The following is a 72,089-nucleotide window of genomic DNA, read 5'->3' on the forward strand; positions in this document are numbered from 1 at the left end:
GAACAACTTCCATGCTTGGAGGTTCAGGTTGACGAATGTCCTGATGGGAAAGGGCTATTGGGACTACATAGAAGGTGAGCATGAAGAGGCACTGGAGATACCGGTAAATCCGACTGCTGCAGATGTGAAAGAGTTTAAAGACTAGAACCAAGGAGCCAGGAAAGTCATGTATTGGCTCTCCATTAGTATACAGGACACCATGATTGGGCACATTCAGGATGCCAAGTCCCCCAAGGAGGCGTGGGGGACACCTTGGTAAAACTCTATGAAACAAATACCAAGGCATGTAAGATACAGTTGAAGAATGAACTTCATACTGTGGAGAAAAAGAGCATGTCTGTGATTTGAATGACTATGCATTGAAGATAAAGGGTACTGTGGAATCCCTTGCATCTATTGGTGTGTCAGCACAAAAAGATGATGTATGGTATGTGGATTCAGGTGCTTCGAATCACATGACAAGTCATGGGGAGTGGTTCAAGGAGATGAAAAACCTTGAAAGACCAGGTTTTGTGGAAACAGGGGATGACACTGCTCATCCAATTGCCCATTTTGGAGATGTGCCATTGTCTATGCTGCAGGATGGAAAAGTGAAGTACCTTGCAGATGTACTTCACGTTCCGAACATAACAAAGAATCTGGTTTCAGTTGGCCAGATGATTGAGTAGGGTTTGTAGGTTCGATTTAACCCTGATGGTTGTTATATTGAAGACTTTAAAGACAAGTGCAGGTTGGTTGCAAAAGGCAACAGAGTGGGCAGAATGTTTACATTGAATGTAGACATGCCTGAAATGAGTGCTGTGATGTTTGTAAATGGTTTAGGAATTGTTGCAGACACAGACATTTGGCATAAAAGAATTAGACATGTGAATGTGCAGAGAATGAAGTCTATGCAGACTAAAGGAATTGTGACAGGGATGCCAAAATTTAAAGTGGAAGGTATGCAGAGAATATGTGAAGCATACCAATTTGGAAAGCAAACAAAGCATGTATTTCCACGTAACAGATATGTGAGCAGAAATGCACTAGATGTTGTGCATTCAGATGTATGGGGTCCTACAAAAACCATTTCTATGGGAGACTGCAGGTATTATGTGACATTCGTTGATGACCACACAAGGAAAGTGTGCATATATTTCATGAAGGAGAAGAGTGAGGTGTTCACTCACTTTCAGAATTTCAGAGTTATGGTTGAAAAGCAAACATGGAAATATGTAAAGTGCCTAAGGTCAGATGGAGGGGAAGAGTACTTCTCCAATGAGTTCTCTGAATTTTTGAAGAAGAATGGTATTCGGAGAGAGTTTACATGCAGATACACTCCGCAGCAAAATGGAGTTGCTGAGCGAAAAAACAAGCACATTGTTGAGATTACGCGAGCATTGATGGAAGAAAAGAATATGCCGCATAGCTATTGGGCTCAGGCTATTTCTACAGCAATTTACATCATGAACAGGACTCCAACTGCAGCCATACATGATGTAACTCCAGAGGAGAGGTGTACTGGCAGAAAACCTGATTTGTCTCATCTGAAAGTCTTTGGATGCATTGCATATGTGCATGTGCTAGATGAGCTAAGAACTAAGCTGGATCCAAAAGCTGAAAAATGTGTGTTTTTTGGATATTCCCTTGAGCAAAAGGGATACAAGTGTTATAACCCTGCTACACGTGAGTTGAGGGTAAGCAGGGATGTCTTTGATGAGATGAGCAGCTGGTATGCTGCTGAAAAAGAAGCTGTTGGGGCTGATGTGAGTGGAAGTGTGGTTGCACAGAATGCAGGTCAGCAATCACAGTCTTTGAGTGGACCAGGAGAGTCCTCATCTAGTGGGTCCGTTGATAGACCATGGAGTGGCAGGCTGCGTCATAATACCAGCCCTGCAAATGTGATTAGTACATCACGTAAAGGAAAAGAGAAAGTGGTTGAGCCCCTTGGTATGCCTGACCTTTCTGCAGGGCATTCTCATGTTGATGGAGAGTCTAGTGGCTCAGAGATGAGCCTTGATGAGGAGCTTGGGATCCCAGCTATGAGAACACCTGGTGTAAAGAAGGCTATGGAAGCCATGAATGAAAAGCTACGAAGATCTGGGAGAGTGAAAAACCCTGTGCAGAGGTTTACCTATGATGGTTATGTGGCACATCACTATGCATATATGGCCAAAGTTGTGCAGGTTGTTGAGCCCACATGAATTGATGAGGCTGTTGGAAATGTGTGTTGGGAGAAAGCTATGGATGAGGAGATGGATGCACTATATGAAAATGAAACTTGGGACTTAGTGCAATTGCCTGAAGGCAAGAAAGCCATTGGTGGATGCAAGTGGGTGTACAAAGTTAAACATAACAGTGATGGAAGCATAAACAGGTACAAGGCTAGATTGGTAGCCAAAGGATATGCGTAGACATATGGCATTGATTATAAGAAAACTTTCAGCCCAGTTGCCAAGATGGCAATAGTGAGAGTTGTGATAGCAGTGGCTGCGTCAAAGCAATGGTGTTTACATCAGATGGATGTAAAGAATGCATTCTTGCGTGGGGATTTGCAGGAAGAGGTGTATATGTTGCAGCCACCTGGTTATGAGGATGTGAGTCACCCCCCCGAGCATGTTTGCAGGTTGAAGAAAGTCTTGTATGGCTTAAAGCAAGCACCAAGAGCATGGTCTGACAAGATTTCTGAATATCTTGTCACTATTGGCTTTCATGTAGCCAATGTAGGTTTCTCGTTGTATGTGAGACACGGTGATAGAGGGGTTGTGCTTGTTGTCATCTATGTAGATGACTTGATCATTACGGGGGACCATGATGCAGAGATCTTTGATGTAAAGATCTTGCTTAGACAGAAGTTTGAGATGAAGGATCTGGGGGAGCTCAGATATTTCTTGGGCATTGAGGTGATTAGGTCACCACATGGTATTGGATTACTTGCAGAGACAGTATGGCTTGGACATGTTGTCCAAGTATGGTATGAAAGGCTGTAAGCCTATCTCAGTGCCATTGGATCAGAATGGCAAGTTGAGTGCAGATTCAGGAGAGATTTTGAAGGATCCTACTATGTATAGGCGCATAGTAGGAAGCTTGATCTACATGACGATCACCAGACCAGATTTGAGTTATGCTGTTGGGTTGGTGAGTCAGTTTATGCAGGTTCCATGGAAACCGCATTTGGATACATTGAGATGCATACTGAGGTATGTGAGGTCTACTTTGCATATTGTGGACTATTCTATGAGACTGGGACAGAGATATGTTTACATGGGTACACAGATGCTGATTGGGCTGGTAGTATCTCAAATAGAAGATCTACCAGTGGCTTCATATTTTCTTTGGGGAGTGCTGTTGTGACTTGGAGCAGCAAGAAGCAGCCTACGGTTGCTCTATCCAGTACACAGAGGCCGAGTACAGAGGAGTTGCTATGGCAGCATGTGAGGTAGCTTCGTTGAGAAAGCTACTTGGAGATTTGGGTCTATCAGTGGATAGACAAGTTGTCACTTTTTGTGACAACATTAGCAGTATACAGTTGGCCAGGAACCCAGTTTTTCATGCTCGCACAAAGCATATAGAGGTCCACTACCATTTCGTTAGAGAGAAGGTCTTGGCAGGAGACCTTGACCTTGTTTATGTCAACACAGAGGATCAGGTAGCTGATATCTTCACCAAAGCATTGGGTACAAAGAAGCTCTGCAGATTCAGGACTTCGCTTGGTGTACATGAGATGGAGTTGAGCTCGAGGGGGAGTGTTGAGATATCGAGCTCATCTAATGAGGCGGTGGACACTGATGACCCGCCTGGGGGATAGATCCCACACTTACACCACTGGCATGGTTGGTGAGATCTTGGGTGATATGCGGCCAGTGGGATGATAGGCTATGTGACAGCCATTCTAGAGACTGGCATAGTTATAGTGCCAGCTCATTTAGTTGGGTTCACACTATAGAGAACCCTCGTATGTATTGGTTGAGTACCTTTCATATTATGTGTACTCTTATCTTTGTATATGGTGTGTTGAGTGTTGAGTGAAGAAGAAGAAGATTTTCAGTCTCTCACCTTGTGTGTTCTCTATTAGGGTTTTGTGAGTGTGTGTGTGCTTGCAAGAGCTCAAGCTCTCTTCCCCCCTGCATCTTTTCAAAAATGAGTTCTAATGGCCCTTGGAAAAGTACCTATAGTTGCCAATAATTGCATGGACAAGTGTCCATACTAGACACTTATTGGATACTATGGACAAGTTTCCATAGTATAGACACTTATTGGCTACTATGGACAAGTGTCCATAGTAGCTAATAAGTGCATCTAGTTTTCCTCCTTCTCAGATCCATGCAGTGAAGCAATGGAAGTTTTCTCCTCCTACTTTTACATCTTATAACTATGATCATTTATATGGCACATGTTTATGAATTCAAATGTGTTGTAAGATTTGACCCTATTTCATTCGATATAGGTGTCCTGGTTACATCTTTGTATGAGTGGTTATTTAGATTCATCTTGATGGTATAGTCAACTTGATGGAGGCACATGCCATCTCTCCCCCAATCATGGATTAGAATCATTTCAATGTATGAATGGGTGTCCAAGAACCAGATCATTATTTGTGGGCCTTACAAAGTCAACAATGGCAAAGGTGTGCTCATAGGCTAGGCCACATAACATTACTTCTACCTCTTTTAAGATTCGTGGCTTGCTTCCCCATTTTTGCCACATATCCTTGGTAGCTATGCTCACACTTGCTCCCTCGTCAAGGGTTGTAGTAGTGGTCATGCCATCTAGCTTGATTGGAATGGTGCCTTCAAAGTACTTTTCCCACTACACTAACTGGTACACCATACTTTTGGATTCTATGTTAAGTATTCAATCATTGTGAGTCATAGGAGCAGAGAGAATTTCTCTCAAGGCTCCTGCTTCTTCCTTATGTTTGGGTCCTATTGAAGGCACATTGGCTATGGTCATCAACTAGAAATTAGAACTGATGTACAAAGGTAGGGTCTGTAAGGAGGTTTGTTTTAAATTTTACAACACCCATGCCCTATTGGACAGGTTCCCTTCTAAATTAATTCCCATCATGGATACTTTGAGTGCAAGTTGTGTAAGCATACACAATAGTAAAAGATGGATCGACACAATACAACTGACTTTTCTCCCATCTTGGATTCTTTCAATGCAAGTTGTGTAAGAATACACAATAGTAGAAGATGGATCAACATAATTCAAAGAATTTAATTACAGAATGAAGTGGAGAGTAAACAATATTAATGCTTGAAAAAACTTGACTGTAAACTAATGGCATCTACCTATTCATGTGCTATGAGTAAGGAGCTTTGATGGCAATCTAGATAGCAGACTTTGGATAGAGGATATCTTGGTTACAAGAGTGCTTGAACGTAATGAACTCGATGATAAACTAAGGCTACTAAACTAGTCTATGTATAGTTTCTAGGGTCGGCATGGTGGATGTAGGTAGGCCAGGTCTCGGTGGGCCAACCCATAACTTGGTCCAAAATTTCCAATAGACCATATCATTTACTGGGGACCATATTAGACTAAAAAATAGGAACTATGCACAATTCTCATGGTTATCTAAGACAATCTGGAACCTTAACAGTGTGTTATTATGACTCACTAATGTGGTCACATAGCCTAGTGTGTTGCTATCACACTCATTAATGTGTTCATATTTTGCATAAGCATGCATCCTAGGGTTTCTTACCTAAATGATCTTCTTGATGTATTATACCCTTCACTACCTTTTTGTAACTTTTTTTAAGGATATACACTATAGTGTTAACTTCCTTGGTTTAAAAAGAGTTATGTAATCCTTTTTATTTGAGCTTACTCCATGCTATCTCCACTGTTATGTGATTCTTGTGCTCTGCAATCCCATTTTATTGTAGACTATGAGAAACTATCAAATCTCTCGATCTTGTGTCCTACTAGTAGGCATTTGACTCACTTGATGTGAATTCTCCTCCTTGATCTATTTGAAACTTCTTCATATGTCATTCTCTACCCAATTAGGCCATATTTTAAGCTTCTGCCTTATCCCAAAGAAAATAACCCACATCTTCCTATGATCAATAAACAAGAAGTATGAAGAATTACCTAATGCAGTAGTTAGCATTTACTAGAGAGATCTGCATGTACAACTCTAGAGGAGCCTTTGCACGATTCTTACTTTCCTATGAAAATGCATGTTAATGCTACTTGTTCATCATACAAGCTTCACATACATTTGACATCTAGGAAAATGCACCCACATCTTTCGTCGATTAGTAATAAGAAGTTGGAAGAAACACCTAATGCAATGGTTAGCATTTTACCAAAGAGATCTACATGTACAAGCTCTAGAGGAGTTTTTGCATGATTCTTGCTGTCTTGTGGAAATTCATGCTAATGTTGCTTGCTCATCATTAAGCTTTGCATCTATAAATATGCTAGTAAATGTGCCATACTTGTTATGTCAGATTCCTTTCCCAAAATGAAATTGTCGCTATGATGACTGTACTAGCCTTATCTGACGCGAAGAGAACCTTTAAGTCATGGTCATCATGTATGGTTACAATTGACAATAGCAATAGACAATAGAATTCTCTTGATGTCTGCATCTGTGAGATGATTGTACTAGCCTTATCAAAGAGAACCTTCAAGTCATGGTCATGAGCTATGTTTGTAGTAGACAATAGCCATATAAAACAGATTCCTCTTGATGTATGGTATATAAAGAACATCATAGTAGAATCTCAGTAACACAAGCCACATTTTTAAACATCTTAGGGAATATCCATTGGGACATCCTTATTAAACTAAAATCTTCAGTTTAAAAAGAATTTCTTAACAAGATCAAGTAAAATTTCCAAGTATACATCATTATGAACATGATTTCAAATATGTTATCCCATAGAAAAACATCATTTTAGTCAAACAATGTTTGATTTGATGGAAATTAATGAATTTGTTAATGAGAGCACATATGAGAGAGAGAGAGAGAGAGAGAGAGAGAGAGAGAGAGAGAGAGAGAGAGAGAGAGAGAGACAGACATAGAGACAACTTCTTTCAATTTTATAGTTATATTCAAAGATGGCTAACACCAAGCATTTTTAACAAAAACCTCAATCTCAAGAATTTCATGCCAAATCAAGTGAAATTTAAGACAATCAAGTGTAAAGATATATCCAATCAAATCATTTACATTATGCCAAACTAATGAGAAAATACAAGAAATTATTTTTGCATTGGAAAATAAGAAGGGTACAATATTTTGATGCTTCTCGCATGTACATATAGGTTGTTTAGCCATGTAGCATATAGGTAGTTAATTCAATATCAAAATCTAGTACTTCTTCTTGGACCAAGTGATCCTTTTATCCATAAGAGGTGGCTTTGCCTCACTTTTTTCATTTATATTTAATTTTCTATGTGGAAATAGAAAGTACATTTTTGTTTTGTGCATTCTCTTGCTCTTCTTCTTGATGTGCCTCGTGGTCAAGCACCCTTCTAGAGATAGAAATTTGTAGTAAACTCCACACTAGGCCTTAATGTCATGTCTTTAACTCGTTGTTAAGATTTGAATCATTTTGTTTTGGAACAACTATAACCCTATTTCATCTTAGTAAGAACTTTTAAAAAATAAATCTAAAATAATAATAAAATTTAAAAATTGAATATATGTGTTTTACAGTCTAAGTAAAAATGAAAAGTATCTCAAAGATCTTTTGATTTAAAAAAAGAACTCAAGCAAAAATTTTTAATGGAATAATGTCTCTAACCACATGAGTATCCATCTTTGCCTTCTCGAAACCGAAAAATAACATTAGTAATGTATATAACCACACAAAACAAAGTTGAATTAATTTTCATATTAACCTAGGTGTGGTTCTAACTTTACCTCAAATTTTGTAAAAATCCATTTGTGAAAAGAAGGAGGTTTTTCATTGGAGGAGGAGGAAGCTCAACCATTTCATTTATGAATGAAGGAGGCTTTTCATTGCACTCGAAAAAAGCTCAATGATTGCTAAAAGTCTTTTTACACATCTACATACACCAAAGAAATACCCAATTAATTTTCACTGGTCAAAATCCCAAGAGATTATTAAGCTATGATGAAAATAAGGTACATAAAACTAAAAGAGTACACAAAGCCTGTCTACTTATTGTGCTTCATCATGTGTGCATGTGTTCACCAAAATGAACATGCTTCCTTGCACAAGAGAGAGAAAAGAAAGAAGACAATGCAAGGGTCAGTTCAGGAACTAGCATTTAGCCAACCCTAATGAGGCTTAACTCCTTGATGTGAGGTTGCTAGGGGCACTCCATCACCCCTTGTGTCGCTCAAGTGGAGTTTTCCACAAGCTAGGTGAGGAGCAATGAGAGAAGGAGCTATGGAGAGATCAACTCCTACTCAACACTACCTTCATGTGTGGAAGAGTGAAGATGAGAAAGAGAGAGAGCAAATAGAAGAAGAAAGCAATGAGAACCTCACCTACATGCACACACACATAATCAAGTAAGCAAGCATGGATGCACACAAGCTTACCACCATATCCCATAAGAGAGTGGGAGGGAGAGAGAGAGAGAGAGAGGGAAACTCCAATGTAATAATAGGATTGTCCCTTTTCATATTTCATAGGTCACTTATGTACGTGAGCTCTCTTTTACAATGGCCAACCACCCATTCTACAATTGAGGCCCAAAATTGGTTCCTCTAGCTCTATGTACACCTAGGCTTATCCTCATGGCTTGCATTACATAAGTTGTAAGCTTGGTCATTTCACATATCTTTTACATGAAGCGCTTAGCATGGTTTACATAAAATGAGTTACATGAGGCATAACCATGATTAAAAATAATGTTAACCAATGTGGTTAACATATCCCCTCCCTAATTCAGGTCCATCCTCGGAGCTGGCAACAAAGAGAATCAGCGGTAGTAGATGGAGTTGTACTACAATTTTGGATATGGGGGGATGTGTGAAAAGATTTATAGCTTTTCTAGAAGACCTTCTCCATCATATCTTTTAATGTTTGGAGGTGCGAGGCGGGCACTCGTAGTAGGCAAAGAGTTGCTTTAGGGTGGGGACTTTGTTGAGGTCAAAGGTGAGACCTTGAGCTTCCTCATGGTAGTGGTGCCCCCCGGGGGATTTACTCACAATAAAGGGGGACGTCATTTGCATGCATGAACCTCAAGAAGATCCCCTATATATAATTCTCATAAGATGATAACACCCCCCTATTTAAGCTTGTAAGGATACCTTTAAAAATGACTATGTCATTTTTAAAGGTATGTCACCCTCCTTTATATCTATGGTTTTTCTCTAGAATTTACACACCCCCTCTCCTTAGATCAAAGTATGTTACTTTGAACCTTATTGAGCGAACATAAGTACTTCATGCCTGCTACCAAGAAATAGATTTTAAGTACGTAAATCACCACAGCCTACTTAAATCATTATTGAACTTCAAGCATGTTTAGATCATTACCTTATGTTCATCAAAAGTACTTATGACATATACTTAATGTTGTTATACCCCTCCGTATCCCCCCCCCAACTTAAACTTAAGATTTAGTATTCACCTAAATACATGGCCTTAACCCTACTTTATAAGCTTATGCCTCATTTCAAAAAACCCCCCTCTTGTACACTCACGTGATATCATAAGTTTTCTAAGAGTGAACCCCCAGGGTGGTGCCACTTCAGAAGTGTGATGATGAGGTTGAAAAAAATAGATGGTGGGCCATGATTGCTGGATTAGGAATGTGATCATATATGGTAATGAATGCATATATCTTAGTGAGCATGTTGTTCTCCATGCATGGGCTCTAGAACGTAGGAGGAGAGAACCACGGGAATTTCAATTATAATTTTGGGTCCTCCTTTTTCTCAGTTCGAAACAGGTCGACGGATGGGGAGGTAAGCATGAGGAGGAGGAATGGACGTTGCCAAACCGGCTGCTCACCCATGAGTGCTCAAGGGGCCTTGCAGTACTCCATCTAGATGTAGGGTTTGAGGAGGAATAGATGTCGCCAAACCGGCTGCTCACCCACCATGAGGTCGAATGTGAGGGGCCGAGCCTTAGACTAAGGTCTGAGGTAACCTCAGTGTTGGTGCTCCCGGCATCGTGTTTGGCGTTGAGGTAGGGCTAGAGGACATGGATGCCCATGCAGTCCATGAGCTTGGTGATGGGTGCTACTGGAGTTGTCGGGGCTGAGTCGGATTGGATGGCATGCTTGAATTTTGTGTGGTCCAAGGGATCACACTAGTTAACTTGTTTACTCGGACCGTGGGAGCGTCAGTGATTCCATTTGGTTTTATGAATCCATCCTCATTAGTCTCTTCAGAACTCCCTAGTTCTGCTGGTTCTTCCATTCCTACTCCAAGCCTTCCTTCCATCCAATCTTCCAAATCTTTCCATAGACTCGGGCTGCCTTGAAGTAAGGTGTCAATGGGAATTTGAACTTGTGAAGAGAGGAAGGAGTAAAGACTTGCAATGTCTCTTGAGATGGGTGCGGGTTTGTGGATCGGATTACCCTTATTTATGCTTAGGCTTTTCAAGGTGAAGGGTATCAGGATATGAGCTTCCGTGTGAGTTTTTTTTGGGTGATCATCCCTTAGGTTTTTGTGATACTCAGCAACAATAGGGTCTACCTAGTGTGAGGCTGCCATGGTTTTTGGTTCTATCTTTCTAGGAAGTTTCTTGACGAGGAGTGCTTGGTTATCAGGACCTCTATCAATCTCTTGGGTTTCCTCAGTTGGTTGTAAGTTTGTCATAGGGAAACTTTAAGTGACATGTCATCTCTAGCTCTCTTTTACTCCATTTATGCCCCTTTTTATCCATATATTTATCTGATGTCATTAGGGATTTTTCCATTGAATAGTATTGTCAAAGAAATCCAAACAAATCTACATTCAAAAGTGCTTAGCTCTAATTTAACACTTAAAAGAGTCTAACAATTCTATTACTGACACCAAATTCATAACTCTCATACCTTAGAGCAATAGGCTGCTAAGCCATTCAATATTCAACTGATCTTTTAACTTACTTCAAGAATGCAAGAAAAACATGATAATAAACCCACACCTAGCTAGGGCAATCACATCCCTTTTGGTAATTAACTAACTTATCAAGCATTTAGAGAAATGATCATTTAAGTTTTAAAATTGAGCTATATATGAGCTACAAATCGTCGAATGCTTCCACCTAGGCTATTTATTCATCAAATTATTATGTACATTCATCAGATTGTCTCTAACATCAATCCATGATTGTTATAATTAAGATTAGGATTCCCATTCTTAAGCTATCATCCCTTAAGGTATCCAAAAATTAATCTTGACATTACCACAACAAGTGGTTTAACCAAGATGCCATGCATAGAACACTTAGAAAAGAGGGTTTATTAAGGTAAGATTTTAGCAGTCATGATAACCTCAATGTAGCCTCTTCTTGGGTGACCTTATTTACTATGTGTTGTTATTTTTTCTCTCCTCTTTCTTCTTATGGATTTGAGCAAGCATGTATTGGGTCACAGGTCCATAATAGTTACAAAGGTTCCCTTACTGCTAAGGGAGCTACTATCTTCTCCTTTAGAATAAAGCGGCTATGAATTCTATAGATATGGCAGGAAAGTCAGAAATCTTGAGGTGTAGGGTGATATAAAATAACACCATGAATCACTTTTAGCCTCATCAGAATCATGGCCAACGAGATATTTTTCCTCAACATCATGCACTGGTCGCACAAGAGGCGTGGACATACTGCCCCTACGAACCACTTGTACTCCTGTCTCTCCACTGGGTCTGGGAAATATAAATCCTCGAAATGGCTTGCGAGTCTGGCTTGGCTCGTTCAAGTTGTAGAGCGGAAGAGATGAGATGATCGAAGGCGAAAGCAGTCATATCTTGTGACTGGGTGAGATTAAGAATACTGGATAAGTGTGGAACTGCCATTTATAAAACCAAATTCTTTGATTAAAAATCTTTATTAATGAAGCTTAAGGAATGAAAATACAATACGTAAATGCTCTTTCTGAGTTTTTGTTATAAATTTCAGATAAGAATTCATTTTTCCTTATTAGCTTTCAACAAAGCTCTGATACCAGCTATGATACCAGCTATGATACCCCCGCCCCCTTCGCGATGCCCCCTCCAAGGGCGCTGGTGGTGGAAGTAGTGTCAGTCTCTCATGCGGTGCAGGGATCCACACTCGGGGCCTCGCCACCATGGATATCCGAACAAGAGACTAGCCTGGCGGTTCCTCAGAAACCGCATCCAGAAAAACTTCCCTCGCCCGAAAGGCACGGACGATTCCACCAGGAAAATTGTCTAACGGGAGAATTGATCTAACGAGTCAAAGTCTTAACTATCCAAACTGATATGACCGAACCCGAAAGTCACATGGTCAGATCAAAGAAGAGACTTGCACTTGGTCCATAGAATCACCGTTTTTTTCCTCCTTTAGCGGGAGGCATAGCCCCGTTGATTTCCTCCCACAGAACAAGGGTCTTCTAGGACTTAATCTAACTAACATAACTTAATCATAATTATTTGTATCGCAAGAATCCCCCGATCTAGCCTATGGGTTAGCTAACCACTGTATTGGTGGGATTCCTTTATAAAACTTTGGTTATGTTTTGCCTAGGTACCAAGGAAAAGAGTTTCCAGGCCCCCTAGTAGCCGGCGTTTCAGGCAAAATTCAAGGTAGTCATACCACTTACACACCCAATATGAAATTGCCATTATAAGATACTCGGCTGTCTTTAAAACAATCTTTCCATGAAATCATAGTATTACTGATCATAATCCTCCAAAATATTGAGTCCATTGTTTTACAAAATATATCATTCGGACTCTCCGTAAGACCAGCTGGTCAACCAATGAGATCCAATATCAAAATTCCATTCACAAAATTCATTCTTTCGGTTCATCCGTATCTTTCTCGATGTACACATGGGTGTCCTAGCAACCGCGCGAGCCCCTGCATCACCTGGTCAAAACCCTCTAGGATCCTACTTAGGTGTCCTAGCACTTCATTCAGGGACCACTTCGTCGATCCTCGCCCATCGTACCGAAAGCACACCATTTTAACCATATCGAGGCTAGTCAAGACCTCGACAGGCTTTGCCGGGAGCGATTTCCCTCGATGACTCCCCGCCAACTGTTGCAACAATGAGTCTCTCCTTAGTTAATCACATACCAAATGCTTCCTCCAGCATTCTGGCGTAAAACAGTCCTTTAAAGAAAACAGAGGTTCTATGTAAGTAAAATTCCCAGTTCGAGATTGGTTCCACAAAACCCTTTTTCTTTAATTTAGATTTTCTTAATGAGAATCATTGATCTCAGGGGGGGTAATCTACCCATCATTTGACTGAATTTCCAACTAGATTCTTGATGATTCAACGGTAGTCTATTCTTTATGTCAAGAATTGGAATTGATCATGGGGTTTTTGCTTGATTAAGATTCGAGAAATGGGCAAGTAGTTTAGTGGCCACCATTCTCACAGTCGGTCTAACCAAAATTATTCGGTTTACTTCTAACTTTGATTCTTAAGGATTTTCTTCAGATAAAAATCTACTCAACTTCTAACCATAAGAAAAATTCCAACTTTATGAATTCCATTCCTTCCTAACCATAATAGATTAAGAAATGGTTCTATATGACAATATCGGGGTTTTTATAAAATTACTCTTCTTCCAATAATATATTTTTGGTTAAATATCAATTTGCTGATTTATCCACATAAATTATCTAAGAATATTCTTTCTAATTATCAACCCTAATTTTTTAGGTGGAATTATGGTGAAAATTCCTCTTTTGTCACCAAAGTTTAATTTAAACCTTTCTCTACTTAAAATACCATAAAAATTCTTCTTTTAATTAAATACAAATATCCATTTTTTGAATATGCTTAAATTTTTATTTTAATTTTTTGCATTTAAATGATTGAATTCCAAATGTCATGGGAATTCCTCTTTTATCATTTAAAAATTCCTATACATAAAATAAATTTATCTAAAAATTATCTTTTTTAAATTAAATAAGAATATCCATTATTTCGAATATGTCAAAAACTCCTCTTTTTACATTTAAATGATTGAATTCCAAATGTCATGGGAGTTCCTCTTTTATCATTTAAAAATTTCTTATACATAAAATAAATTTATCTAAAATTTCTCTTTTCTTTTAATTAAATATTTATGCATAAATACTAAAATTTATTTCACATGAATATGATGAAATTCATTCTTTTTGCATAGGATGTTCAATCCTAGAATATGGTAGGAAGTCCTCTTTTAGCATTATGCATAAAATAAGATATGTATTATTTTCTGAAAATTTTACCATAGCTTTTCTGCTATTACTGATAATTTTTAATTTTTTTCTTAAAAGAATAAAACATTGTAATGCAAATATGATAGAAGATCTATTCTTAAACTTAAATCTAAACTATGAATTTAAATCATAATTTTAACCATAATTATAAACTTAATTATGATTATTCTACTAGATTAAGCTATTTCTATTATTTCTCTTTTCCCAAATTGATAGGATTATCTCTTTTCCATTTAGAATCAATTAAAGTAGTTTTTTAACAACTTACAAATAATCTAAAAGAATTAACCATTATTTTGTTAATATAAAAGCATAAAAATACCATTTTCTTATTCTCTAGCTTAACAAGCTTAGAGTTTGGTTTTGAATTAAGAATTTATCAATGAGAAGCATTCTTTTGCTAAATAATTAGCCATAGGAAAGACTATTCTTTTTGGAGAGAGAGATATACATAAGAAAGCATTCTAAATAAGCATAAAGATTAACTTTTTCTTGATTACACATTAAAATTCTTAGGGAAAGCTTGATTTGAATTTAAAACAACCAATTAGAAAACTTCTCAAGCTTGAGAGGGGTTGAGAAGAGAAGTCATTTGAGAATATTAACAAAAAAAATCATAAACTTCATTCTTACCTCAAGGAGTAGCTTGCTTCTTTTTCTAGAAGTGAAGCCCCCAACCAATCAATTGGTTTAGCAAGTGGAGAAGAGAACTCCAAGAGTTGTTGAAGAGAGAGAGAAGCTCCAAGCTCCCCAAAAGTAGAGGATTTTTAAGGGATAATAGAAAATATGATTATTTTACAAAAGAATGAGGGTCTATTTATAGGTGATGGAGGCCACTATAACTGAGTCCAACTGGGTTCTAGAATTTTCTAGCTTCAGTTTGACTGAATTTGGACAAGATTTGGACTAGTTTGGCTCCCCTTTTGACTGAATTTGGACAAGATTTGGACCAGTTTGGCTCCCCTTTTGACTGAATTTGGACAAGATTTGGACCAGTTTGGCTCCCCTTTTGATCCAAAAATTCAGTTTGTCCAAAATTCAGTTTGACTGAATTTGGACAAGATTTGGACCAGTTTGGCTCCCCTTTTAATCCAGTTTGATCCAGGAGAGATAAAAAATATCACAATTTTTTTGAATTAAAAACCCTCTTACACATGTGAAGGAGGCGCCTACCTCAATGGTCCCCGTCTCCTTACCAAAAATTCATCATTTCTCCAAAATATCTCATTTTTTTTAGTAATATCTCTTAATTTTTAACTAATAAACCTTGTACTCAGTCATCAACTCTTCATCTTATGTGAGCATTTACTCATTTTTGGGTAATTTCTTTTATTCTATGGATTTATCTCATTCCAACACTTGGATTAATCCGAGGTTCCATTCCCAGTGTCTAGTTTGATTTTATTAGTAACCATAATCGAGGCTATATTACCAACTAGGCATAAAACTACTAAGTTCCAGAGACAAGATGTGTTCCAGTAGAATGGTATATATTTTCAGAGGACCGTCAGTAGGATACATGAGAATAAACAATAAATTCATCACCATAAATGTGTGATAATATTAGAACGAAAAGATATTCAATTTGGTATGATGTAAGAATTTCATGGCGCTCATGGGTATCGTAGATGTTCCATTGACCATCTTTATAAGAGAGAGGAGAGATAAAAATATCACATTATTTTTGAGTTTAAAACTCATTCAAGCATGTGAAGTAGGCGCCTCCTTGAAGGGACTCCCCTTCCTTACACATGTATCAAAATGGAATCATTATATCCAAAATATCTCATTTTTTTAGTAATACTCATAGTTTTTTACTAATAACCCTTGTACATAGTCAACTCTTCATCTTATGTGAGCATTTACTCATTTTTGGGTATTTTTCTTTTACAAATTGGATTTATCTCCTCCCCACACATGGATTGATCTTATTGGCCCATAGGAACCTTAATTTAAAATTTTGAAAAAATCTTGACTCTCAGGATAAGGCCTCAGGAACAGATTATACTTAATTTCTAATGCACCTTCTGAAAATCTTTTTGAACTTCTGTTTCAGGGGAACTTATTTTAATAAGATGAGTTATTTTTCCATCCAAAAATATTTAAAAATTGAATTATCACTCTCTAGAAGATTTTCTCTCTCTAGGCCAAAACTGGTAATAACAAGATCTTTTATATTTCTAAAGAGGGATTTGATTACAGGGAAAGATGCTGGACATCTTGAAAGGCTGGGGAGGAATCTTACATTCTACCCCACTTAAAAAACGCGAGATGTCCTTATCTCGCAGGTGAAGTATGATCTCTTTCATCATCTTCTTCTTCTTCAATTACTTCCAGCGTTACTGCCTTGGAAGTGGTTGCAAAAAACCCAGTTTTTCATGCTCGCACAAAGCACATTGAGGTGCATTATCACTATGTCAGGGAGAGACTCTTAGCAAGAGAGATCAGCTTGGCATATGTGCCAACACAAGACAACCTTGCCGATCTTTTCACAAAGGCGCTTCCAGAAGTTTGAAGCTTTCCGTGAAGCTTTAGGCTTGCTCCCCTTTGTGGACTGATCTACTTCGGGCATGGCAATTCCCTATACATGAGTGCCAGCTCTCGTTCACACTATCACTCCCAGGGGGGATTTGTTGCCATATATATATAGGCAGTGATGTGTGTGAACACACTTAGGACCGTCGGGGCACTTTTTCCCTCTTTAGGAGGTTTTTTCCCCCGGCTTGTATATACGCCCATCATTCTAGGGCTAACTTATCTTTGTACATTGACACAATCTAATACACTGTGTGTTGTGTGCATTCTTGCTTCTTCTTCTCCAAGCTTTGTGTGCTTTTCTGCAACCCTAATTCCAACAGTAATGTGGATTGACGTGGAACAATGTAAAAAGATGAGAGTTTGTTATAGAAATTCTATTTATAACCTGTTTTTAAATGACTGTTTTATGTCAAGAATGTTGGGGAAGCATTTTAACCGTCTTGTGAATGAGGTTGTGGAGACTTAACTCATAAAGTTATAACAGCTCACGGAGAGTCAACGGAGGACGTCTTGCGTAGCAAGATCGACCGAGGTCTTGACCAGCCTCGGTTCACTTTAAATGGTGAGCTTTCGGTACGGTGGATGAGGGACCAAGGAAGCGAGCTCTAGGTCGCCAAATATACCCACGCGTGCGTCGAGGAAGATATTGAAACAAGGAGTAAGAGTTGTAATTCGGGCATGGATCTGGTTGATTGACCTTGCTGGTCCTCAACGGATGAGTCCATGGCTCTTTTATATGGATCTGTTGGTTGATCTTTCTGATCTTCAACGGAGATTCCATCTGGATATTTATAAGTGAATTTATTGCCAAGTACTATGAGCTAGGAACTATCGAAAAGGCCCCTGAGTGGATAGGTTGTGAGCGTTCAAGTTGCCAATGATGCCATAGGTACACTCTTGAAGGAATGATTGGAAACTAGAATTCAACCGGATACTTTGGACGATTATGATCATTGATACTATGATTTCATCAAAAGATTGTTCTAAAGTTAGTTGAATCTTTGAAACATATAGGTGTGTAAGTGGTGTAACTATCTTGAAGTTTGCATGAAGCGACTAGGGGGTCTGGGAACTCTTTTCCCTAGTACCCGGGACAAAACATAACCAAATTCCTAAACGGATTTTATCACTACAGTGGTTGGGTGGGTGGCTAACCCATGGGACTAGATGGGGTTAGGCTGTTGGACTGATGGGTCCCTAAAATGAGACTCAATTTTGTTATGGTACGATAGATGAAGTAAATCCCAGATAGTAATTGTTCAATGGAAAAGAATCAACGGCTGTGCCTCTCAATAAGGAAAAAAGAGGAAAAAAGCGTTGGTCTCTATGATCCAAGTACAAGGTTCTTCCTTGATCTGACCAAGTGATCTACAGGTTCGGTCGGATCAATTTGGTGAGTGATGATCTTGACTACATTAGAGTAGAAATATCCTGGGGGAACCGCCCGTGCTTTTTGGGCGAGGAAAGCTTTTTCCGGGTTCGGTTTTGGAAGAACCGAGAGATTAGTCTCTTGTCCGGATATCCATGGGGGCAAGGCCCCGAGTGAGAGGCTCTGCCCCGCGCAAGAAGTGCTACTTTCAGTGCTAGCACCCCAGAATTCGTTGCGTGGAGCTGGCATGGATCTTTTAGCTGGTATCAAAGCGAATTGGCTAAAGTAGAACAACCGAGAAGCAAGAAATGTCAAAAATTTATGAAGTACTAGTAAGAGATTGAAATTGTGTGCTGAAATTCATACAAATTAATATTCCAAATGAAATTCATAAATTGGTAATTGGGTCTTCAGATAGAAGTACCAAAATCGTAAGAAATCCCTGACTTGCTTCTTGAGGCCTAGACATGATGGTATTTACCTTATAATTCCAAGGACCGTGACTACGCGTATATACCAAGGGTATAACTGCAGCTCTTTATTGGCAGTATATACAAGTAAATCTAAGACCTTGAAATTATAAACAAAATGCTATCCAGATGATGAATTCGAATGTTGGTTGATATGATTTTAAAATTCTAGAATTGATGAGTTAATTTGGATTCTTATTGAAAGATGATGATTCCTGAATTCTAGTTGAAAGAAGATAAGTTGAACAAAACCACAATGAGGATTAATGGGACGAATTCTAGTGATGATGATAATAACTGGAATGATGATTGTGACTTCAGCAAATCCCTATGAGATTAGTGGATTGTGCTGATAGATTGCTTTTATTAACACTTGACCCAGTGGATCAAGTTAAGGGATGACAAATTAAAAACCTGCATAATTGAAATTCCTAGGGAGGAATGTTCAGATGGAATTTTCGGTCTAATGGACCATTATTGTGTTAAGGATATGAATGATATGTTATGAATGAATTATTCTCTGATAATGAGTTCTATATGAAGGGATCTTTATCCCAGGATTCTGTTGGTTTGACCAAACTATAAGGAATCCCCAGATCAGTTGGATCTTAAGGAAAAGAGTTTGTCCTCCAGTTGCGAGATGAGGACATCTTGCGTTTTTTAAGTGGGGTAGGATGTAAGATTCCTCCCTCCACCTTTTGAGGTGTACATGTGTAAGAACCTCCCCTTCTGATCTTATAATTATTCCCCTCTCTGAAATAAAAGAAAGATCATGTTTTGGCTCGGAGAGAGAAAATGTCTAGAGAGAGGTAATCCAAAATTGAGATATTTTTGGATATAAAGATCCTCCTAGTGTCTAAAATGGTTTCCCTTGAAATAGAAATTCAAAAAGAACTTTCCAATGTGCAATTGGAATTAATTGAAAATATGTATAAAGGACCTTAGCCTAAGGATCTAGATTTTGAGAAATTTTTGGATTATGGTCCAATTAAGGTTCCTATGGGCCAATAGGATCAATTCAAGTGTGGGGAGGAGATAAATCCAATGAATAAAAGAAAATACCCAAAAATGAGTAAATTTCCACATAAGATGAAGAGTTGACTGAGTACAAGGTTTATTAGTAAAAAACTATGAGATATTACTAAAAAAATGAGATATTTTGGGTATAATGATACATTTTTGACACCTTGGTGAGGAGAAGGGGGGACTTCAAGCAGGCGCCTATTTCACACATGTGGTGGAGTTTTTAATTCAATAAAATTGTGATATTTTTATCTCTCCTTTGTCCCGGATTAAACCAAATCAAAAGGGAGCCAAACTAGGTCCAAATCTTGTCCAAATTTAGCCAAACTGAACCTAGAAAATTCTAGAACCTAGTTGGACTTGGTTAGAGGCCTAACTCACCTATAAATGGATCCTTAGTCTTTTGTAAAAAAATATGTGAACTATACCATGCCAGTATTATACTAAAATAATAATATTTTTTATTATCCCTTAAAAATCCTCTACTTTTGGAGAGAGTGGAGCCTCTCTTTCTCTTCAACCATCCTTGGAGCTTTCCTTTCAACACACAAACCAATTGATTGGTTGGGGGCTTCTTCTTTGATAGAGAAGCAAGCCAAAACAAGAGGTAAAGTGTAATTTTATGGTTTTTCTCTACTATTCTTAATGTTTTCCCTTCTCAACCCCTCTCAAGCTTGAGAAGTTTCTTAATTAAGTGTTTATAATGCAAATCAAGCTTTTCTTAAGTGTTGTAATGAATAATTAAGAAAAGTTTACATTTATGCTTAAATTAGAATGCTTTTATGTTTATCTCTCTCTCCCCCAAAGATTGGTCATTCCTATGACCAATTCTCTATTCAATTGATGCTTCTCATGGAGAAATTCTTAATTCACAAATCAAATTCTAGGCTTGTGAAGCTAGAGATTAAGAAAATAATTTTTTATATGCTTGAAAAATATGGTAATATTATGAGATAAATCCATAAATTGAATTTAAGGCTAAAAGATAGTTATACTATCATAATTACATTACTATGTCTTATTCTTTTTAAAAATATTAAAATTTGCCAGTAATAGCAGCGGAGCTATGGTAAAATTTTTAAGAAATTGATACATAATTCATTCTTATGCATAACGTGAAAAGAGGACTTCTTACCATATTCTAGGATTGAATATCCTAGGCTAAAAGAATGATTTTTATCTTATTCAATGGAAAACTAATTTTTAAGGTTTATGTATAATTAAATAATTAAAAAAAGAGAAAATTATGATAATCTTATTTAAATGATAAAAGAGAATTCCTATGACATTTGGAATTCAATCATTTAAATAGAAAAAGTAAAATTTTTAGCATATTAAAATTAATGGATATTTTATTTAAATTCAAAGATGAATTTTAGATAAATTTATTTTATGTATGAGAAATATTTAAATGATAAAAGAGAAATTACTATGATATTTGGAATTCAATAATTTATTTATGCATGAGAAATATTTAAATGATAAAAGAGGAATTCCTATGACATTTGAAATTCAATCATTTAAATACGAAAAGCAAAATTCTTGGCATATTGAATTAATAGATATTTTATTAAAGAAAAGAGAAATTTTAGATAGATTTATTTTATGATAAAAAAGGAATTTCCATGACATTGGAATGCAAATAATTAAATACAAAAAGAGAAATTCCCATGATATTTGAGGTCCAAGAAATTAATGAAAAAAAGGAGAAACTTTTAGTATAATTCAATTTATGATTATTTATCAAAAGTGGAAATATGGGTAAAATTAATTTTTATAAATCCCATGAATTCTTTCATGGGATTTACAAAAGAGGAATATTGAATATAATTCATTTGAGAAATTGAGAAAGAATATGGAAATTGTCATCGAGAAAAAGAACCTTTATCTCGGCCAAGCAATTGGCAAAAATTAGAAAAAGTTCCATTATCGTCGGTATCGAAGTAGAAAAAGCTACTAAATGGGAATAGGATGTGATAAGATGTAAATGGGATGCGATAGGATGTGAATGGATGTGATAAGATGTAAATGGGATGTGATAGGATGTGAATGGATGTGATAAGATGTAAATGAAATGTGATAGGATGTGATAAAATATAAATGGGATGCGATAGGATGTAAATGGATGTGATAAGATGTAAATGAAATATGATAGGATATGAATGGATGTGATAAGATGTAAATGGGATGTGATAGGATGTGAATGGATGTGATAAGATATAAATGGGATGTGATAAGATATAAATGGATGTGATAAGATGTAAATGGGATGTGAATAGATGTAAATGGGATGTGATAAGATGTAAATGAAATATGATAGGATGTGAATGGATGTGATAAGATGTGAATGGATGTGATAAGATATAAATGGGATGTGAATGGATGTGATAAGATATAAATGGATGTGATAAGATATAAATGGGATGTGAATGGATGTGAATGGATGTGATAAGATATAAATGGGATGCGATAGGATCTGAATGGATGTGATAAAATGTAAATGGGATGTGATAAGATATAAATGGGATGTGATAGGATGTGGGGTAATAGATGTGAATGTATGGATAGATGTGGATAGTCGTGCATGTGAATGATAGGATGGATGTGGATGAATGAGATGGGATGTGTATGAATGAGATGGGATGTGTATGAATGAGATGGGATGTGTATGATAGGATGGATGTGTATAAATGAGATATGATGTGGATGTGATGTAATATGGATAGAATGAATGTGACGGGATGTGGGTACAATGAATGTGATGAATGTGGATGTGATGTGATGTGATGTGAGTCGGATAAGTATGAATTGGTGAGATGTGAGATGGAACGGACGTGATGTGATGTGAATGGATGAGATGTGATGTCATGTGAATCGGGATGTGAATGAATGCTATGGGATATGAATGGATGAGATGAGATGAGATGTGATGTGAATGGATGAGATGTGATGTCATGTGAATCGGGATGTGAATGAATGATATGGGATATGAATGGATGAGATGTGATGTGATGGGAATCGGGATGTGAATGAATGAGATGCGATGTGAAATGGATGTGATGAGATGTGATGTAAATTGGGATAGATGTGAATGGATGATATGTGATGTGAATGAATGTGATGTGATGTGAATCGAGATAGATGTGGATGAATGAGATGTGATGTGAATGGATGAGATGTGATGGGATGTGATGTGAATGGATGAGATGGATGAGATGTGATGGGATGTGAATCGGGATAGATGTGAATCAATGAGATGTGAGGTGAAATGGATGTGATGTGATGTGGATCGGGGTAGATATGAATGGATGAGATGTGAATGAATGTAATGTGATGAGATGTGGATATGAGTAGATGCGAGTGGATGAGATGTGACGAGTATAAATGTGGAAATATGTGATGAGATGGAAAATGATGTGATTGGATGAGAATGGATGAAGGACGATGGGAATACATATGATTGGACTTGGATTAAGTAATGTGGATTTATGTGAAAGACGAGAGTTCATTATAGAATTGTATTTATAACCTGTTTTTAAATGACTATTTTATGTCAAGAATGCTGGGGAAGCATTTTGACCGTCTTGTGAATGAGGTCGTGGATACCTAACTGATAAATTTGCAAGAGCTGACAGAGGGTCAATGGAGGACGTCTTGTGTTGTAGCAAGGTCGACCGAGGTCTTGACCAGCCTCGGTTCATTTTAAATGGTGCGCTTCCGGTACGGTGGATGAGGGACCAAGGAAGCGGCCTATGAGTGAAGCGCTAGGTGACTTGCAAAAGGATCCTAGAGGGTGCTGACTATACGGTGCTCGGGCTCTAGGTCACCAAAGATACCCACGCGTGCATCGAGGAAGATATTGGAACAAGGAGTAAGAGTTGTTTTCTGAATTCGGGCATGGATCTGGTTGATTGAAATTGCTGGTCCTCAACAGATGAGTCCATATCTCTTTTATATGGATCTGTTCGTTGATCTTGCTGATCTTCAATGGAGATTCCATCTGGATATTTATAAGTGAATTTATTGCCAGGTACTATGAGCTAGGAACTATTGAAAAGGCCCCTGAGTGGACAGGTGGTGAGCGTTCTGGTTGCCAATGATGCCATAGGTGCACCGATGAAGGAATGATTGGAAACTAGAATTCAACCGGATATTTTGGAGGATTATGATCAGTGATACTATGATTTCATCAAAAGATTGTTTTAAAGTTAGCTGAATCTGTGAAACATGCAATTTCATATTGGGTGTGTAAGTGGTGTGACTATCTTGAAGTTTGCATGAAGCGTTGGCTTAGGGGGCCTGGGAACTCTTTTCCTTGGTACCCGGGACAAAACATAACCAAATTCCTAAACGGATTCTATCATTACAGTGGTTGGGCGGTTGGCTAACCCATGGGACTGGATGGGGTTAGGCTGGACTGATGGATCCCTAAAATGAGACTCAATTCTGTTATGGTACGATAGATGAAGTAAATTCCGGATAGTAATTGTTCTATGGAAAAGAATCAACGGCTGTGCCTCTCGATGAGGAAAAAAGTGTTGGTCTCTATGATCCAAGTGCAAGTTTCTTCCTTGATCTGACCAAGTGACTTACAGGTTCGGTTGGATCAGTGATGACCTTGACTACGTTACAGTAGAAATATCCTGGAGGAATCGCTCGTGCTTTTTGGCGAGGAAAGTTTTTTTCAGGTACCGAGGGATTAGTCTCTTGTCCAGATATCCGTGGGCAAGGCCTCGAGTGAGAGGCTCTGCCCCACGCAAGAAGTGCTACTTTTGCTGCTAGCACCCCAGAATTCGTTGCATGGAGCGGCACGGATCTTTCACACATGAATTTAGGCTTTTCCAAAAAAACACTCTTTGATGTGTGATAGTTGAAGGAACGTACCCAATACTCCTCTAGTAAGAAGATCCTTCGTATTTAGATACACTATCTTTTGAAGCAATTTTGTCTCAAAATCTTTTTGGATCTCAAGTGCATGAACTATGGTAGGAAGATTCTTGGTATTTAGATACACTATCTTCTGAAGAAATTTCGTCTCCCAAAATCTTTGCGGATCTCAAGTACATATACTCAAGTGCATGTTTCAACAAGAAGAATCTCAATGCCTAGACCCAAATTTTTTGTTTATAAGCCTTTGGTCATTCAAGGGCTGATTTATTTATGGTTTAAATAACTCTGGGTTTTCACATAAAAAATTTCACTTATCCTTCAAGTTCAAGGTGATAACATGGACTAGTAGTGTTTCCACAGCTGATGTGGTTACCCAAGGGTTGGGTTATTCACGGTGTGAATAATTCTGGGTTTTCATGTTGAAAATTTTTACTTACCCTTCAAGTTCATGGTGATAACATGTACTAGTACTATTCCCATAGCTGATGAGACTAGCACCATCCACAATTAAGCTATTCCAAAAGATAATCACGGTGTGAATATGTAGGAGATAGTCACGTGTGAATAATAAGAGATAGTCATAGCTATGAAAAACTTTGGTTTTTCATGCTAAGTGGACTTGATCTTTAAGTAAAATATCTTTACCAATGGACTTTAATAGTTAAGTTATGACCTTTACTTACTTATAGCAACCCAAACAAATAAAATAATTTTGACTTGAATTTCTCTGATCATGAAACTCTAGTTTTTCATGCCAATTTTTTATTAAAATCTATTGATACAAATTCACTTGCAATGGGCTCATGCTGGATCTTATCATCACTTTAATAAACTCAATAAATGAAATTAGTTTGGTACGCTTTTCTCAATGAACACTCGAGATAATCACGACCATGAAAAATTATGATTTTTCATGCTAAACTCTTTTCAAGGTAAGAGGATAAGATTTCAAGAATAAGTATTTAATTTTAGGCAATGCAATCCTTCAAATTAAGCATGTTTTTGGGACTTTTTATCGACATGAATTTCTCTTATTTTTCATGGCTGTGAGAAACTCGTATTTTTCATGGCTGTGAAAAACTCCCATTGTGAGAAACCAGTGACTATCTTTGATATAATTTTTGGGGGTCCAAATGATATTAGTTCTAGCTCAAAAGGTGTAGTTTAAGTTTAATAGCTAAGGTAATGAAACCTTCAGCAAAGCTCAAAAAATAATATTTTTAATAGTCTTTGTGATTTAAAAAAAGAAAACACCCAGTTTTTCATGTGGAAAAGCAAAATTGTTGCAGACTCAAAAATCAAACAAAAATTCATTTCCAAGTACTCACAAACCAATCTTCCAACCAAAAACAACAAAAAATCAAACTTCTACCATACCTTTCATCGATATGTAGTAATCTTATCCACGCACACACATAAAATCTCAACAAAACTAAAATACAAAATTTAAAGCATGCAAGAAAGGAGTTGAGCACTCTAAGAAGAAGGAGGAAATAAGATTAGCTCCTCGACATCAGAGCCAAAAATGTTATGTCCCATTTCTACCCTCTCAAGAACTCTCTCACATCTTGAAAGTATTGAAACAAACAACAACTACCATGGAATTCTTACCTTTGATATTTCCAGCCCAGGACCTTCATTGATCTCCAATCTCCACCAATGGTTAGCTCCAAGATTCCAAGCCTCCCTCTTGCTATTTGTAGCACCTCTTTAAAAGGACTCACCTCTTTCACTCTCTCACACAACAAGAGAAAGGCACATGTGAAAAGAGTAAGCAAGCTTCTCCTCTCAACTCTCTTTCACTCTCTCATACACATTCACAAGAGCAAGAGCAAGATTAAGAGAAAGGAGAAGAAAAGAACTCACTTAGCATAAAGGGGGATTGTGCTTGTTCACATTTGGGCACCCAAAACTTAAAGACCTAATTAAAAACTTGTCATATCTTAAAACTTTTATATTATCATTTTATGACACTTATTTCTACTCGCGTGTATAGTCTAGAATGTTAAAAAACCATCCTAAGGAGGATCAAACACTAGCTCCATTGCATAGTTGAATAGAAATGAAGAAGATGAAGTTAAGCTACTAATCAAGAAGTAATTAGCATAATGATGAGCATAATGACAACATAAGTGAGGGGCAAATATGTGTTAATTTCAATAGATGAGAGCCTCTTTATATAGGCTGAAGTACATGAGGATTAAGCTCAAGATTAGGTGTTAATCATCATCTAAATCATCTCCACCTTCCCTCCTAGATTCAAGCATCTAAAAGTGACCACCAACCCTAGAATCTTGCTAATCACACCAATGCTACCTAATCAAGGGATCACGACCCCTTTGGCTGATGTTGAGCTCCTAAATGACTCTTTTACATCATGGTAAGGTTGCATAATAACCTTTGTATCCATTTGCCCATAATCTATGACTTTAGTGCATAGTGCTAGTTACAAGGTATGTGCCCTACACATCATTTTAGTGAAGGTGTTTGCCATATTTTTAACATAGAATAGTTAATCCTGAAATGGGTTGTAAAACAAGCTCGAAGTTATTTTCCAAATAAGTGTTCTAGAATTGGTGCCCCTCGGCGGGGGAGGGTGTCACTCAAAAATACATGAATATATCATGTGAGTGCGTAAAAAGGGTATAGTTTATTTACTTTTTTCATAGAAAGAGGGGGTTTGTAAAAACAAATTCAAAAGAATTTACAGATTGTATAGAAAAAGGGTTAATTTTAATCGATAAAAATTCACATATAAGGGATTTTAAAAATAGGCCTTAAATGCACGTGATATTATAGGGTCTACATATAGTGACCCCCCTGAGTTGTGCCCTTGGCTAGTAGGCCCACTCAATTTCCTCACCCCCACCAAAAGAGGAAAGGATTTACCTTTGCCACTTCGTTGATGACTGGCAGAGCAAAAGCCTGATCTCCTGTACACATGATATATTTGTTTTACCTGGATTGGTCTTCTTGCAATAGCACAAAAACCAACTCCTGAAACTTCAAGGAATTTGGATTTCCTTTCATCATTAGTCTAATTATAGAAGTAAAACCTTGATACGAGTCCCGCAATGCATTTAAGACAATAGGCACCAATGAACTGTCAGGATATATTTCATTAACACTGGCCAACTGCTCCTTAAAATCCTTGATTTTTGTAAGGAAATTGTCCATGGAGTCTCCCTTATCCATATGCTCTGACTCTAATTGCTTGTGTATATAGGTAACACGTGACAAGACAACTAGTGACTTGGTTCGATGAACTTCAAGGCCAAGCAAGAATCAAACAAGAAAGGTACATTGTTCCCACATGCTTACAAAATTTCTCTGTCATGCTATTGGCAAAGAGCTCCCACTTCCTATGCCTCATCCAATTTTACTCCTTCTTATGAAGCACCGTCTCTTTTTCCACAATCCTAAGCCCCATCTTTCAAATACAAAAGGCTGAATATGATATGTAACCCTTCACCCAAAATGCCCATGGAGGATCATATGACAACCCACGAGTCATTTCCCAAGAGCGCTCACATAGGAGGATGACTTAAGGATCCACTCTCTCAGCTCAGGAAGTGACATGTATGAGCCATTTTTTAAGCCACATAGGACGCACCTCAAAGATAGGTGTATGAAGCCCAAGCCAAAGTTTCCCAACCAACAAGAAATTCAACAAGTGAGACACAAGTAAAAGGCTCCACCCTTCCTCTACAAATCCCCTCACCCACTCCCACCTCATGATGCCAACTTCCAGAGTGTCTACATTGGTTAGTCTCCCACCATTAGGACCATCTCTCCATCTCATGCACACCTCCCTAACAAACTCTCAAGGAAGCGGTAGATTTTTTCCTTTCTCCCTCCTAACTTAAACCAACTTCCATAGTGTCCACATCAATTAGCATACCTCTCTGAAAAACTCTCAAGGAAGTCATAGATTGGTCCTCATATGCAGTTACATAGTGTCTGCACATCGTTCATCCACATTAGTCAGCAATACCATCTCATGCATACCTCCAATAAATTCTCAAGGAATTCGTAGATTGGTCCCTCTATAGTCATGTCATCCCACATGATGTTTTACCCTAAGACCTCTCATACTAAGTCACTAGTGGGTTGAGTTGATTGGCTTGCCATATGGCAGAGATCTCCAAGAGGAACATACTCCAACAACAACATGAACTCAAGTGTCAAGAAGATTTCATACAAGAGGAGCTCAAGAAGCTCAACCGTTCCCAACAACAACTTTATGAGGAAAATGAGAAGGTTGCCAAGGTATAAGCCAAGAAGATCAAAACAGCAAAAAGAGAAGTCCACAAGCTTGAGAATGAGCTTGTATCACCCAAGAGAAGCTCACTAATTCTCACAAGTAGGACATGGATGCCCTCAAGTAGCCATGGCGCCCAAGAGGAGCTCACTAACTCTCATAAGTATGACATGGATGCCTGCCCCCGCCGCAAGTAGCCATGGCACATGAAGCTCACAAAGAAAAACTCTGAGAAGGGCTTAAGAAAGCTAATGAAAAAGAATCCCAAGCTGTTAGTGTTGCTAATAATCCATTTGCAAAAGAATGTGAAGGTGCCCTCATGGCATGAACCAGAGAGGAAACAAAGGCCCTGACAAAATTCCACAATGAGATCTCATCCGACACAAAGAAAACCTCATCAGTAAGGCGCATAGATACATTCATAAGATGGAAGACACCATCACCTTGGATGATGCCTCCTTGGAAGGGCGCCACCGTGTACTATTTCCACATTTGATGATCGTTTAGGAGATAGGGCATGCGCCATTCAAGTTGTACTCGTAGATGTAGAAGCTCACTAATTCTCACAAGTAGGACATGGATGCCCTCAAGTAGCCATGGTTCCCAAGAGGAGCTCACTAACTCTCATAAGTATGACATGGATGCCTGCCCCCGCCGCAAGTAGCCATGGCACATAAAGCTCACAAAGAAAAACTCTGAGAAGGGCTTAAGAAAGCTAATGAAAAAGAATCCCAAGCTGTTAGTGTTGCTAATAATCTGTTTGCAAAAGAATGTGAAGGTGCCCTCATGGCATGAACCAGAGAGGAAACAAAGGCCCTGACAAAATTCCACAATGAGATCTCATCCGACACAAAGAAAACCTCATCAGTAAGGCGCATAGATACATTCATAAGATGGAAGACACCATCACCTTGGATGATGCCTCCTTGGAAGGGCGCCGCCGTGTACTATTTCCACATTTGATGATCGTTTAGGAGATAGGGCATGCGCCATTCAAGTTGTACTCGTAGATGTACTCCCAAATGACATGTGGCTATTAGATCAATAAATTCCTTCTCTGGTCTTCCAGTGGGCAAATAGGTTATTATCCCTTTTTTATTCACCAAAAGCAAACTTCAAGCATGTAATGTGCCACATCATCACCAAATTTGGGGACTTCTTGAATATGCGAAATTGCCTATCATGCTATATATCATTGGAAAGGTCTTGAAAAGTAGATTCCAAATGTCCAAACTCTGCTCACTTTTGAGTTGATTTGTAAAAATTTCACCATGATCCCATTTTTGTAAAGAGAGAATGTGTAGATATCCTTAAAGGGCTCAATTTGAATCCAAATTTCCCCTAATGGAGATTTGTACCCATCACCTAGGGACTCTCAAGCTCCTTTCTTATCAACTGTCCTAACGTGCGATTGGCAAGAAGATTCTCTGTAGTGTATAGTTACTTCTTAGCTTCATTTCACATGAGCATCTTTACTGAATAGTAGTAACAAACTTTCTTTCCATGTTTATATACTATAAACTTTAGAAGATAAAAAACCATTTGTTGCTTCACATTCTAGTGATCTCCCATCTCATTGAGTTTTTTTGGTTGAAAACCATGCTTTCTTAATTGCTTAACCATGAGAGTATTGACTACGTCCTTAGAAGAGAAAAAAAACCATTCGTTGCTTCTCGTTCTAGTGATTATCCATTAACTCCCTCTATCAAATTTAATGGTTGAAAAACACGCTTTCTTAATCGCTTAACCATGAGAATATAATATTGGCTATGCCTTTAAAAAAAACCATAACTCTTAATTTATATACGTTTTCTAAAATCTCTTTCCATGCATATTTTTAAAAATTATAAAATAAAACTTCTATGGAGTCAGAAATTCATATCATGAGAAGAAGCTCCTGTCTACGATCTTTGAAGAAGACGAAGAGCTTGACTCTGGCTCCAAATCAATCACAACCTGTCTTCTTGACTTGGATGCATTTGTACATATACTCGTCGCTACCGTAGTCACTGTGCTACTTGAAAAATCCTATAAAAGCACAGAAACCCTAAAAAGACAGAAAGGGAGCGGAGAAAATGAGGCAAGACGGTTGTTTTTTAATTTTTAGTGAAACTTTAGGCGACATTTGATAATCTTCCAAACTAGTGCCAAAAACCTTACAAACACCTTGGAAAAAACGCATGTCCTAATTAATCTATTTTCTTTTTTTGCTCGTTGCTGTAAGCCCCTATTGTGGACGAGTTCGAGTGTTGTATTGGTGGCGGTGTACAAAGGGACATTTTCATAAAAAGAGTGGAAGGCAATTTTAAGGCACGATGATGATATTTGGTCAAGATTGTCAATTGTGTGTTAGTGCAATGGTAAGGAAGGAGTTTGAGAGTCCTAGCTGATAGGATCAATCAAATCTCTTCGAGTGGTAAGCACAGAGTTTGAGAGTCGTAAGCGATAGGATCAAATCTCCCCCTATGGTATTTTGAGAGCCGTAGGTGATAGAATCAAATCTCCCCAGTGTTAGTGCACTGGCAAGGAAGGAGTTTGAGAGTCCTAGGTGATAGGATCAATCAAATCTCTCTGAGTGGTGAGGAAGGAGTTTGAGAGTGGTAGGTGATAGGATCAAATCTCCTCCTATGGTATTTTGAGAGTTGTAGGTGATAGAATCAAATCTCCCCATATGTGTGTGTGAGTAGTGTACTTTCAAATATCCAGCCAAGCCATATATATATATATATATATATATATATATATATATATATGGTGAAGAAAATCACTTTATAAATATTTCCTGGTTATTTGACATTAATAGATTCCCTAGCGCTTTGGGAAAAAAGAGAAAAAAAAAGAAGCAACCCCGCCCATAATTTGAAAAAAAGCAAGGTAAAATCTTGATTCACAAATCCCTCGGAGTGGTAAGGACACAGTTTGAGAGTTGTAGGCGATAGGATCAAATCTCCCCCTATGGTATTTTGAGAGTCGTAGTAGGTGATAGAATCAAATCTCCCGAGAGCACTAGTAAGGAAGGAGTTTGAGAGTCCTAGCACTAGTAAGGAAGGAGTTTGAGAGTCCTAGGTGATAGGATCAATCAAATCTCTCCTAGTGGTGAGGAAGGAGTTTGAGAGTGGTAGGTGATAGGATCAAATCTCCCCCTATGGTATTTTGAGAGTTAAATGATAGAATCAAATCTCCCCGTATGTGTGTGAGTAGTGAACTTTCAAATATCCAACCAAGCCATATATACATATATATATATGATCAAGAAAATCACTTTATAAATATTTCGTGGTTATTTGACGTTAATAGATTCCCTAGCGCTTTGGGAAAAAAGAGAAGAAAAAGAAGCAGCCCCGCCCACAATTTGAAAAAAAGCAGGGTAAAATCATGATTCACAAATGACGCTCACAGAAAGGAAATTGGGAGGGCGCTCGGTCAAATAATTCCAACAATTTATTGATTTAAGATAAAATGGGCGGTTAGAACCGCGTATACAATCTTCTTCCTCAGAGAGATGGAATTAGCAGCCGAGAATGCAGAAAGGGTCACAAAGGCAGCAGCATTCGTCCACCAGGAAGCAGCAACACAAGGCCGCCAAACTGCAGAACCATTAGAACAGAGATTAATTACCAGACTAATTACTTTGCCCCACAAAACTCTTTTCAGGTGAGATATTGTAAGGTTCACGTAGTTACCATCCTCTGAGGAAGCCACCGCTTCTGCGAGGGCGAGGCTGGTAGGTTTGAGGGGGAGGATAATAATAACCTGATAAACCAACCAAAAAAATTCAAAACAAATTTCTTCAGGATTGATAGATCATGCTACACAGAATCGATGAAAGACTTAATATAGCAATCTGTGGAGGAAATGTATTTATTTTTACCTTGCTGTGGGTAGCCATAGGCCTGCTGCGGGTAGTGAGAGTGATGGTGATGATGGTGCTTCTTCCCAGCCATATTTAATTTAAGCTAATTAAGCTTGGGATATCAAAAACGGAATATAACTTAGAAAGCCTGAGAATTTGTTTTGAGGATAACTCCAATCGACAGCTCTATACACGATTGAGTCGTTTCTGCGTGAGCGCCCGTTGCGTGCGTGTGCGTGTGCGTGTGCGTGTGCGTGTGCGTGTGCGTGCTTATTATAGAGACTGTCAAAGAGACCGCCTCTCTGAGTTCTCACCGCGTTCAAACAAGCGCGTCTCTTGCAACACGCGGCGCTAGCAGACTTTTCAATACGCTGCTTCTTCCATGCTATTGCCACGTATTGATAATTCTGCAAGACGATTGGTCCAACATCTGTGTCGCCCGCTTCGTGGGAAAAAGAGAGCGGGTCTCTCTCGTTGTTTTTTTTAAAAACTATATAGCAACTTCGTAGAAATTGATCCTGATGCCACCTCACCACCTTGATCCCCGTGTTATCCTCTCAAGGAATTAACAAACCCCCTTCCTAATGGTGATGATGATTGATTGCCCCCAAGTTCTTTGGCTAAGTTCGTTGGATGGTGCAAAAGCTCTCAATTCCATGCGGAGAGGTGTGGATTGTCAAAGATGTAATCAATGATGAGACTATTCCACATGGTTTGGGCCTGCTCGAGATAGGTTTTGATTGGCCATTGAGTTAAGAAGCATGTCGAGGCATGTGGTGTAATCTAGGCCAAAAAATCTTGATATGGGATGCCTCATCTTAAATTAGGTTTGTGAATTGGTGGGGCACCCTTACAAGGAAAGAGGACCGTCGTGGATTTGCTTGTAGATTTATGGGCCAAGACCACCTTCATTTAATTGGCAATGATGACTGATGGTGGTCCTGAATTGTTTGGTACGGTAAGGTATCATTCCCAAATCTCATGGAAACTAGACTGTGGTGCTCTGTTGCTTGTTGTTGAGGTTATGAAGGTACAGTCGAAACGAAGAGGCAAATGGTTCCATGAAGACCTCAGGGAGTTGTCTTGTTTTTGAAGACCTTTGGAGGTTCTACATACCCAAAGAGGATCCATGCAATGGGTTGGACCATGGACTAGGCTTTTGCCCACCATGGCCCCCCATCCACTAGAGATGGACCTAGATGGATGTTGTCGAGATGATGAGGCTTAGTACATCGGCTATGTCAAGAAACATGGATCAAGTTAAGGCTATGGCTATGAAGGATGATACAATACTTAAGATTAAGGAAACAAGGAACTTAAGAAATAACCAAATGCAAGACTTACTCAATATTTGATCCAATGCTTGAATTTTTGCTTCACATTTCATCGCTTGAAATGACACCTTTTTATATGGGTGGGTACAACATTGGCTTTGCTAGCTCATGTGGGATAATTCCACCTTTCCTCATGTGGCTTCTTGCTAGGCTTGTACTTCATTTGGACTACTCATACTCACTCCCTACTAACTCATGTGCTCAATGGCACCACATTTCTCAACACCCCCCTCAGGTGCCATATTTTTTAGGCTACTACAAGGTGGTCAAATGTGAGGTTTACAAATACTTCATCCCCCCTTAATGTAGGTGGTAGGTGGATTGACGTTTGGATATGGACATGGGACATCTTCCTCCCTAGGTGCTTGATTCGCTAGTCTCATGTGATTAGGAGTGTTTACATTTACATCACTTCTCCTCGGTTCTCTCTGGCTACTTTTAGGTGGTAAAGCGTGCTTACAAACATATAGACTTGCCTTCTCATTTGGTGGCTTACAACAACATATGGATTGATTAGGTTAGGGTTGTGGTTGGTAATTCCTTTGTTACAAGTTAGTGCTACTGCTTGCTTGGGATCTTCTTGCTTTTGCTCGATCCCTTGTTGTTTCCTTTGCTCTCGGTGTTTTTCTCTTGGCTTTGACTCTGGCTCTTTGGTAGATCCTTTGGTGTGCAGATCCCATGCTCTTTTCCACATGCATGCTCACATGCTCATTTGGTTATGGCGTTCTTACAAAGTTTCTACTCTTTTTCACACTTTACATTCCATTTTTGACTCACTCACCTGCTCATATGGATGGCTTACAAAAGTTACAATTTTTTGGTGAAAGGAACTTGTCTCAATGATGTCTCAATGATGTCTTTGTAAAAGCTTTTGCAAATGACATCGTTGATATATACGTGTTGCTTGGTGTCAACTTGAATAGTATAAAGGATTTCTTTTCCATGTGAACAACCTCTTATGCAAGGCTTTTTACACCAATACTTTTATGACCTTAGATTTTGAGGAAAAGAAGAAAAAAACAAAATAGCCCTTATCTTGGCCGCGTGGAGGAGGGTGCATCTCACATCTTCTCATCTGCGTTTCTAGCTTGTGCATGGCCTGTTGTGAGGTGATTTTGTGCTTGGCTGCTATGCTGAGTTGTTTTCTTTATCGCCATGAGATGTTGTCGATCTTCTTCATGGCGCCATCATGGAGGTTGCCGTGCTATTGTTTTGCTGCCTTCTTACCGTACCTGTCTTGATGTCCGTGTGAGTGGCTCTTTCTACACATTGCTCTTTTGCTTATTGCTTGGTTGCTTGGCTTGCTTGTAACACTGTTGCTCTTCTACTAATGCTTGCTAAGCTACTATAAGGTTAACATGATGCCGGTTCACTACAACAGAATGAGGGCCTAACAGCAAAAATACCAGCGTTTTTATAACTAGAAGGGTAGGTAGATGTCGGGCCATTTTCGCTACTAGAAACACTACTATTATCGCTGCACGGGTTCGCTGCTCAGCAGTGATTGTGGAGAATGCAATTGAGCCCAAAAAGTTATTATATTTCAGAAAGTGTTGGGCCTTTGGCCATATGTACATAAAGTTTTCACAATGAAGAGGTATCTAATTGGAATCCTCATCGGATTCCGAGTGATGATCATCATCGTCTTCCTCGTCCTCTTCACTTGCTTCATGCTGATAATCAAGATCCTCCTCTTCATTTTTCCCTTCATCCTACATACGTGCCATCAAGCGCAAGGTAAGCAAGATCATTAAAATACAATTAGGCGTAGAAAAGAGAATGTTTTAGGCTCACTTACCTCATATGCTTGAGTCCCCAAACGGACTCATCCAAGCGTATGCCTCGCATACGCATCCATGCCCACAATTGCGGATTGGGGGCTCTGTACCCATAGTCATACTCCTTCTTTGTTGGGTCACATCCAATAACCTCTCTACAAAAAATAATTAAGAAAATATACAATTATTTAAAGAAAATAATATAGTGCAACAAAATGAAAGAGGAGAAGAAATGATTACTTATGAAACGAGTAAGAAAGGAGGATTTGCCATCAGAGTCGAAGTGTGAAGCCCCTCGCTTCCGTAGTTGGGAATCACTCGCCCACCACTTGTTGTTGAAAACCACTTGGGTGCTTTCTCAGGAATCTGCGTGCATGCCTCCACTCCTCGACCGTGCAAACGCTAGGCTTCTCCAAGTTATTCTTTCCCGCTCTCTTGATATTTGCTCTCCTATTTGTAACAAAGTGTCCTAGTGGTGCACATGCACATGGGGATGGGCCTAGGCACATGAGGTTAGGGTCCATTTACACGTGTGGGGCACATAGGGCCCTAGGGGTATAAATAGGAGATTACTATCATGTACTAGGATCTTTTACTCATTTTATGACATTTGGACATCTACTTTCCTTGGAACATGTGTTCTCATGGATATGGTGCAAACTCCCATGAGTGCTCTAGGTATTGCTCCCTATGATGAGCTTCCTCTAGGTGAGAGGTTAACACACCACACTTCCATAGTTGCTTGCAGTGGTGTCAGAGCCTCCACTTTGATCCATTACTTGCATCTTTTCTCAGTTTTCTTCTCTATTTCCAAGCCCTATTTGCAGCCTTCATTTCAATCCAAGAAACCCTAGCTATGGCCATTGGTTGCGAGATTTTCCATCTACAATATCACTAGGTCAAACTACACATTAGCCATATGCTTGGGAGTATCATTAGGAATTGATTTGATGGCCACAAAGTCTACTGTAAACTCGCGCTAAATCGTGATTTCCAGCAGTATATTTAAACTTTGTTTTGTGAGATGATTACATTACATGTGATGCTTAGTGAGAGTTAAGCCATGGCTATTATACATATTAGAGATAGTTTCTTTCCAAATGGAGCCTTCTATTGCATTGTGATCAAGTGGCCCAAGAGGATCAGGGGATCAAGAAAGCTACATTCTCAACAATCTCTACAAATATGAAGCTAATCAAGCATTGGTGAGTACATTCAATCTTTCATTGAAATTGGTGATTCTTGGCATCTAAGGGCAAGATTTAGGGTTTGTCTCAAGAAAACCCCAAGTTCTTGACCTAGAGTTGAAATTGAAGATTCAGTCATGCTATTGGCATCTACTATGCACGTAATATCCTTCATATTGATTGGAATGGCTACTACATGAGCCAAATGCCAACCCTAATGCACTAGATTAGGGATTTGTGAGCATTGAGGCTATAAGCTTGCCATTGAGTGATTCCATAGGCCATTCAGATGCCATTGAGCCTTATGGATGTGTGATTACATGCTATGTGATGTTGGGATGCATATATTTCACATGAGATGCCAATGGGGATGCCATATGATGTGATATGATGCTTTTTCATGCTTCACATTGTCTTTTGGTGGTGTTGATGTGATTGGATCCATTGGGAAATGAGTGGGCATGAGTACATGCCAAGTTTGTGGATGAATGAACATGAGTTCATGCTAAATGTGTATGTAAGTCACTCTACCCTACATTTTGGATTACATACCACTCTCACACACACATTGTACCCACTTTGATTCATAGAATCTAGTATGTGTGTGAGGGTACCCTTGGCATTGGTGGAGAGGCCAAGGGGGAGCATGGCTTACTCTCCTTGTCATTAGTGCTTTTGGTAAAGCAGCAACGAGGGGGATTAGGTACTTGGTGCGAAGACTTGGCCCCAACCTTTACCTTGAGGTCCAAACTCGGTAAAGGGGTGGGAAGGCTTGGCCAGGAGATCGGCAAGCAAGAGCTCTCCATCAACACGACCTACATCGACACTATTGACTTTTGCATGAGGGCAATGGGGCCTTAATATGAGTCAATGCATTGAGCAAAGTGGACGTATACATGCTATTGAAAAAGGCATTGTGGATTGAGGCTATTCTATTTTGAGATTTGGCTCAAAATACAAAGGAGAATCTGTTGAAATTTTTTGGGAGTCATTTGAAAAAAAGGACATTGCAAAGGGGTGTCAAAAGGTTGCTTGCCATTGCCTATTGCTTATTGACACTTGCCAAGTGGTTGTTCACAAGAATTGTGCACTCTTTGACCCAAAAATAGGGTGTTCTGTTAAATTTGAAAAGTGCAATTGAGTCCAGAGGTTAAGGACTGAAGTGAAGTGGTTTACACCCTTGGATAGCACGTGGAAAGAGCTTTCTATCAAGCCGTCAAGTCTCTGAATCGAAGTTCATTTTGTGGGTCAACCGGCCGAACTTGATCGCATGGGAAAGTGTGATTCAGTCACAAACGCTAAGGACTAAATTCAAGTGGTTTACATAGCCTTTGTGTACTTATTCTAAGCTACAATTTGAGCTATTAACCTCTCCATTTGGATAACCCTAGCTAGGTCAAACCGGTCTTGTTGACTTTCTAAAAAAGTCAAAACAAAGGCATATTGCCCATTGACTAAAGTCAAACGGACACTTGGATCTTGTAGTATACCTTGAGAGCTTCCCATAGAGCCCTAGATCACCCAATTCCGATAACTTTTCACCATCCAAACCCTAAAATTCAATTTTCAGCCATGGGGCGGAGTAAGCCAAGAAAGGGTGTGGATGCAATCAATGATTTGGGGATTGGTGAATATGATACGAGGGACAATGTGATTGAGGATGAAGCCATTGCGTAAGATCTTCAAGATGAGCAAAGACTACATGAGCATGGGGTCAATGTTGAGGCAAATGTGCATGAAAGGGTACAAATGCATGAGGGGAATGCTAGACCAGCTCTGGCACTAATGATATGATGATGCTCATGCAAAGTATGTTAGCAAACATGATGGAAAGCATAGAAGAGCAATGAAGGTACAAAAATCACATGAAATCAATGATGAAGGATCAACAACAAGCCTTCATTGAAGCATTTTCCGTACTCCACAAAGATCTCATGTGGGTGGTGCCTTCAATGCAAGAAGCAATGGGAAAATGAATATGTGGACAATGGTGACAAGGAGAATTGACCTCCAAATGCATCATTGCACATTGGTGGACCTAAGATGCATAATGTTGACATGGATAGAGCTATGCCTTCAACCTCAAGAGATGTTGGAAAAGGCAAGCAAGTGGTGTTCAACTTTGATGCGCAAACTATTGATGGATCTTGGAAGACTTCCAAAGCTCCCGTGAGAGTTGGTGGTAATCAAAGGAATTATGAGTCATAATACGAGGATGAGTTCAAAGATGTGAAGGACAGAGTGAATCTCACCAAGTTGAAGGGTGAGGGCAATACCAATGAAGAGTATGAAGAATGGGTGAGCAAAATGGAGATGTACTTTCAGCTCAACCCAAGGTCGGAACGAGCTAAAGTGTACTTTGCAACTCTTCATCTCGAAGGCTATTCCCATACATGGTGGAGACACTTGTCTACTCGTGGATACGAGATTACCACTTGGGAGGACTTCAAAGATGAAATGAAGGAAGCATTTGTCTTGGAATTACAACAAAAAGTAATATGTGATTGGAATGAGCTTGAGCAATGAGGGAAGAGTGTAAAGGAGTACATATATCAATTCCTCAAACTATCCTTGCATGTAGATGATGTGAGTGAGACATATAAGAAGATCAAATACATCAAGGGGCTCAAGTCAAACATTAGAGCTGATGTAAATGCTCAACGGCCATCATCTCTCAAGGAAGCTATGGTGTTAGCCGAAATCTATGAGGAGAAGGATAGTCAACAATGGCAATCCAAAGTTTCCAAGGTTGATGCAGTCCTGTCTTCCAATGTAAAGACTTCTCCAAGTAATGCCATTCCAAAGTTTCCAAACAGTGTATGGCGAGGGCCCTAAATCAAATTTCAGGTTTGATGGTGCTTCTTAAAAAGTTTCGAATGGCAAGATAGATGGGAAGCCGACTAAGGGTGCACACAAGAGCATGGTGATGAAGGAGGACCGCATCAATGAGATGCATAGAAAAGGTTTATGCTATAAGTGTGGAGAGAAATGGTCCAAGGAGCATTACAAGGTGTACAAGGATAAACAACTATCCTTGAGTATGATCATGACCGAGTCGGATGGTGATGAACTCGAGTATGGGGAAGTAAAATTTGTGGATTGCAATGACAAATATGATGAAGTTGATGGGTGAATTTCCTTTTGATCCCGGTGGATTCATGAAGAGCAATTCATTTAATGATGGTTTGCCTATGCGTACTACAAATGCACAAGAAAGATGCTATCCTTTGCAAGTTGTCACATGATGCTTATGCCGGTTGGAAGAGCACGAAGACATTGAGAATCAAGGCTATGGTCAATGGAAGAGAAGCACATGTACTTGTGGATAGTGGTAGTACACATAGCTTTGTCAATTGGAATTCCTTGTGCAATCTCAAGTTGTACCCAAATGCTTTGGATGCTTTGCATGTTGTGCAAGTGGAAAATGGGAAAAGTATGGATTGCAAAATGGTGTGTAAGGACACGGAGGTGTTATTTTCAAAGGATTATACTTGCAAAGCAAATTTGTTAGTGTTGGACATGGGGCCAATTGACTTAGTGTTGGGATGTGATTAGTTATCCACACTTGGCACCTTCTCTATGAATTTGAAGAAGGGATTCATGAGCTTTATGCATGAGAGAAGTCAAGTGACATTGTGGAATACCTCATCGAATGGAAGGGTTTACCCAAGGAAGAATCTTCATGGTAGCCCGCATCAATATTAGAAGATCAGGAAGAGGTTTGGCATGCAAATGAGGGATGAAAATGGAGTGGATAGCAGTGAATATACTTGCTAGAATTCTTGGAAATTCACTGTTTATGGAGCCTTAAACATGATTTATATGGATCCTCATCTTTTGGAAGCTTCATGCATGTGAAGTGTCAACCTTGAGCACTTGTTTTGGACTGTTTTGGGAGCATTTTATATAGTATTCAGCCTATGGAAAGGGATGCTTCCAACTTTGGTGAAATCATGTCCATGCGTGGCTTCTTGATCTCTAATGCTACATTGAATGATGATGATTCCTATGGAAGTAGTTTTGAAGGTTTTGCGTGCCAATCGGCTCTATGCTAAAGAAAGAAAATGCACTTTCATGTCTTATGATGTGGATGATGCTTTGGGTGGTTTGGATGATGATACATGTGATGTGGACATAGATTCACATATGTTTTTACATGAAACCACCTATGAGGCATGCTCATTTGGCACCCATGGTTGTCGACACAACCTTATGTTCCATGGAGTCGAGGCATTTACTTTTGGATGTGACCTATGCCATATGAGATGTATGGTCCTTGGTGTGATGATGAGCTTTTGCGATGATCTAGCATGGATTCCCGGCATGGGTGCACATGGATTTCCTATGAGCCATTGGGGATTTCACATGACGGTATTGATGGATGGATGCATTCCAGATATTCATTGGATGCATTATACTTCAGCTGGATGCATTGATCGAGATGAGGCTTGCATGGTTATGCTCATTTTTGATCCAGGTGGTCGTATAGCCTCGATGTTGGATGATGGTCACCAAGGGTTTCCATATGATCGGAGCATTATGGGTGGCTATCCAATCTTCGGAGAGGAGCATTATGGGTGGCTGTCCAATCTTCGAAGAGGAGCATCGACACCATCCTTTTGTTGACCCAGGCAGATGGCATATGGTTTTTTATTTCACGCATGCTTTCTGTGGATTCCCTTTTGATCCTGGAAGCTGTTCACTTACCTTCACCATCGACGATACTCCTTCATCCTTTCCTTATGATCCAGGAGGGTGCCATGGTCATATTCATGTTCATGTATACATCTAGACCATGGGCACATTTTTGGCTTTGTTCATAGCCTCTTGTATATGTTTTGTGCACGACCGCCCTTTGATTTCGAGGACGAAATCATTGTAGGAGGGGATGGTTTGTAACAAAGTGTCCTAGTGGTGCACATGCACATGGGGATGGGCCTAGGCACATGGGGTTAGGGTCCATTTACACATGTGGGGAACATAGGGCCCTAGGGGTATAAATAGGAGATTTCTATCATGTACTAGGATCTTTTACTCATTTTATGACATTTGGACATCTACTTTCCTTGGAACATGTGTTCCCATGGATATGGTGTAAACTCCTATGAGTGCTCTAGGTATTTCTCCCTATGATGAGCTATCCCTCTGTCTGAAGGCCCTTGGTGCATGTCAAACTGTAGATGTTGTGCTTCAAAGCCATCATAATGTTCTTTAGGTTGATCTATGAGGACCACCAATAATTTCATGAACCTAACACTGGCCACAATTGCAGGATCAGGTATTCTACACCAAGCCTTGTTCTAGGTCAGCAGTTGCTATCGTTGTTCTTGAATATTGCCAAATGTTACTGGATTGAATATAGGAAAGTTATAGCAAACATGAGAGTCCCTGTTTTTGGCGTCTTGGAACTCCATCGGTGTCCACCTTCTCTTAATAGGCATGTACAGTGGATCCACTCGCAGTCTTGGTGGCGCACACATGTAAACTCTGCTGTATTCAGGAACTGTTAGAAACTCCTGTCTTCATGTAGGTTGGATTCCAAAATCTGGTAGTTGTGGCACTTCTTCATTTGTGTGGATGGTGGTGTATCCACCTCTTGTATGCACAAGCTGCCGCTTCCTCCATCTTCTATAATAATAGCTAATCATGAATGTGACCAGGCAAACTTCCAACAAGTCAGAGAGATGAGGGTTCGCTAGCCTTGTGTGTTTTGCGTCATTTGCCCACAATGTTTCTTCTCCTGGAAGTAATTCCTCTAATTTCGGACGTGTGGCATGGAGAGGGTATGGTACATAGTGTTGCCTTGTGGGTGTGACTGTAGAATATGCTTCTGGCAGAATCTGGTGGGTAGGATTGAATGGAGTAATCTGCATCAGCACTTTGAACATGAGCTTTGGCTTTAAGAGTGGATTGCCTTTCTTCTTGGATAAACATCTCATACTCTATAGGTGTCAAGGAATACAAAACATTTTGTTCAGTGTAAGGCATAACATTATCATGTGGAGGCAGATTACGTACCTCCTGAGGTTGCCGTCGTGGGTGGAGATGGGATAGGTGCCAATACCTCCTCAGGGGCGAGATTGTTAGTGGGAAAATCTAATTTTGGCGGAGGGAACGAAGATTAAATACAGTCAGCTTGGGAAGATGAAGTATGTGGCATGCGCTAGGATAAGGATGAAGAAGCCTACTGGCGATATTAAAATATATAGGGTAAGTGTTTTTGGAAACTGAATATGGACCCTCATCTTTGCCTTGATCAGGATAAGGATGAAGAAGCCTACTGGTGATATTAAAATATATAGGGTAAGTGTTTTTGGAAACTGAATATGGACCCTCATCTTTTCCTTGATCAGTGCTGCTAGGGGGTGGGTGGCTAGGCTTATGAGCTTTAAAAAAGTTTTGAATTTTAGGAATTTCTTCAGTATCAATATCCGGGTAATTTATGTGAGTGGCATCAAAATTATAGCTTACATTGGTGAGCATAGCCTCTAAATGCTTGTGTATATTAGTATAGAGCTTAAGTATGCCAACCGGGTGATATAAGGTGGACTCACAAACATTTAAATGTTGGTGTGAGTATTGTATACTTCTACCCACCCATGACTAATTACCCATTGATAAGTATTAGTCACCACCTCGTAGTTGGCTAGCGTCACTAGTATGCCATCTCGAACAAAAAGATCAAGTTTTTCGACACTGTTGTCTCTGGGATGTCGGAATTTTGTAACACACAACACCAACTACGGAGGTTGAGGACTATAGGATGCAAGGGATAGAAGAAGATGTCTTGAGGGTTAGTTAATATAAGGTCCCCCATCAAAATGCCCATAATGATTGTTGGGTCAGCATCCCTTTCAGTATTTTGTTTAATTAGGGTTAATTCTCCTAAGCCTATATCTTCAGCTAAGCTGATATCATACTGAAGTAATGAGAGTGTTAGTGTAGATAAAAACAAAGTTAGAGTTTGAGGAGGGGCCCGAGGAGTTGCTGGTTTGCTGGCAACTATCCCGATTCCGAGGCATGCTCAAGGAGGGTATGTAGATCATCTGTGGGCTGCTCTGGGCGTTGACTCCTTTCTTGTGGTGGCTGATTGGTGAGCCAGATCCTGCATGTGTGGATGTCCGCATTGCTGAGTTGGTTGGAGATGGCTGTTTCCTGGATCATTCTCTCAACATCCATTTCCTCAAACCTTCTTGTTGCAGCTTCCTGTGCTCTCCTGGCAGTGGCTTCCCGTTGTTGTGCCTTAGTAATTTGATTTAGCCCTTGTGCTGCCAATCTTTGTGTATCTTGTAATTGTACTTCCAGTTGTGATATGATCTCTTGACTCCTTTGCGCTGCTGCTTGGTTGGTGATGATGGTTTCGTTGAGGGCCTTGATTTTTTCTGCATACACTTTGTTAGCCTGTTCTCTTTCCTGTTGGTAGACTTTGCACTCTTTCTTGTTCTTCCTTTAGTTGGGCTGTTAGGAGCTCTAATTGTTGTTGAAGCATATCTTCATTATGCTTTGCGCTATCTTGGCACTCCTTGATTTGCTTGGCATGCATAGTTGTGAGGCTCTGTGTGTGGTCGATCTCTTTTTGAAGTTGCTCTTTTTCCTGCTCCAGCCTTGCGTTTAAGTTAACGTTTTCGTTGATCTTCTATACAATTGTTTGACTTAATACAAGATTATTACTTTAGAAGGCATTGTATCTATTTTCTTGTTGTTCTGCAGCCTTTAAGCTCTTCATGATCACTTCTTTGTGAGTTGACTGTGCTGCCGCAAGAGTTATTCTTACGCTTTGTACTTTTTCATTGGTATATTTCAACTGCTTCAAGAGGCTGGCGTTCTTGTCATGTAACATGTGCGTTGTTAACAGGTGGCAACGCCACACCTTTTTCTCATGTTCCCAGTTTGTACTAGTCTCAGCATCCATTTCTGTAACTGAATCATGAAATAGTGCCTCTAATCCTTCCAATGTATCTTGGATGAAACACTGTTAATCCATTTCCTTGAAAGATTCAAGCTACGGTAATGGCTCCTTATCATCCAACCTTCTCCTTTTGCTTGGACTGGAAGGATCTGGGTGGCGAGCGTTGGCACCACTTACTAGACTTTGCTGGATCCTCTAGTACTTGTGTTGCAACTGGTACTTCTTTGATTACTGGTCCTTCCACAGCATGCTCCTTTTGTGCTTGTCTCACAACAATTGCCTCTGTTGGCATATCTGTTAGTTGTGAATCTTTGAGAGGAGAGAGGTCTTTTGAAGATGGGGCTTGTTGGAGGGGTGAGCTGTCGTTGTTGTTCTTGTACAGTAGGGCTTAGTAGCTTTTCCTCCAGGGCCTCTTGGTATGTTCTGATTTCTGTTGCCACTGCCTCTTCTAGTTGTTGTGATGTCTACAAGTAGTCCTCTCATCCTCTTGTCTATCTTCTTTCGTCGGTCCATTTTGATTGTCTTGATGAGCTCCTACGCCTCCATTTGCACTGCCATCCCCTCTTCTATCCTTCCAGTAGCTTCTATTGGTTGGTCGGGGATGATAGCTAGCTATAGGCTCTCCTCTGGTTCTGGCTCTTTTAAAGGCCTCTTTGCCACATGGTTAAGTGCCTACGTTAGAAGGTAAGGATTTCTGATCTTTGATTGATGTGCTTTTAAATAATTCTCCATCTCCTTATGCAGATAATAGGCTGAGTCCTCCTCCTTCTCCTCATAAGATTTAGCTATCCTGTTCAAGCCCACCCTGTTGTACCTATCAATCGGCTTTATTTGCATCATCAATGGCATTGAGCACTCTGCATGCTTTTTTGGTGGCTTCATCTCTGATGTTTTCGTATTCTACCCCATTTAAGTTGTAAGAATCTCTCTTGCTTGGCATAGTTGTAAAGATTCTCTGATTAAATCTTTTGTGATGAGTAGCTCTTCTGTGGTGCCATCTGCCTTTGTAATCCTGCCTCTTTTTGTCTGCTTGTCGTATGTCCTTAGGTACTTGGTGCGCAGAGGTCGGTGTCAACTCTTAGGGGGGTAGTACCTCTGCCATTCTACCGAGGCCAACTTTGTCGAGCTTAGCTTTGACTTCAGCATCCTCTAATAGATGGAGGCACTCTTTGCTGTGGCTTTGGAGAGTTACCTTTCCATGTGGTGTGGTGACATCCTTCCCTGATGAGTGTTCCTTGGAATGACTGGGCGGCGTAAGGGCCCACCAAGAAGTTGGTCTTTAATTTGCTGGCGCTTTGTAGTCTTTAACTTGATGGTGACGCTGTAGCACTACTTGCTTGTGTTGTTGAGGGTTACTCTCGTGCCTCGGATTCGAAAACCGACATCTACATCATCATGTACAGTCAGTCGAATGACTGGTGGAAGTTACTTTTTTCTTTTTCTTTTTTCTTTTTTCCTTTTTCTTTTTTCTTTTTTCTTTTCTCTCTCTTTTTTTAATTAAATTGGTAGTTAATAATGTTAGTGTTAGTATGTTGATCATGACGTGAATGGGTGGGTTTTGAAACGTCAAGTAGTGAATGGTCGAAATGTGAAAGACGTGAATGTTTCAGACGTGAATGTCTAAGACGTGAATTAGGAGATGTGAATTAGCAGACATGAATTAGGAGACCTGAATGTCTAGGACGTGAAAGACTAAGATGTGAATGTCTCAGATGTGAATGTCTAGGACGTGAAAGACTCAGACGTGAATGTTTAGGATGTGAAAGACTCAGACGTGAATGTTTAGGATGTGAAAGACTAGGACGTGAATGTCTAAGACGTGAGACTGCAGACGTAAATGTCTAAGACGTGAATGTCTATGACGTGAAAGACTAAGACGTGAATGTCTAGGATGTGAATGTCTAGGACGTGAATGTCTTAGACGTGAGACTGCAGACATGAATGTCTAAGACGTGAGATTGCAGACGTGAATGACTAAGACGTGATGAATGTCTAGGACGTGAGACTGCAGATGTGAGATTGCAGACGTGAATGTCTACAGTCGTGATTTTGCAGTCTTGGATTTGAATCAGTGCATGCATATTTAAGGATGGAGTCTTTTCATTTTATTTAAAACATGTTATTTATGAAAATGCATTCAATGGATTTTATATGCAATGGCAGGCATTAATCATTCAATGAACAGATTCAAATGCAGAAAAGATATTTGAGACTTTCATGATCCATTGACATAAACAAAAGATAGAAACAATGAAAGCAAAGAAAAAGAAAAAGAAAAAGCAAAAGTTAAGCTCCCACCTTGATGAGTTTGTGTAGGCGGTTGGAGCACACGATTGTATGAAGGCGATAAAAACACGAAATCACAGAAAGCAAAGTGACGAAGATAAGACGGAAATTCGATTTTATAGTGTAGCCATCGGACAGACTGGATACATTTAATAAAGGAGCCACGTGTCATTTTATAATTGGCTGTCGTAGTTCTTACCATTTCACGGCGTGAACTTCTTCCCACTCTTTCACAGCGTGAAACACCAAAAAATGGTTCACGTTGTGAATGACTGTAGGGTGGTTCACAGCGTGAACCATTTTCGTGCAGTTTCACGTGGAGTTTATAAGATCAAATTTTTATCTTTCATGGTCAAACACTCACGCATGCACATGATGATGCATTGTTTACCTTGTCCCTTTAATTTTACCATGAAAACCAAGGGTTCTCCTTCGCACTTTTCGGTAATTGTTGATGCATTTTTTTTAATTCTATTTGGGAGTTTCTTATTGTTCCTTCCACCCAACTAAATATTTTTGTTGTTGTGTCTGCTTGTGTGTTGCTTCCATTTGGAACACCCTTGCCTGTACCTTCACATATCTTGTTCTATTCTTTTTTTTAGAGTAGGTATTGTTGTTGCCTGGGTCATTCTCCACTCAGTTGGCTGAATTTTCTTTATCCTCCACACAAGTGCAGGTGTGGTGTTGGCTCTCTTGGGGAGTTGATGCTGCAAGCCCTCACATTTCTTTGTAATAGAACGTATTATGGTTTTAGCCATGGACTTTGGTTTGGGTACCCATATTGCTGTATTGCCTTGATAGTAGCCTTGTGCTCACAGTAGGTCTTTTCGGACCCATTGCTGTGATGAGATAGTCATGAGACCTTTGCAACAAGTGCTTGAAGTTCTGCCACTTAGTAGATGCTGGCAATGGCCGACTTTTGAACTGGGCTTTCCCCCGAATACATTTATTACTCATTGTCTCCTTTTTCTCTGGTTGATCCTAGAGTTGATTCTTGGGCACCCATTTATGTGTGCCCTTGTATGTTGGGTATTGTGTAGGCAATTTCAACACAGTGTGTGCATATTCTGTTTTCCGAGGTGTTGCCTCTGCAATGATTTGTTTTCCTTGATTTACTGAGGTCCATAATGGTATGGACATAACCTTCTCATCGATGCTCAGTGATCCTGTTCTTTCTTCCTATTGGATATTTCACTTTTATTAGCATAGATCCAGGATTGTCCTAAGATCATCTCTTCTTTCATTGTACCTGCAGGCATCACAAACACCTTTCCGACCAAGGGATTATTACTGATGGAAATATTAACATTTCAATACCCCTCAGCCTTTGTGGTTGTTAGGTGCACAGTATGAACAACACTTGTTGCAATGCCCTTAGCTGTTGTGAGTCCCAACTTGAGTTGTGCTGGCTCAATGTTTAGGTCCCCTTCATCCACAAGGGTTACGGACACCATGTTAACATGAATCAGTCCTTTCTGCATTTTAGCTTTTGCTTGCTGAGCCTTAGCCTCGTCTTGCACTTGTTGCTAGATCTTTTCTTTTGCCAGCTATTTTTGTTGTTTTAAGAGGTGTTCTTTGCAAGAGCATCTCTTGGGTCAATGGTCTAGAATATTTTTTCAGTTTACTCCCATTGACATAGCCCTCTATTTGGATGCCGTCAATTGTCTCTATTCGGACAGACCCTTGAGGTGTAATTTTTGATACTCGAAATGGTCCCAGGCCTCGATATTTAAGTTTCTTTTTCCTGGCGTTTCCCACACCATACATGAGGACAAGGTCCTGTTTTTAATTCTTTTTCCTTGAGGTTTCTATTAAACCGGTGTTTCCAACGTAACTTTTCGACCATGAGCCCATGTGATGTTGTCAATTGGGTCTCATCCAGTTTTTCCAAGTCAATTAGCCTTTTAGCTAATGCATTCTCAGTTAGACGCTCTTGTACAGCAATCCTTAAGCACTAGGTATTCCATGGGCATAACCGTTTCCACACCATAAGTTAGACGAAAAGGAGTATATCCTGTCGCTACCTTATATGATGTGCAGTAGGCCCTAAGAGCTGCTGTTAGCTTATGCTCACAATCTGTTCGATTTTCTTCCAATGTTTTTGTCAAGATGGTACACAAAATCTTATTGGTACTTTCTGCTTGATCATTGGCCTGTGGGTAGTAAGGTGATGATTTTCGATGGATTACTAAGAATCCTGCAAGCAAATGATTAATCACCTCATTGATGAAATGTGAGCCGCACGATCACTCACTAATTCTAAGGGGCAGCCGAATCTTGATATGATTTGCTTATAAGTGAGCTCAAATGCTTTCAAAGCCATCAATAGCAATGAGTCTAGTAGAGGATTAAGCCAAGAAACACAAGATTTGACCAAATATTGAAAGCTTAATCTTTGTTTTACCAAAGTCACCTGCAGATTTGATGAAGAGCTTGGATCTCACTATAGACTTGATGAAACTGAATTCTGTCTTCACCAGCTTGTAGAGCATGCTTGAAAACACCTTGGGCTAAGAGGAATTAGAGGCATTTGAACTGAGCAAGAAGAAATCTCCAATCTCCTTCAAAAAAACGGCGCCTGCTAAATTCATAATTTCTGCTACATCCGTCGGCGGTTTGCTACGTGGAGCTGATGGGCTTGAAGAGCATTGAGATGGCTAGCTATGTGCTAGAAGGGTTTGACCTAATTTTATGTGTGCAAGGTGAATGAGTTCCTCCACTAGCTGGGGTTACAGAGGTGAGTTGAAAACTAACTAAAATTTTGATTATTTTCTAATTATCTACTAATCCTAATGAATTAGATAATGGGCTCATAAACGTGATGGATTCTAGGCATGGCTCTGATACCATGTTGAAATTTGAGCATTGTGATGAGCTATGGTGGATCAAACATTAGAATCAACATCATTAACAAAGTGATTTAAGACGTAATAAACAAAGTGATTAGCAAATAATTAAGATGTAATTAGTGGGTAATTAACAAATAGATTAATGTAGGCATGGATACTCAAAAACCAGCAAATTCTCATTAGGGCAATGCCTCAATTTATAGAGTTTACATGAAGCATCAAATCCCACTGATTTCTCCATGATTCACTCCACCTCTTTTCCCTGATTCTCTCCACCTCTTCACTTTTCGCAGAATACCTCCCAGAATATCTCCACACTTCCCAAAATATCTCCACACTTCTTAGATCTTCTCATGCTACCCTTTATTCTCTCCTAGTAGATTCTTCTCACCTTTTCACAGGTTCTTTCACATTTACATCTCTTTTACAGCCTCTAACCAAGGGCTTGTTCCCGCACACACCCTATTCACTTGTATTTTCAACACATCGTATGATGCCGACAGCCCTTCCTCTTTTACCCTAGTGGCTGTTAGCCGGACCACTCTTCGATCATCTACTGTATAGTTCTTGAAATGGTCGGGTACTAAAAGCACATCTATTTTGTCCTCATTGTCCTTTTTGGCTTTTGCCATGATCTTCGTGGCCTCACGCTCTACCTTAGGTAAGGCTTTGTTGCGTTTTTGGCATCCTGCTTTTGTAAGCTTGGGTGTATCAGTTTCTTGAAGGGTGATTTTATCTTGGTTCCTCCCTTCCAGTGATATTTTGCTCAACTCCTCGCCCCAATCCTTTGAGAATTCATTATGTACCTTTGTAGTCTCAAGGTATCTCAACCATTGGGCATCCGTAGGTCTGCTTATTTGTAGCAGGGTGTTTCGTCAGGCTAGGTAGCATTTTTGTCTCTGCCATCGTCTGAGACATTAAACATTGGCATGACTTCGTGTCACAGTACCTTCTATACTAGATGTCTCCCCTTCTGATTCCTCATGCATGGTTTGCCAATTAACCATGCAGATAGAAGTCGTGGGTGGGAATGGTTCCAGATTCCAAATACTGGGTTCCCTTGGGCTGAATTACATCAATGGTAGCCAACACATGCATCCAATTTTCATTGAAGTCTGCGGGATGTAGTGATGCATACATTTTTGTTTCCTCCTCATCCTTGGTCTCCCCCTCTATAGGTTGGCATATCTGTAGAGGATGTGGTTCTATCCGTTTTGTGATCGAGTCATTACTGAACAATTGCCCTTCCATGAGGTGTGCTTTCCATGCCCTTAGATCAATCTTCAAGATTTGTGAGTCCTTGCGTACATATACATGATCCACGGCCCAATCATGCACTGATTTGGATTCTCTCATGAAGGGTCGTCCCAATATTATGTCATATGTATCAAGTTGGCATAGGAAGTCCATGACCACAAATGTATGACGATAGTGAAATGTAAAAAGTCTGAATTTAACATTTTCCAAAAGCCCAATGGGTCTGGAAGATGTTCCATCAGCCATCTTAACTATTAGATCTGCTCTTTTTAGCTTAGGCTTCCCCCAGTTTTCCCAGCAACGTTTGGTAATGATGCTGATACTTGCCCCACCATCCAAGATAGCCAATGCCTGGTATCCATTATGATGAATCGGGATGGTAGCGTTCGTGTCGTCACTTTCATAGTAGCGTCCCAGTTGGTTAACTGGTATCTTAACGACTCATGTTTCCTTGGTATCCAAGATAGCCAATGCCTGGTATCCATTATGATGAATCGGGATGGTAGCGTTCGTATCGTCACTTTCATAGTAGCGTCCCAGTTGGTTAACTGGTATCTTAACGACTCATGTTTCCTTGGTATGCTTCAAGGGTCTTTCTGAGAAGGGTGGAAGAGTATCATCAATATTATTGGCACAAAACCACTTGCTCGGTAGAGACAATCTTTGATCAAATGATCAATTCCACATTTAGTGTAGGTGAGCACTGGCATGTCATTGGGCATGGTTGCCACTTGTTGTGGTTGGTTGTATGACTCATATTCTTGTTCTTGCACTTGACTACTCGATGTGGTCCACTGCACCCATAGAATTGTAAATGTCCTCTTCTCAGATTTGAGTTTATTTCCTTATACTTCCACTGTATCATGCTTTAAAACACAGGGTACTGGCGTATTATTCTGTAGGACATAATATTCTATCGTGACCTCACCCATGTCCTTGTAGTATTCCCCACTAAGTTCTAATTCCTGCACCAACTCAACATGATGGCTCAATCACTACTTGATTGATCTTAGCTTGTGGTGGTTGTGGTGGTAGAACTGGTGGTGGCAAGGGCGATGCGTCTTGTACCTGGAACATCCCCCTAGGAAGAGTTGGGTTGTCCAGTAGTGGCAGAGATCTACGTAGGATCACATCTATCCTCATCACATCACGTCACAACATATCCACATCACATCTCATCCATTCATATCACATCATATCCATCTACATTCATTCAGATCCACATCACATCCACATATCATCACATCACGTTCACATCTATTTACTTCACTTCACATCTATTCACATCTACCCAAGTCCGCATCACATCACATCTCATCACATCTACCCAAGTCCGCATCACATCACATCTCATCTATCCACATCATATCTCATCCATTCATATCTAACCAAATCCACATCACATCACATCCATTCACATCCATTACACCCATTCACATCCTACATTCATTCACATCTCACTCATCACATCCATCCTCATCTTATCACATCTCGTTCACATCCATCCACATCACATCACATTCATTCCATCCACATTACATCACATCCACATCTATCCATATCACACCACATCCATTCATAGCTCATCACATTCATCCACATCCATTCATTCATTTACATGCACATCTATCACATCACATCTCATTCTCATCCATTTTCATCACATATTTTCATCACATCACATCCTTTCACATATCATCACATCATCTCATCACATCCACTCACATCTCATCACATCACATTCATGTCTTATCACGTCACATTCACATCTCCTCTTATCACATTCACATCTCATTTAATCACATCGCATCCATTTACATCCCATCACATTTAAATCCACATCACATCTCATTTAATCACATCGCATCCCATTACATCCCATCATATTCATTTAAATCCATCACATTCATCACATTCATTTACATTCATTTAAATCCACATCACATCTTATCACATCCACTTTTAGTACCGTTTTCTACTTTCAATACAGATAGGACTTTTCTAAGTTTTTGCCAATTGCTTGGCCTAGTTAAAGGTACTTTTTCTCGATCCCATTGAATCTATGTATCAGAGTGTTGTTGAAGGTTTAAAAATGATAAGATGCGATGTAAACTGGATAGATGCAAGTAGATGTGATATGGATGTGATAAGATGCGATGTAAACTGGATAGATGTTAATGTATGTGAAGTGATGAGATGTATGGGTAGATGCAAGTAGATGTGATATGATGAGGATAAATGAGGAAATAAGTGATGAGATAGAAAAAGATGTGATTAGATGAGAATGGGAATACTTATGAAATGAATGTGGATTGATGTGTGGGTAATGTGGATTGACGTGAATGGATGTATGGATGATGTGGGTTGACATATGGATTGATGTGGATGGATGTATGAGAGATGTGGATGGATGTGTGGGTAATGTGGATTGACATGAATGGATGTATGGATGATGTGGATTGACGTATGGATTGATGTGGATGGATGTATGGAAGATGTGGATGGATGTGTGAGTAATGTGGATCGATGTGGATGGATGAGTGGATAATGTGGATTGATGTGGATGATGTGGATGCATGTATGGATGATGTGGATTGATGTGTGGGTAATGTGGATTGACGTGAATGGATGTATGGATTGATGTGGATTGATGTGTGGGTAATGTGGATTGACGTGAATGGATGTATGGATGATGTGGATTGACGTATGGATTGATGTGGATGGATGTATGGAAGATGTGGATGGATGTGTGGGTAATGTGGATTGACGTGAATGGATGTATGGATGATGTGGATTGACGTATGGATTGATGTGGATGGGTGTATGGAAGATGTGGATAGATGTGTGGGTAATGTGGATGGATGTGTGGGTAATGTGGATTGATGTGGATGGATGAGTGGATAATGTGGATTGATGTGGATGATATGGATGGGATGTATGGATGATTTGGATTGATGTGTGGGTAATGTGGACTGAGGTGAATGGATGTATGGATGATGTGGATTGATGTATGGATAATGTGAACTGATGTGTGGGTAATGTGGATTGATGTGGATGGATGTATGGAAGATATGGATGGATGTGTGGATAATGTGGATTGATGTGGATGGATGTATGGATGATGTGGATTGGTGTGGATGATGTGGATGGATGTATGGATGATGTGGATTGTGATGTGTGGATGATGCGATTGGATGTGAATTAATGTGGGAATGATGTGATGTGATAGGGATCGATGAAGAAAAGAAAAATTGTGGGAAGATGAGAAAAGATGGGGACTAATGTGAAAGGATGTGGAGTGATGAGAAAAGATGAAAATATTGTTGGAACTGTATTTGTATGTGAAATCTCTTTTTAAATGACTGTTTTATGTCAAGAGTGCTAGGGAAGCATTTTGACCATCTTGTGAATGAGGTTGTGGAAGACCTATCTGTTAAAGTTGCAACTGTTGATGGAGAGTCAAAGGAGGACGTCTCGCGTAGAAAGGTCCATCGAGGTCTTGACCAGCCTCGATTTTATTTAAATGGTGAGCTTTTGGTACAGTGGATGAGGGACCAAGGAAGCGGCCTATGAGTGAAATGCTAGGTGACCTGCGAAGGATCCTAGAGGGTGCTGACCATACGGTGCTCGGGCTCTTGGTCAGCGAAGATACCCACATGTACGTGGGGAAGATATTGGAACAAGGAGTAAGAGTTGTTTTTTCTGAATTCGAGCATGGATTTGGTTGGTTGACCTTGCTGGTCCTCAAACGGATGAGTCCATGGCTCTTTTATATGGATCCATTGGTTGATCTTGCTGATCTTCAACGGTGATTCTATTTTGATATGTGAATATATTGCCGGTTACTTCTATGAGCTAGGAACTATCAAAAAGGCCCCTGAGTGAACAGGTGGTGAGCGTTCTGGTTGCCAATGATGCCATAGGTACACTAATGAAGGAATGATTGGAAATAAGGATTTAACCGAAGATTTTGAGGATTGTGATTAGTGACACAATGGTTTCATTAAATGATTGTTTTAAAGATAGCTAATGCTGAAAAAAGGCAATTTCATATTGGGTGTGTAAGTGGTGTGACTAGTTTTAAGTTTGCATGAATATCCGACTAGGGGGCCTGGGAACTCTTTTTCTTGGTACCCGAGACAAAAACTAACCAAATTCTTAATTGGATCCCATCACTACAGTGGTTGGGCGGTAACCCACGGGACTGGATGGGGTTAGGCTGGACTAATGGATCCTAACTGATGGATCCTTAAATTAAGACTCAATTCTGTTATGGTACGATAGATGATGTAAATGCCAGACAAAAATTGTTCTATGGAAAAGAATCAACGGCTGTGCCTCTCAATGAGGAAAAAAGTGTTGGTCTCTATGATCCAAGTGCAATCTTTTCCTTGATCTGACTTGGGACTTACGGGTTTGGTGAGATCAGTTCAGTTAGTTAAGGCTTTTGACTACGTTAGAGAAAAGTTATCTTGGAGGAATCGCCCGTGCTTTCTGGGCAAGGGAAGTTTTTCTGGGATCGGTTTTGGAAGAACCAATGGATTAGTCTCTTGTCCAGATATCCGTGGGCAAGGCCCCGAGTGTGAGACCATGCCCCACGCAAGAAGTGCTACTTCAGTTGCTGGAACCCTTGAATTCGTTACGTGGTGGGGATAGGGACCTCACAGCTGGTATCAGAGCGAATTGGCTAATGAGGATCAACCGAGAAGCCAAAAATGTCAAAAATTTATGAAGAAGCAGTAAAAGGTTGTAATTGTGTGAAAAAATTCATACGAATTGATATTCAAACTGAAATTCGTAACTGGTAATTGGGTCTTCAAATGGAAGTACTGCAATTGTATGGAATCCTGGACTTGCTTGAGGCCTAGACATGATGGTATTTACCTTATAGTTCCAAGGACCGTGACTACCCGTATATACTGAGGGTGTAACTACAGCTCTTTACTGGGGCAGTATATACGAGTAATTCTAAGACTTGAAATTATAAGCACTAATACTATCCAGATGATGAATTCAAATGTGGTTGATATGATGTTAAATTTTGGTTGAGAGCTGATGAGTTGATTTGGATTCTGATTGAAAAATGAAGATTCCAGAATTTTGGTTGAAATGTAATAAACTAAGCAAAACCACAATGAGGATGAATGGGACGAGTCCCTATGATGATGTTCGTAGCTGGAATGATGTTAATGACTTCAGTAAATCACTATGAGATTAGTGGATTGTACTGGGCTGTTAACACTTGACCCAGTGGATCAAGTTAAGGGATGTCAAATTAAAAATCTGTATAATTAAAAATTTCCATGAAGGACTATTCAGATAGAAAATTCGGTCTAATGGACCATTATTGTGATAAGGATTTGAATAATACGATCAGAGTGAATTATTATCCGATGATGAGTTTCATATAAGGGATCTTTATCCCAGGATTCTGTTGGGTTCACTAGACTATATGGAACCCGAGAATCAGTTGGATCTTAAGGAAAAGAGTTCTCCTCTAATTTTGCGAGATGAGGACATCTCGCGTTTTTTAAGTGGGGTAGGATGTAAGATTCCTCCCTCTGGCGTTTGAGGTGTAGAGGCGTAAAAACCTCCCCTTCTGATCTTATCATTATTCCCCTCTCTGAAAGAAAAGAAAGATCCTATTTTACCCTGTTTTGGCCTAGAGAGAGAAAATATCTAGAGGAAGGTAATTCAAAATTGAGATATTTTTGGATATAAAAATCCTCCTAGTGTCTAAAATGATTTTCCCTAAAACAGATATTCAAAAAGAAACTTCCAATGTGTAATTAGAATAAATTGAAATCAGGTAAAAAGGACCTTAGCCTAAGGGTCCTGATTTTTTGAAATTTTTGAATTAAGGTTCTTATGGATCAATTAGATTAATCCAAATGTAGGGAGGAGATAAATTGAAGAATAAAAGGAAATCCCCCCAAAAATGAGTAAATACTCACATAAGATGAAGAGTTGACTAAGGACAAGGTTATTAGTTAAAAAAGAAGAGATATTTAGAAGAAATGATGCATTTTTGACACCTCCCTTGGTGTGGGGGAATTCCCCTCATGAAGGAGGTGCCTATTTCACATGTGTGGCTGAGTTTTAAACTCACAAATAATGAGATATTTTCATCTCTCCTCTCTCCTGCTTCAAGTAGATCCAAAAAGTAAGCTAAACTGACCTAAAAATAGTCAAAAATTGACCAAACTGATCTGAAAAATTCTAGAATCAATTTGCTTGGTTAGAGGCTCACTTTTTCCTATAAATGAACCCCCCATTTGTAAATGGTTACTAGTGTTTTATGCATTGTTACTCTACTCCTCCCCAGAGCCAAAACAGTGAATTTATTGATAATTCATTAGTTTTTGACCATTTCCTCTTCAAAAGAATTGGTGGCCACTCTTGTTGCAAACAAGAGTAGATCCCTCAAACCATCAAGCCAAAGGAAAGCTCACAAAAATTCATGTAAGCTAGAAATCCTACTTTTTCTTTATTCTATTTAATGGTTTTCTAATTTTTGTTTTCTTTAAAATGAAAAATGGTGCTATGCCTTGTTGGAAAGGCTTCCCCCCTCTCTTCATTCTTGAATTCAGCCTTTCTTTATCCTAGATGTGTAATCAAATTGTTGGAATTAAACTTTTCATATTGTTTCTCTTTAAAAAGTGGAATTTGATTAGTTTAGAATGCTTTAAACCATTTGGGATAATTTCTACGTAAGTTGAGAATGAAAAAAAATTGAAAAATGGTCAGCCATACAAAGGAGGTTATGGCAAAATTTTCTTAAATTTTGTCAAATAAGTTTTATCTTTTATTATTAAAAAAGAGTAATCCCCACCGCTTGTGTATCCTAAAAGTGTTATTTTTATTCTATGCATAGAAAAATGCATATTAGAAATATTTTTATAATAAAAGTGTTATTTTCATTAGAATAAATTTCTATGCATAGAAGGATGCATATTGGTAATATTTTGATTATAAAAGTGTTACTTTCATCAAAATTGATTTTTATGCATAAAAGAATTTTTTATTATAAAAGTGTTACTTTCATTAAAATTGAATTTATGCATAAATAGATGCATAAAAGATTTTTTTATTATTATAAAAACGTTACTTTCATCAAATTTTGATTTTATGCATAGAAAGATGCATAAAGAAAGTTATTTTTATTTCAAAAGAGTTGTTCTCATTAAAATTGAATTTATGCATAGAAAGATGCATAAAAGATTTAGTTTTATTTCGAAAGTGTTATTCTCCTTAAAATTGAACTTATGCATAAATAGATGGATAAACGGATTTTTATAAAAGTTTTATTTCCCAGTGAAGTTGTTCTTATGCATAAATAGATGCATAAAGAATCTTTATATCAAAAATAAGAATTCTCTTACATTCTATAAATAGATGTGATAAGATGTGATATGAATCAGATAGATGAGAATGAATAAAGGATGGATGTGATGAGAATGAATAGAGGATGGATGTGATGAGAATAGAAGTGATGAGAATGAAAGGTAAATAGATGTGACGAGAATAGAAGTGATGAGAATGAGAGGTAAATAGATGTGATGATATGTTATGCGAATCCGATAGATGGGAATGAATGGATGGAAGGATATGATGAGAAAAAAAGTGATGAGAATGAGAGGTAAATAGATGTGATGATATGTGATGCGAATTAGATAGATGGGAATGAATGGATGTATGGATGTGATGAGAATAGAAGTGATGAGAATGAGAGGTAAATAGATGTGATGAGATGGGATGCGAATCAGATAGATGGGAATGAATTAATGGATGGATGTGATGAGATCAGAAGTAATGAGAATGAGAGGTAAATAAATGTGATGAGATGGGATGCGAATCAGATAGATGGGAAAGAATGGATGGATGGATGTGATGAGAATAGAAGTGACGAGAATGAAAGGTAAATAGATGTGATGATATGTGATGCAAATCAGATAGATGGGAATGAATGGATGGATGGATGCGATGAGAATAGGAGTGACGAGAATTTAAGGTGAGCAGAGGTGATGAGATGTAATGCGAATCAGATAGATGGGAAAGAATGGATGGATGGATGTGATGAGAATAGAAGTGATGAGAATGAAAGGTAAATAATATGATGATATGTGATGCGAATCAGATAAATGTGAATGAATAGCTAAGATGTGATGTCATGTGAATGAGGATGTAAATGAAAGATATAGGATGTGAATGAATGTGATAACATGTGAATGAACGATAAGGGACGGGAATGAATGTGTTAGCATGTGAATCGGGATGTGAATGAACGATAAGGGACGGGAATGAATGTGTTAACATGTGAATCGGGATGTGAATGAATGAGATGTGATGTGAAACGGATGTGATAAGATGCGATGTAAACTGGATAGATGTTAATGTATGTAAAGTGATGAGATGTATGGGTAGATGCAAGTAGATGTGATCTGATGAGGATAAATGAGGAAATAAGTGATAAGATAGAAAAAGATGTGATTAGATGAGAATGGTTTACTTATGAAATGAATGTGGATTGATGTGTGGGTAATGTGGATTGATGTGAATGGATGTATGGATGATGTGGATTGACGTCTGGATTGATGTGGATGGATGTATGGAAGATGTGGATGGATGTGTGGGTAATGTGGATTCACGTGAATGGATGTATGGTTGATGTGGATTGATGTATGGATTGATGTGGATGGATGTATGGAAGATGTGGATGGATGTGTGGGTAATTTGGATTGATGTGGATGGATGAGTGGATAATGTGGATTGATGTGGATGGATGTATGGATGATGTGGATTGATGTCTGGGTAATGTGGATTGATGTGAATGGATGTATGGATTGATGTGGATTGATGTGTGGGTAATGTGGATTGACGTGAATGGATGTATGGATGATGTGGATTGACGTATGGATTAATGTGGATGGATGTATGGAAGATGTGGATTGACGTATGGATTAATGTGTATGGATGTATGGAAGATGTGGATGGATGTGTGGGTAATGTGGATTGACGTGAATGGATGTATGGATGATGTGGATTGACGTATGGATTGATGTGGATGGATGTATGGAAGATGTGGATGGATGTGTGGGTAATGTGGATTGATGTGGATGGATGAGTGGATAATGTGGATTGATGTGGATGGATGAGTGGATAATGTGGATTGATGTGGATGATATGGATGGATGTATGGATGATGTGGATTGATGTGTGGGTAATGTGGATTGACGTGAATGGATGTATGGATGATGTGGATTGATGTGTGGATAATGTGGATTGATGTGTGTAATGTGGATTGATGTGGATGGATGTATGGAAGATGTGGATGGATGTGTGGATAATGTGGATTGATGTGGATGGATGTATGGAAGATATGGATGGATGTGTGGATAATGTGGATTGATGTGGATGTGGATGTATGCATGATGTGGATTGGTGTGGATGGATGATGTGGATTGATGTGTGGATGATGCGATTGGATGTGAATTAATGTGGGAATGATGTGATGTGATAGGGATCGATGAAGAAAAAAAAATTATGGGAAGATGAGAAAAGAGGGAAACTAATGTGAAAGGATGTGGAGTGATGAGAAAAGATGGAAATATTGTTGGAACTGTATTTGTATGTGAAATCTGTTTTTAAATGACTGTTTTATGTCAAGAATGCTGGGGAAGCATTTTGACGGTCTTGTGAATGAGGTCGTGGAAGACCTATCCGTTAAAGTTGCAACTGCTGAGACGGATAGTCAACGGAGGACATCTCGCGTAGCAAAGGCGGCCGAGGTCTTGACCAGCCTCGTTTTGATTTAAATGGTGAGCTTTCCGATACGTTGGATGAGGGACCAAGGAAGCGGCCTATGAGTGACGCGCTAGGTGACTTGTGAAGGATCCTAGAGGGTGTTGACCATACGGTGCTCGGGCTCTGGGTCGCGGAAGATACCCACATGTACGTCGGGGATGATATTGGAACAAGGAGTAAGAGTTGTTTTCTGAATTTGGGCATGGATCTACCCACATGTACGTCGGGGATGATATTGGAACAAGGAGTAAGAGTTGTTTTCTGAATTTGGGCATGGATCTGGTTGGTTGACCTTGCTGGTCCTCAAGGGATGATTCCATGGCTCTTTTATATGGATCCATTGGTTGATCTTGCTGATCTTCAATGGAGATTCCATTTTGATATGTGAATATATTGCCGGTTACTGCTGTGAGCTAGGAACTATAGGCCCCTGAGTTAATAGGTGGTGAGCGTTCTGGTTGCCAATGATGCCATAGGTACACCGATGAAGGAATGATGTGGATTGATGTGGATGGATTAGTGGATGGATAAGTGGATGGATGTGGATGGATGAGTGGATAATATGGATTGATGTGGATGATGTGGATGGATGTATGGATGATGTAGATTGATGTGTGGGTAATGTGGATTGACGTGAATGGATGTATGGATGATGTGGATTGATGTGTGGGTAATGTGGATTGACTTGAATGGATGTATAGATGATGTGGATTGACGTGAATGGACGTATGGATTGATGTGGATGGATGTATGAAAGATGTGGATGGATGTGTGGGTAATGTGGATTGACGTGAATGGATGTATGGATGAGGTGGATTCACGTATGGATTGATGTGGATGGATGTATGGAAGATGTGGATGGACGTGTGGGTAATGTGGATTGATGTAGATGGATGAGTAGATAATGTGGATTGATGTGGATGATGTGGATGGATGTATGGATGATGTGGATTGATGTGTGGGTAATGTGGATTGATATATGGGTAATGTGGATTGACGTGAATGTATGTATGGATGATGTGGATTGATGTGTGGATAATGTGAACTAATGTGTGGGTAATGTGGATTGATGTGGATGGATGTGTGGAAGATGTGGATGGATGTGTGGATAATGTGGATTGATGTGGATGGATATATGGATGATGTGGATTGGTGTGGAATAGTGTGGATGGATGTATGGATGATGTGGATTGATATGGGATGATGCGATTAGATGTGAATTGATGTGGGAATGAAGTGATGTGATAGGGATCCATGAAGAAAAAGAAAAATTGTGGGAAGATGAGAAAATATGGGGACTCATGTGAAAGGATGTGGAGTGATGAGAAAAGATGGAAATATTGTTAGAACTGTATTTGTATGTGAAATCTGTTTTTAAATGACTGTTTTATGTCAAGAATGCTGGGGAAGCATTTCGACCATCTTGTGAATGAGGTCGTGGAAGACCTATCTGTTAAAGCTGCAATTGCTGATGGAGAGTCAACGGAGGACGTCCTGCGTAGCAAATCCCGCGTAGCAAGGTCGGCCGAGGTCTTGACCAGCCTCGGTTGTTTGATTTAAATGGTGAGCTTTCAGTACACTGGATGAGGGACCAAGGAAGCGGCCTATGAGTGAAGCGCTAGGTGACGTGCAAAGGATCCTAGAGGGTGCTGACCACACGGTGCTCGGGCTCTAGGGGGTTGCCGAAGATACCCACATGTATGTCAGGGAAGATATTGGAACAAGGAGTAAGAGTTGTTTTCTGAATTTGGGCATGGATCTGGTTGGTTGACCTTGCTGATCCTCAACGGATGAGTCCATGGCTCTTTTATATGGATCCATTGGTTGATCTTGCTGATCTTCAACGGAGATTCCATTTTGATATGTGAATATATTGCCGGTTACTATGAGCTAGGAACTATCGAACAGGCTCCTGAGTGAACAGGTGGTGAGTGCTCTGGTTGCCAATGATGCCATAGGTACACCGATGAAGGAATGATTGGAAATAAGGATTCAATCGGAGATTTTAAGGATTGTGATCAGTGACACAATGGTTTCATTAAATGATTGTTTTAAAGATAGCTGATGCTGAGAAAAAGGCAATTTCATATTGGGTGTGTAATTGGTGTGACTAGTTTTAAGTTTGCATGAATATCCGACTAAGGGGCGTGGGAACTCTTTTCCCTGGTACTTGGGACAAAACCTAACCAAATTCTTAATTGGATCCCATCACTACAGTGGTTGGGCGGTTGGCTAACTCACAGGACTGGATGGGGTTAGGCTGGACTGATGGATCCTTAAATTGAGACTCAGTTCTGTTATGGTACGATAGATGAAGTAAATCCCGGACAAAAATTGTTCTACGGAAAAGAATCAACGACTGTGCCTCTCAATGAGGAAAAAAGCATTGGTCTCTATGATCCAAGTACAATCTTTTTCTTGATCTGACTTGGGACTTACGGGTTTAATGAGATCAGTTTAGTTAGTTAAGGCTTTTGACTACCTTAGAGAAAAGTTATCCTGGAGGAATCACCGGTGCTTTCCGAGCAAGGGAAGTTTTTCCTGGATCAGTTTTGGAAGAACCGATGGATTAGTCTCTTGTCCGGATATCCATGGACGAGGCCCTGAGTGTGAGACCATGCCCCGCGCAAGAAGTGCTACTTCCACTGCTAGAACCCAAGAATTCGTTGCGCAGTGGGGATAGGGACCTCACAACTGGTATCAGAGGCGAATTGGCTAATGAGGATCAACCGAGAAGCCAAAAATGTCAAAAATTTATGAAGAAGCAGTAAAAGGTTGTAATTGTGTGAAATAATTCATACGAATTGATATTCAAACTGAAATTCGTAAATTGGTAATTGGGTCTTCAGATGGACGTACCGCAATTGTATGGAATCACTGACTTGCTTGAGGCCTAGACATGATGGTATTTACCTTATAGTTCCAAGAACCGTGACTACTCGTATATACCGAGGGTATAACTATGGCTCTTTACTGGTAGTACATAACGAGTAAATCTAAGACTTGAAATTATAAGCATTAATACTATCCAGATGATGAATTCGAATGTGGTTGATATTATTTTTAAATTCTGGTTGAGAACTGATGAGTTGATTAGGATTCTGATTGAAAAATGAAGATTCTTGAATTCTGGTTGAAATGTAATAAACTAAGCAAAACCACAATGAGGATGAATGGGATGAGTCCTTGTGATGATGTTCGTAGGCTGGAATGATGTTAATGACTTCAGCAAATCACTATGAGATTAGTGGATTGTACTCGCAGATTGCTGCTGCTATTAACACTTGACCCAGTGGATCAAGTTAAGAGATGGCAAATAAAAAATCTGTATAATTAAAAATTTCCATGAAGGACTGTTCAGATAGAAAATTCGGTCTAATGGACCATTATTGTGATAAGGATTTAATTGATATGATGTGAGTGAATTATTATCTAAATGATGAGTTTTATATAAGGGATCTTTATCCCAGGATTCTGTTGGGTTCACCAGACTATATAGAACCCCAGAATCAAGGAAAAGAGTTCTCCTCTAATTTTGCGAGATGAGGACATCTCGTGTTTTTTAAGTGGGGTAGGATGTAAGATTCCTTCTTTCCGCTTTTGAGGTGTACAGGTGTAAAAACCTCCCCTTTTGATCTTATAATTATTCCCCTCTCCATCCACATTACCCACACATCCATCCTATTTTACCTTGTTTTGGCCTAGAGAGAGCAAATGCCTAGAGGGAGGTATTTCAAAATTAAGATATTTTTTAATATAAAAATCCGCCTAGTGTCTAAAATGGTTTCCCCTGAAACAGATATTCCAAAAGAAATTTCTAATGTACAATTGGAATAAATTGTAATCAGGTAAAAAGGACCTTAGCCTAAGGGTCCAGATTTTTTTGAAATTTTTGAATTAAGGTTCCTATGGACCAATTAGATAAATTGAAGAATAAAAGGAAATCCCCCCAAAAATGAGTAAATACTCACATAATATGACGAGTTGACTAAGGACAAGGTTATTAGTTAAAAAAGAAGAGATATTTAGAAGAAATGCTGGATTTTTGACACCTCAGTTGGTGTGGGGGAATTCCCCTCATGAAGGAGGCACCTAATTCACATGTGTGGTTGAGTTTTAAACTCACAAATAATGAGACATTTTCATCTCTCCTCTCTCCTGCTTCAAGTAGATCCAAAAAGTAAGCTAAACTGACCTAAAAATGGTCAAAAATTGACCAAACTGATCTGGAAAATTCTAGAATCAATTTCCTTGGTTAGAGGCCCACTTTTTCCTATAAATGAAGCCTCCCCCTTTGTAAGTAGTTAATAGTGTTTTATGCACTGTTACTCTACTCCTCCCTAGAGCCAAAAACAGTGAATTTATTGATAATTCATTAGTTTTGGACCATTTCCTCTTCAAAAGAATTGGTGGCCACTCTTGTTGCAAACAAGAGTAGATCCCTCAAACCATCAAGCCAAAGGAAAGCTCACAAAAATTCATGTAAGCTAGAAATCCTACTTTTTCTTTATTCCATTTAATGGCTTTCTAATTCTTGTTTTCTTTAAAATGAAAAATGGTGCTATGCCTTGTTGGAAAGGCTTCCCCCCTCTCTTCATTCTTGAATTCAGCCTTTCTTTATCCTAGATGTGTAATCAAATTGTTAGAATTAAACTTTGCATATTGTTTCTCTTTAAAAAGTGAAATTTGATTATTTCTCTTTAAAAAGTGAAATTTGATTAGTTTAGAATGCTTTAAACCATTTGGGATAATTTCTACGTAACTTGAGAATGAAAAAAAATTGAAAAATGGTCAGCTATACAAAGGAGGATATGGCAAAATTTTCTTAAATTTTGTGATATAAGTTTTATCTTTTATTATTAAAAAAGAGTAATCCCCACCGCTTGTGTATTCTAAAAGTGTTATTTTTATTCTATGCATAGAAAAATGCATATTGGAAATATTTTTATAATAAAAGTGTTATTTTCATTAGAATTAAGTTCTATGCAGAGAAGGAAAAATATTGGGAATATTTTGATTATAAAAGTGTTACTTTCATCAAAATTGATTTTTGTGTATAAATAGATGCATAAAAGATTTTTTTTATTATAAAAGTGTTACTTTCATTAAAATTGAATTTATGCATAAAAGAATTTTTTTAATTATAAAAGCATTACTTTCATCAAATTTTGATTTTATGCATAGAAATATGCATAAAGAAATTTATTTTTATTTCAAGAGAGTTATTCTCATTAAAATTGAATTTATGCATAGAAAGATGCATAAAAGATTTATTTTTATTTCGAAAGTGTTCTCATTAAAATTGAATTTATGCAAAAATAGATGTATAAACAGATTTAAAGTTTTATTTTTCACTAAAATTGTTCTTATGCATAAATAGATGCGTAAAGAATCTTTATATCAAAAATAAGAATTCTCTTACATTCTATAAATAGATGTGATAAGATGTGATATGAATCAGATAGATGAGAATGAATAAAGGATGGATGTGAAGAGAATAAAAGTGATGAGAATGAAAGGTAAATAGATGTGATGAGAATAGAAGTGATGAGAATGAGAGGTAAATGTGATGATATGTGATGCGAATCCGATAGATGGGAATGAGAGGTAAATAGATGTGATGATATGTGATGCGAATCCGATAGATGGCCACTCTTGTTGCAAACAAGCCTGTAGATCCCTCAAACCATCAAGCCAAAGGAAAGCTCACAAAAATTCATGTAAGCTAGAAATCCTACTTTTTCTTTATTCCATTTAATGGCTTTCTAATTCTTGTTTTCTTTAAAATGAAAAATGGTGCTATGACTTCTTGGAAAGGCTTCCCCCCTCTCTTCATTCTTGAATTTAGCCTTTCTTTATCCTAGATGTGTAATCAAATTGTTAGAATTAAACTTTTCATATTGTTTCTCTTTAAAAAGTGAAATTTGATTAGTTTAGAATGCTTTAAACCATTTGGGATAATTTCTACGTAACTTGAGAATGAAAAAAAAATTAAAAATGGTCAGCCATACAAAGGAGGATATGGCAAAATTTTCTTAAATTTTGTGATATAAGTTTTATCTTTTATTATTGAAAAAGAGTAATCCCCACCGCTTGTGTATTCTAAAAGTGTTATTTTTATTCTATGCATAGAAAAATGCATATTGGAAATATTTTTATAATAAAAGTGTTATTTTCATTAGAATTAAGTTCTATGCAGAGAAGGATAAATATTGGGAATATTTTGATTATAAAAGTGTTACTTTCATCAAAATTGATTTTTGTGCATAAATAGATGCATAAAAGATTTTTTTATTATAAAAGTGTTACTTTCATTAAAATTGAATTTATGCATAAAAGAAATTTTTTAATTATAAAAGCGTTACTTTCATCAAATTTTGATTTTATGCATAGAAAGATGCATAAAGAAATTTATTTTTATTTCAAAAGAGTTATTCTCATTAAAATTGAATTTATGCATAGAAAGATGCATAAAAGATTTATTTTTTATTTCGAAAGTGTTCTCATTAAAATTGAATTTATGCAAAAATAGATGTATAAACGGATTTAAAGTGTTATTTTCCACTGAAGTTGTTCTTATGCATAAATAGATGCGTAAAGAATCTTTATATCAAAAATAAGAATTCTCTTACATTCTATAAATAGATGTGATAAGATGTGATATGAATAAGATAGATGACAATGAAAAAAGGATGGATGTGAAGAGAATAAAAGTGATAAGAATGAAAGGTAAATAGATGTGATGAGAATAGAAGTGATGAGAATGAGAGGTAAATAGATGTGATGATATGTGATGCGAATCCGAAAGATGAGAATGAATGGATGGATGGATGTGATGAGAATGAGAGGTGAATAGATGTGATGATATGTGATGCAAATCAGATAGATGGGAATGAATGGATGGATGGATGTGATGAGAATAGAAGTGATGAGAATGAGAGGTAAATAGATGTGATGAGATGGGATGTGAATCAAATAGATGGGAATGAATGGATGGATGGATGTGATGAGAATAGAAGGTAAATAGATGAATAGAAATGATGAGAATGAGAGGTAAATAAATGTGATGAGATGGGATGCGAATTAGATAGATGGGAAAGAATGGATGGATGGATGTGATGAGAATGCAAGGTAAATAGATGGGTGTGATGAGAATGCAAGGTAAATAGATGTGATGATATGTGATGCAAATCAGATAGATGGGAATGAATGGATGGATGGATGCGATGAGAATAGGAGTGACAAGAATGTGAGGTGAATAGATATGATGAGATGTAATGCGAATCAGATAGATGGGAAAGAATGGATGGATAGAAGTGATGAGAATGAAAGGTAAATAGATGTGATGATATGTGATGCGAATCAGATAGATTGGGAATGGATGGATGGATGGATGGATGTGATAGGAGTGAGAGAATGTGAGGTGAATAGATGTGATGAGATGTAATGCGAATCAGATAGATGGGAAAGAATGGATGGATGGATGTGATGAGAATAGAAGTGATGAGAATGAAAGGTAAATAGATATGATGATATGTGATGCGAATCAGATAAATGTGAATGAATAGATGAGATGTGATGTCATGTGAATCAGGATGTAAATTATTGATATAGGATGTGAATGAATCTGATAACATGTGAATCGGGATGTGAATGAACGATGAGGGACGTGAATGAATGTGTTAGCATGTGAATGGGGATGTGAATGAATGAGATGTGATGTGAAATGGATGTGATAAGATGCGATGTAAACTGGATAGATGCAAGTAGATGTGATATGGATATGATAAGATGCGATGTAAACTAGATAGATGCAAGTAGATGTGAAATGGATGTGATAAGATGCGATGTAAACTGGATAGATGCAAGTAGATGTGATATGGATATGATAAGATGCGATGTAAACTAGATAGATGTTAATGTATGTAAAGTGATGAGATGTATGGGTAGATGCAAGTAGATGTGATCTGATGAGGATAAATGAGGAAATAAGTGATGAGATAGAAAAAGATGTGATTAGATGAGAATGGGAATACTTATGAAATGAATGTGGATTGATGTGTGGGTAATGTGGATTGACGTGAATGGATGTATGGATGATGTGGGTTGACATATGGATTCATGTGGATGGATGTATGAGAGATGTGGATGGATGTGTGGGTAATGTGGATTGACGTGAATGGATGTATGGATGATGTGGATTGACGTATGGATTGATGTATGGATGATGTGGATTGACGTATGGATTGATGTGGATGGATGTATGGAAGATGTGGATGGATGTGTGAGTAATGTGCATTGATGTGGATGGATGAGTGGATAATGTGGATTGATGTGGATGATGTGGATGCATGTATGGATGATGTGGATTGATGTGTGGGTAATGTGGATTGATGTGAATGGATGTATGGATTGATGTGGATTGATGTGTGGGTAATCTGGATTGACGTGAATGGATGTATGGATGATGTGGATTGACATATGGATTGATGTGGATGGATGTATGGAAGATGTGGATGGATGTGTGGGTAATGTGGATTGACATGAATGGATGTATGGATGATGTGGATTGACGTATGGATTGATGTGGATGGGTGTATGGAAGATGTGGATAGATGTGTGGGTAATGTGGATTGATGTGGATGGATGAGTGGATAATGTGGATTGATGTGGATGATATGGATGGGATGTATGGATGATGTGGATTGATGTGTGGGTAATGTGGATTGAGGTGAATGGATGTATGGATGATGTGGATTGATGTATGGATAATGTGAACTGATGTGTGGGTAATGTGGATTGATGTGGATGGATGTATGGAAGATATGGATGGATGTGTGGATAATGTGGATTGATGTGGATGGATGTATGGATGATGTGGATTGGTGTGGATGATGTGGATGGATGTATGGATGATGTGGATTGATGTGTGGATGATGCGATTGGATGTGAATTAATGTGGGAATGATGTGATGTGATAGGGATCGATGAAGAAAAGAAAAATTGTGGGAAGATGAGAAAAGATGGGGACTAATGTGAAAGGATGTGGAGTGATGAGAAAAGATGAAAATATTGTTGGAACTGTATTTGTATGTGAAATCTCTTTTTAAATGATTGTTTTATGTCAAGAGTGCTAGGGAAGCATTTTGACTGTCTTGTGAATGAGGTCGTGGAAGACCTATCTGTTAAAGTTGCAACTGCTGATGGAGAGTCAAAGGAGGACGTCTCGCGTAGCAAGGTCCGTCGAGGTCTTGAGGCCAGCCTCGATTTTATTTAAATGGTGAGCTTTTGGTACAGTGGATGAGGGACCAAGGAAGCGGCCTACGAGTGAAATGCTAGGTGACCTGCGAAGGATCCTAGAGGGTGCTGACCATACAGTGCTCGGGCTCTAGGTCGTCGAAGATACCCACATGTACGTGGGGAAGATATTGGAACAAGGAGTAAGAGTTGTTTTTTTTGAATTCGAGCATGGATTTGGTTGGTTGACCTTGCTGGTCCTCAAAACGGATGAGTCCATGGCTCTTTTATATGGATCCGTTGGTTGATCTTGCTGATCTTCAACGGAGATTCTATTTTGATATGTGAATATATTACCGGTTACTATGAGCTAGGAACTATCAAAAAGGCCCCTGAGTGAACAAGTGGTGAGCGTTCTGGTTGCCAATGATGCCATAGGTACACTGATGAAGGAATGATTGGAAATAAGGATTTAATCGGAGATTTTGAGGATTGTGATTAGTGACACAATGGTTTCATTAAATGATTGTTTTAAAGATAGCTGATGCTGAAAAAAAGGCAATTTCATATTGGGTGTGTAAGTGGTGTGACTAGTTTTAAGTTTGCATGAATATCCGGCTAGGAGGCCTGGGAACTCTTTTCCCTGGTACCCGAGACAAAACCTAACCAAATTCTTAATTGGATCCCATCACTACAGTGGTTGGGCGGTAACCCACGGGACTGGATGGGGTTAGGCTGGAGTAATGGATCCTAACTAATGGATCCTTAAATTAAGACTCAATTCTGTTATGGTACGATCGATAATGTAAATCCCGGACAAAAATTGTTCTATGGAAAAGAATCAACGGCTGTGCCTCTCAATAAGGAAAAAAGTGTTGGTCTCTATGATCCAAGTGCAATCTTTTCCTTGATCTAACTTGGGACTTACGGGTTTGGTGAGATCAGTTCAGTTAGTTAAGGCTTTTGACTACGTTAGATAAAAGTTATCTTGGAGGAATCACTCGTGCTTTCCGGGCAAGGGAAGTTTTTCTGGGATCGGTTTTGGAAGAACCAATGGATTAGTCTCTTGTCCAGATATCCGTGGGTGAGGCCCCGAGTGTGAGACCATGCCCCACGCAAGAAGTGCTACTTCTGCTGCTAGAACCCTTGAATTCGTTGCGCGGTGGGGATAGGGACCTCATAGCTGGCATCAGAGCGAATTGGCTAATGAGGATCAACCGAGAAGCCAAAAATGTCAAAATTTATGAAGAAGCAGTAAAAGGTTGTAATTGTGTGAAAAAATTCATACGAATTGATATTCAAACTGAAATTCGTAAATTGGTAATTGGGTCTTCAGATGGAAGTACCGCAATTGTATGGAATCCCTGACTTGCTTGAGGCCTAGACATGATGGTATTTACCTTATAGTTCCAAGGACCGTGACTACCCGTATATACTGAGGGTATAACTACAGCTCTTTACTGGCAGTATATACGAGTAATTCTAAGACTTGAAATTATAAGCACTAAAACTATCCAGATGATGAATTTGAATGTAGTTGATATGATGTTAAATTCTGGTTGAGAGCTGATGAGTTGATTTGGATTCTGATTGAAAAATGAAGATTCCAGAATTTTGGTTGAAATGTAATAAACTAAGCAAAACCACAATGAGGATGAATGGGACGAGTCCCTGTGATGATGTTCGTAGCTGGAATGATGTTAATGACTTCAACAAATCACTATGAGATTAGTGGATT

The 72,089-nt window shown here is 38.9% G+C and overlaps 1 long non-coding RNA gene across 1 annotated transcript; it reads right to left on the reverse strand.

Moving 5' to 3' along the window:
- Positions 1-32,285: 32,285 nt before the first annotated feature.
- On the reverse strand, positions 32,286-32,960 carry LOC147604006 (uncharacterized). The gene is made up of 3 exons (XR_015265406.1): positions 32,729-32,960; positions 32,541-32,610; positions 32,286-32,444 (listed from the first exon to the last, which is right to left on the reverse strand). It is a non-coding gene; the product is annotated as an uncharacterized LOC147604006 (long non-coding RNA).
- Between the last annotated feature and the right edge of the window lie 39,129 nt (positions 32,961-72,089).

Source organism: Cibotium barometz, chromosome 62 (assembly GCF_041138505.1).
Source record: "Cibotium barometz isolate CiBa-2024 chromosome 62, ASM4113850v1, whole genome shotgun sequence".
NCBI lineage: Eukaryota > Viridiplantae > Streptophyta > Polypodiopsida > Cyatheales > Cibotiaceae > Cibotium > Cibotium barometz.